This window comes from Lycium barbarum, chromosome 8 (assembly GCF_019175385.1).
Source record: "Lycium barbarum isolate Lr01 chromosome 8, ASM1917538v2, whole genome shotgun sequence".
NCBI lineage: Eukaryota > Viridiplantae > Streptophyta > Magnoliopsida > Solanales > Solanaceae > Lycium > Lycium barbarum.
The window spans coordinates 2,261,264-2,314,875 of NC_083344.1; the positions used below are offsets into that span (position 1 = coordinate 2,261,264).

A 53,612-nucleotide genomic window follows, 5' to 3' on the forward strand; every position below is an offset into this window, starting at 1 on the left:
CCCACTGAAGCCCTATTAGCAATAATCAAATTGATTAGACAGAGAGTAAGGAACAGAGAGAAGCGCAGAAGAAAGAAGATAAACTTACCAGAAATGTCATCTGCATCTAAAGTGTAATCAAGAAAATAGAGATAAAATGCAAAAAAAATATTAAAAAGACACGATAAAAGATAAATTGCATTTTATCTATCTATGAAAATATCTATATGATGCAAAAAATAAAGAATATTATTAAAATCCCACAAAAATTATAACACCAAAATCTTCTCATACTGTTCTTCATCAGGCCAAAGCAAGAGAGTCTAAGATTTTACCATCCTGTGAAAATGCAAAACAATGCAAGAGCACTACATTTATAACAACCATATAGGGGGAAAATTGTGCCAGAATCAATCTTTACCTGATCAAATAAGATTATGTAAGCATTATATGTATGTCTGGGACTTTTAGACTCTTAGTAACGGTAATGGTTGTAACTTCTAGTAATGACTCTTGGACTCTCCACTAACAGATTTTTTAATTTCCCCATTAATTTTGGGTTTTTAAAAAATAATTAAATAAAAAGAATGTGGAAAATGCAAAAAAAAAAAATGAGAAAAAAGTAAATAGGAACGGTGGCCATTGAGAAATGCCACATTACCTTATCTATCCCTAACTTTATACTATATATATACATTAGCGATGCACGACTTAAAAGACCAAGCAAACACTGGATAAGCAAATACCAAAATTTATACCATGGCTATTTTACCCAATCCACCAAATCAAACGAGTCCTTTAGGCAAGCGAATGTATCTTATTGGCTAATTTTCAACAATATATTAAAATTTACTATAATTTCAATAAATATTACATTTAAACTTATAATTTTAATAGTACAATAAGTTCCGTATCAAGAATCTTAAAGGATTTAATTCATTCAGTTTAAATCCTAAATACATTTCAGCCCTGGAGGCACGTCTGGTAAGATGTATTTGACAAAATAATCACCGCGCAAAAGATATGCCTTATTTTCTGATGTATTGGGAAATAAAACCATGAAACTTAGTACAAATAAACTCTTAATCACACAAAGATAATCTGCTTACACCTATTAATCACACAAAGATAATTTGCTTTGGACTCAATCACACAAAGACAATTTGCATACAACACTTAATCACAAAGATAATTTGCTTAGGGCTCTTAATCACACAAAGACATTTTGATTAATACTAGTATTATCTAAAGTGATAATAGGGAGGTAGCGTTGTTATTAGTTGAAAAAAGAAAAAAAAAATACGTGCAGCTTGAGAATGCCAAAAAAGCCACAGAAAATTGAAAATTAATGACTCATCTTCTGTAAACCAGGTTCAAGAAGGCTTTAACTTTACCCTATATATGTACACATCAATATATGAACACGGTGCTATATAGAAGTTGTAAAGCATGGAAATAATGGAGGATAAAAATGTAGTAGTAGAAGAAAACACCAATAATTTTACAAGGGAAAAGCATATGTGACAAGTGCATCTAGTTTTGTAGCTTCATGATTGATCAAACGCCTTCTCTTGTATGGTTATCATGTCATTGGCACAATTAGAGATCCAGGTACATCGAACAACTCATACTCTCATTACTTGTCTGTCACATACATTGGCAAAAACAGAAATTCTAACAAAGGGACTAAAAAAAGAACGCAAGAATTCCATAACAATATAATTTCCTGACTAAGGGGATTCAATTGAATTCCCTTCATGGCGTTGAGATGGCTAATTTGGTGAGCTCGTTGCCTTCTACTTTGAGGTAGATGGTTCAAACCCATCAGTTGCATAACATCCCTTGTCCTTTTCCCTTCATAACATGTAGCTCTGCCCCTGCATACATTTGTATTGACATCAAATAGTTACACACAATCATAAGCAAAAATACACACTTGGGAGAGTCAAAATATAATTTAGACCTTTCAAGGGGATTCAATATATAGTACATATACGCTGATAAAAAATAGACCTATCTATACAAGTCAATAGACACCCCATGAATAAGGGTTCCTTTTCGGGCAGCCGTCCTATAGGGGGTAGGGGAGGGTTGTACCGCTCTGCGGCCAATCTTCCTAACCACACACAGGTCTGGCTTAGAGCGCGTGAAACGCATCACTACCCCATAAGGGTGATGAGACCATAGCATGCTACACAAAACTGTCGCTTTCTCTTTAATGTTGCCAATTAAGATAAGTAGGTGGGGCGAATCAAAGTTATATCCCGGTCAATTGTCCACCCAGTCCAGTGCAAATAACACATTAGAATCACGCGACACACGTTGCTGGTGTGCTCTGCTCGTGAGACAAGCGGCAATAGCTCCGCCCCTAAAGGGATACATATACATAAGTGAATTCTTGTAAACAGTTACTAGTAATGGAGATTCACCCACTCAATCCTATTTCATGGTAATGAAGTTTTTATGTCAATAAATCAGGGAACCAGAAAAAAGTAGGACATCTATAGAAGCTACAAGGAACAAAGGAGAGACTCCGTCCGGTGAAGGCTAACCTAACTGATGAAGGCAGCTTTGATGATGCGATTATGGGTTGTGAAGGTGTTTTTCATACTGCCTCACCTGTCTTGGGAAAGCCTACTTTTGATGCCACGGTATCCAAAATCTTCTATCCATTTCATTTTATATGACAATATTTGACTGAAAAAAATGAAAATCGAACGGAGTGAATGACCTTCAAGTAACTAATTTTGCATGCTGCAGGTTGTAATCTTGAATCCTGCAGTAGATGGTACCTTAAATGTGCTAAGATCCTGTAAGAAAAATCCAAGACTGAGACGTGTGGTATTGACTTCATCTTCTTCGACAGCAAGGGTAAGAGCTGACATTGACCCTAACATACCCTTGGATGAATCATCTTGGAGCTCTGTCGAATTCTGCAAATAATTTGAGGTAGATACACCTGTTCTGCTATTAATATTTCCTATAAAATACTCCGTCCATTCCGTTTGATATTGATTGAGTACTAAGTTTAAATATCAGTTTGATTTTATGTACAGAAGGGTACTAAAGTAGTAGTTGCAAAGATAGTTTGATAGTGAGAATATCAGTTAAAACTTTTAAGGGTGTGGTCAGTATGGAGGAAATTTTCTATGTTTGGTTGGTCAACACTTCCTCTAGGAAAAACAAGTTCATTAAAAGTCAGAAAATTACTTCCCTTATAAAATTAGGGAAAACAAGTTTTATAAACGGCATTTCATGTTGATTATCTCCCCCCACCCCTAACTCTCACCCCCATTTCCCCCTTGCCCTTCCTCACCGCTACCCCACCCTCACCAGTCCCACTTCCACCCTTGTAGTGTTTGCCTAAATTATATAAATGCTCTTCAGACAACTTTATTTGTTTACTCATCAAACAACAGAAAATGAGTAAGCAACCTAATTACTATCGAGGAAAACATTTCCCTTCGTACCAAACACATCCTAAAATTTATATATTTTCTCAACTTTTCTTGGAAGTTTTATAGAAATAGAATGGGGTCAAACATTTTGACACTTACCAAAATAAGACCGGTGTCATATAAATTCAGATGGAAAGTATAAACAATGATATCACCATTTTACTCTTTTCATGCAAGATTTGGCATGCACTATCAAAGACCCTAGCTGAGAAGGCTGCTTGGGAGTTCTGTAAACAAAACAACGTTGATCTCGTTACACTACTCCCCTCTTTCATCACTAGGGCAAGTTTGCTTCCAGATTTGTGTTCAACAGCAAATGATGTTCTTGGTTTGCTTAAAGGACAGACAGATAAGTTTGAATTCCATGGAAGAATGGGTTATGTTCATATAGATGATGTAGCACTCTCTCATATACTTGTCTATGAGCATCCACGTGCTCATGGGAGGTTCTTTTGCAGCTCAAAGGTTCTTGAAAACAATCAACTTGTCTCAGTTCTATCAGAGCACTACCCATCTTTACCTATTCCTAAAAGGTTAGTATAATCCCGAGAAGAGGCGTATTCATTATGGTGCATTTGAACCTATTGTCTCAAACTCAAGTTGCATACAGTCAACCTCTCTGTAACAGCGATGTTATTCCGATTCCGATATTTTTTGATTGCTATAGTGAAATGTTCTTATAGAGAATATATAACATAACATGAAAGATCGGTTGCACAGAAAATATGATTGTTATAGTGAGATGTTATAGAGGATGACTGTTATAGAGAGGTCTGACTCTTTCTTCTTCTTTTTTTTTTTTAAAAAAAAAACAAGAAAGGTCTGACTGTATATGTAGTGGAGGATCATAGCAGGAGTTGTCATCTGACATTGCTTTGCTAAAATTTCGCTATACAATGATTTGTAGAAAATTTTTGTGCAAATACAATAGGTTAGCACCACTTCAAAATAATACAAAGTAAACATTAATTTAGAACATGAAGTAACGCCTTAAATGCCCTATAGCACAAGTCACAACTACATGTACAAGCAAGGTTCTGTTAGTCGGACGATAACACTTGCACAAAATCCTGTATATGTTACTATGCATATAGAAGTGAAAAAGTAAAACCTATGTATGTATGTGAATATAGTAAGAAAAGAGAGTGCACTTCACTGCTTTGAGATCTTGGATCCGTCTCTGTGATCTAGACATATCTACAGCTACATCTTTAAAATCATATAGTGATAGAAACTAGAGAGAAATGAAGTACCGTTTTGATGAAGATTCACATTTGACAACACTGCTATTTCAGGTTTAAGGAACTAGATCGAACTCCCTATGAATTCAACACTTCGAAGCTGGAGGGCTTAGGAATGAAATTCAAGTCCACTGAAGAGATGTTTGATGATTGCATCGCATTCCTCAAAGAGAGAGGCCTTATTTCTTCAATTTAAGATACAACATTCCTGCATAAAAGCTCTGTAATGAACTTTGGATGTTTTATTTTTCGTATCTCATGTTCTGATCCTGTGTTGTCTATACCAATGATTATCTCATCACCATATTAGTAAAATGAAACTTGTCCTAGCATAATACCTGTGCTGCTGTTGCTTAGGATTTATGACTAATAAAATAAGCACATACATAATCCACATATAAAATGTCATAACAGATAGCTGTCCTATGCAGAGTCCAAAATCAAAATTATCAACGCTTTTAGTTTTGTAAAACTGAAAATATGAGTGATCAGGAATCAGCAAAAGTTTATGACTGCTCAAGATATTAGAGCAAAACTCTCGCATGATCCCAATGTTGTCGTGTTGTTGCGTCAATTACATACGCGCTGGGAAAATCTTTTGAAGAGCCAAGATCTCGCTTTCTCTACTACAGAAAAGGACAAAACATATTTTGATATTTTTTTCATTTTTAAGAAAAAAAGTGAAGAGACAAAAAGAAAAAGGAAAAGACAAAGAAAAAAATAAAGAAAGGAGGTGAAAGAAAGCACTAGACCAATACCATTTTCTAAATAAAACAGGAAAGGACAAAATATATTTTGATATTTTTTTCATTTTTAAAATAAAAGTGAAGAGACAAAAAGAAAAAGGAAAAGACAAAGTAAAAAATAAAGAAAGCAGGTTAAAGATAGCACTGAAGCATTTAAAACAAAACAGAAACGGACAGAACATATTTTGATATTTTTTCATTTTTAAAAAGAAAAGTGAAGAGACAAAAAGAAAAAGGAAAAGACAGAGAAAAAAATAAAGAGAGGAGGTTAAAGAAAGCACTGGAGCATTTTCAAAATAAAACAGAAATGGACAAAACATATTTTGATATTTTTTGCATTTTTAAAAAGAAAAGTGAAGAGACAAAAAGAAAAAGGAAAAGACAAAGAAATAAATAAAGAGAGGAGGTGAAAGAAAGCACTGGAGCATCTTCAAAATAAAACAGAAAACGACAAAACATATTTTTTTTTTCATTTTTTTCATTTTTAAAAAGAAAAGTGAAGAGACAAAAAGAAAAAGGAAAAGACACCAAATATATGTTTTGTCATGTTGTCTCCTCTATCTGGGCAATCTAGTCTTAGACAACCTGCTAGAATGCTTGTTAATGTAGATTCTATTCTGCTTCAAATAAGTAAAGAATCAAATGATTCCTGACAATCGTGTCTTATACTATATATGCAAAGATGCATCTCTCAGCAATCTATCAAGACTATCTCTGTTGACGCTGAGTAGGTGTCTTATTAAAAAATGTTTCCTAGAAAATTACTAAGATAAAAAGCTAAAGAATCTAATACCTCAAGCGTAGATGAACCAACGATAGTGTCTACAACACACATCTTGATTAATCCCATTATATATAAATGCAAAGTTAGATGAAAAACTAAATACGAAAAGAATTCCTCTAAAAGAGTGTCTGGCAATTTTTCCTTTGTACAGAAAGAAGACTGATTTTAATCAATGTATTCAATTTTGATATGTATAAACTGCCCAAAGAAACAGAGGTATTAAAAGTTCCTTACCAAAATTCTTGTGCCAAACTTTGAGCCTACAAAAATGCATATTAAGTTTTGTCACACGCCTGAGCGCTTATTCATGCGGTCAGAGACTCTACCTCCAGTTTGAAAATGTATTCTCGTAATTTAGCTATCAATCCGTACTTTTCACTCTAAACTGCATCCTGCAGGTCTGCACAGGAAAAAGCAACAGCTGATCAAAGGTGCAGATGCTTCAAAATCTTATTGTAGAATTTATACAATCGGTTAATCTAAATAAGCATTAGACCATGGAAAGATATAGTCAATATGTAAAAATGAAAATTTACTCTGGTTTGTGTTTTGTCTTCTACCATTAATTAGATCGAAAAGCTAAAAGAATAAACCATAATGTCAGGTTAAGAACATGAAGTTCCTGCCTAACTCTTATCTATTATTTGATTTAGCCCAATTAGTTGTACCATTTCTCTAGAAAAACCCATCCAACCCCACTGCACTATGTAAAAGTGACAATTTGCAAAGAAACAAACCTAGAGATAAGAAACTTATTTTTTCACTAGAAATCAGAAGCTCATTCAGAAAAAGAGATTAATAATCATCAACAACAAACCTCTGTACAACTTCTCTAATATATCAGTATCTTCTCATCCAGAACTTAACTCAAGCTAAAGAAAAGCACAAAAACGGTAATCAAATAAAGTCTACCTCTAAGGATTCTTACCTATTTCAGGAACAAATTGAAATGGATCAAAAGCAGAACCTTCAAGGATTTGAGAGTATTTCAAGAAACAATGGTAACTTCTCCTCTGTTTGCGTCATTATGCAATTGCGATAACTCACCATTTGTTGTTGTATCTGCCTCAAATGTGTCTGCCCTAAAACTACCACTATCACAAATAGGGAAGAAACTGTTAATCTGCTGCAGTTATATTTTTGTGACTTCTCACCCTTTCTGAAGAACTATATAAAAATGAAATGGTAACTTTGGATAGAATCTTGTATCAATATATGGTTATGATAAAGCCGGTTAGCATATTAATTTGGTTAGATACAGAATGTGATTTCAACGTTTGGAAAAAACATATGAAAAGTGAAAAGTTCAGAAGAATCAAAGTTTAAAAAAATAAAAAAAAATAAACAACAAAGAGTGGGGAACATGTGAGAAGTTGTATCAGTTTCAAAGCTGAAAACTGCAACCTGTTAGGATATTTAATCGGAATTAGAACTTATAATGAAAAAGACTTACTGTTAGGATAAAGAGCCAGTTAAACATGAACCATGCCAGAAGCTTTTGCAGAAATTCAAAGTGGAAATCACGACAGAAAATATCTGAAATTCAAAGACAGCCTTACACTTACTTCATTGGTAGTCCTTAATTTACATAATAATCTATAGTTGAAGCAAGAAATTAGAATTTACATGAACATCCTGATTGTGATAAAAGCCAAAAAGTCACAATGCAACCCAAATCTGTTAATCAAATTCCCTAGCTTTCAATAATAATGCTTGAGATTGCTTAATTGATCTCAATATAGCTTTGGATTAACTCACGAATAAGTATAAAACTAAATTGAAATCCCTGTAACTGAAGCACGAAATTGAAAAACAGAAAAGAAAAAGAAAAACACCCAGATAAAGACAAAACCCAAAAGCACAATACCATCTTTCCAAAACAGCAAATCAACGAAATTGGAAAAAAGAAAAGAAATCACCCAGATAAAGACAAAACCCAAAAGCACAATACCATCTTTCCAAAACAGCAAATCAAATCACCTGCTTTAATTTTCTCGTCTGGATTACAATTCCTGTGAGTACATAATTTCATATAAAGTGGAGTTTGCTTTTAGAGGGAAAAAAGTAATAGAAGAATTTATATATATATATATATATATATATATATATATATACTAGCTATGTGAGGTCCGGGCTTACTCAAGATATAAAAACAGATATTTTAACTAAAGAAATATAATTTGTGTTAGTACAAGTGTACAACAACAACAACAACAACCATATACCCATTGTAGTCCCACAAGTAGGTAGTTATATAAAAGCAAAATTTCCATTCCACTCCTTTAATATTTTAACTTCCATTTTGATGAAATTATTTAATTCAAATCAAATTTGGAACGAGAATTTGACATTATAACTTATGTATTCTAATTTTCTGAAGTTATTTAGTTCTAAATAAATAATCTATACATAGTTAATGAACTTTTAAGACAAATACATAATTTAACTTGTGCAGCAGATGGAGCTACTCCTCTCTTAATTAGGGATTAGGGGTTCGAACATGGATATGGAAAAAAATCTTTGGAGGAAGCGCTCCCCCCGAATAGGCGCGATGCAGTGCGAATTATCTGGATTAATTGGGCTCAAATGCGGATATCGAGCACCAATTAGAAAATCAAATAACGTGAAAAATGAGGTAGGAGGTTCGATAGCTTTTGAAAAGTAGACTTTAAAAACAAAAACAAAAAAATTGACATAAATAAATAAGATTAGGACCTAAAAGTAATTAATTAAAAAGTTTTAAAAAAAATTAAAAATTATTGTAAGGACTACAAAAGTCCCCACGCTCGATAGCTTTTGAAAAGTAAACTTTAAAAATAAAAAACAAAAAAATTGACTTAAATAAATAAAATTAGGACATAAAAGTTTTTAAAAATTTGGGAAATTATTGTGAGGACTACAAAAGTCCTCACATTCCCTCTTATATATAATAGTAATATATATATATATATATATATTGGAGAATGTGAGACTTGTTTTTAGAGGAAAAAAGTAAAAGAAAAAATTAAAGTAGTCAAAGGATACAATTGTCATGAATAAGAATTAGTGACATTCGCATGCCGTAACAAATTTAAATATCAATGTTGTTATAGATGTATAAAAACCATTCATTATAACTGCCAAAAAATAAATTTAATCCAGGATCACAGCTTACTTTGATACCATATAAAAGTGTGTGACCGTCTCATCTAAAAACTAAAACTGTTAGAGAGAATACACTTTTCTTTATTTAATTATACTGGACCAATGCCAACCGATCGATTATTTCCTGATAGTCTTTATATTACCTCAATACTATCATCAATACCATCTTTATCAAAATTTTCTTTTTTCTGAATGTGTCAAATGGTTCACATTTCACTTTCATTGCTCTAATTTTTCTTTAACATTTCCCCATTATTGTCCCAACAGAATTATTAGGTGGTGGACCATTGTACAACACATTATTGTTACTTTTAACTTTTCCCCACATATATTTTTCCACAAGCCTCATGTTTATCTGTCGGATTTTTATGCTTTAATCACATTATTAATAGACCATCTTAAACGCTCAATTCATTACACAAAACAATATCCATCTCTTATCAAACTCGCAACGGCTTCAGTTTCTTCAACTTGATCTTAGTTTTATCTCTACTGTTTCTCTTTCTCTAGCTTTCTTCCAATATTTTCCATACAGCCCCCTTTTTTTCCAGCTCTGAGTAACTAAATATCAAGACTCTTGAAAATGGTTGATGCCTTTGTGTCATTTGCAGTTGAAAGCCTGGGGAATTTCCTCATAAAGGAAGTTAACTTGCGTTTAAGTCTGAAAAAGGAAGTGCACTGGCTGCAAAATGAGCTACTCTTCATGCAGTCTTTCCTCAAAGATGCAGAAGAAAAGCAAGATAGAGATCATAAAGTTCAACAATGGGTGTTTGAGATCAACTCTATTGCTAATGACGCTGTCGCTATACTAGAGACTTACAGTTTTGAGGCTGGTAAAGGCGATGATGATGAATCTACTAGTCGTCTTAAGGCTTGCGCTCGCATATGCAGGAAGGAGGCCAAATTCTGCACCGTCAGCAAGGAGATCCGATCCCTCAAGCAGAGGCTCAAGGATATGTCCAGCAAACAAGAGACATATGGTATCAGAAGAAGGATTGTAGAAGAAGGACCAAGTAACAGGCCTAACAATCGTTCCTCTTTGGCTAGAGAATTGAGGAGGACTACCTCCTATATGGATAAGCAGGATCAGATTTTTGTTGGCTTTAAAGATGATGTAGATAGATTGCTTGCTGAACTTGTCAAAGCAGAGCCACGCCGAACTGTCATCTCCATTTATGGCATGGGCGGGTTAGGCAAGACTACTCTTGCAAAACATCTCTACCACTCCCCTAGCCTAACCGGTATCTTCAATGCACATGCTTGGGTATGTGTTTCTCAACAGTATAACACCACGGATCTCCTCAAGGAGACCATCAAATCCATCCAAGGATGTGACAGGGAAACTCTAGATCTGCTGGAAAAGATGACGGTCACAGATCTAGAAAAGCACCTTCGGAATATACTGAAAGAGAAAAAATATCTGGTGGTAGTTGATGATGTATGGCAAAAAGAAGCATGGCAAAGTCTGGAAAGAGCACTCCCAGATAGTAATAATGGAAGTAGAGTTATTATTACCACGCGCAATGAGGATGTGGCCAACAGAGCTGATGACAACAGTCTTCCCTATAACCTTCATTTCCTAACAAAAGAAGAAAGTTGGGACCTGTTTCGCAGGAAATTACTCGACGTTGAGGCAATGATCCCAGCAATGGAAATGCTAGCTAGGGATATGGTGGGCAAATGTGGAGGCTTACCTCTTGCAATTGTTGCACTAAGCGGGCTTCTTTCACATAAAAGGGGGCTAGAAGAATGGGAAAGAGTGAAGGAACATCTTTGGAACCATGTGAAAAATGACTCCATTCCAATCTCGGACATACTGTCCCAGAGCTACAATGATTTGCCAACTGCGCTCAAACAATGTTTTCTTTACTTTGGTATTTTTCCGGAAGATCGTCGGATTGATGCTGAAAACCTAATGCGGTTGTGGATGGCCGATGGATTGATACCAAGAGGAGAAGAAAGAATGGAGGATGTAGCTCAAGACTTCCTGAATGAGCTGATAAGGCGAAGCTTGGTTCAAGTCGTAAAGACATTTTGGGAAGAAGTTACTGAATGTAGGATTCATGATCTACTTCGGGATCTTGCCATACAGAAGGCATCGGAGGTAAAGTTCTTTCACACTTATGGTCCGAGAGAGCAGTCCACATCCTCCTCATGTCGCAGACATACCATCCATGGTCAAGGAGAAAGGTACCTCACTCTTGATTTTTCCAAATTGAACTTAAGGTCAGTTACATTCTTTGATCAAGAAGGTCTTAAGCTGAATAGGATAAAGTTCCGCAAGATGTTCCAACATTTATATGTGCTATACTTGGAGATGGGTATTGACAGATTTACACTACCAGATGCCATAGGAAGTTTGTACAACCTCAGATACTTAGGCTTTTCAGGTGATTGTGATATCCCCTCCTCCATAGGCAACCTCAAGAATTTACTGACACTCCACGTCTTGGAGGAACAATATAGTAGAATATGCCGACTACCTCCTGAGATCGCTAACCTAGTAAATCTAAGACATTTAGTCGTTCGATATACAGAACCTCTGCAACATATAAACAAATTCACAAGTCTTCAAGTTCTTAGAAGCGTTTATTGTGATCAGTGGCGAGATGTTAACCCAGTTGATTTAGTCAATCTTCGAGAATTATGCATGTATCGTATTGAGAAATCTTACTCCCTAAACAACATTAGCAGCTTGAAAAGCCTTAGCACTCTCATATTGGGGGTTTTTGGTGATGAATCATTCCCAGCCCTAGAATTTCTTAGTTCTTGTCAAAAGCTCCAGAAATTGTGGTTAAAAGGGAGAATAGAAAAACTGCCCCCGTCAAACCCATTTCCAAATTCAATCACAATGATGATCCTTGAGTTGTCACTCCTCATGGAAGATCCGATGCCTATTCTGGGAATGTTGCCAAACCTAAGGGATCTCCAATTAATAGAAGATGCCTATTCTGGAAAAGAAATTACCTGCAGTGAAAACAGCTTCAGTCAACTGGAGTTCCTTCGTCTTCAAGATCTTGAGAAGCTAGAAAGATGGGATTTAGGCACAAGTGCAATGCCTCTGATTAAAGGTCTTTGTATCTTTCAATGTCCAAATCTAAAAGAGATTCCAGAGAGAATGAAACGCGTGGAGAAGTTGGAGAGATCTCGTTTTTTATGAAGCTTTTCAAGCATAATAGCAGAGGTAACAAGATCCCAATCCCTAATGACCCATTTCTTTAATTTATTTTACTCATTCTGCCGCACATCTCTTAGTATTAGGTTTAATTTTATTTTATTTTTATTTTTTACAACACAAACTTACTAATAAAAGTCAATTACAAATAATTGGCTATAAGTAAATTAATTATGGCTGAGATTTTATCTTGTATGACAAAAGTAATTATTTTGATTTTCATGGGGTATACTTTCCTAAAAAATGTTTGTTGGTGTTTAGTAGGTGAATGAAAATAACTTCGAAAACATATATCTTAAAATTACAAATTATTATTATTATTATTATTATTATTATTATTTAATAATAATAATAATAATAATAATAGTAGAAGCACATTGGAGAGTTTCTTGATGAAAATTTGAATATGAAAAATTATCAAAACTGTTTCAGTATTGGTTGGAGCAACTAATATAAAATTAAATATAATTCTATAGAAAATGACTTTCACCATTAAGTGAACATTATAATTACTCTTTAATTTAGGTAATTGTTAAATCTGTTGTCTTTTATTGAATACTACTAATTATTATTTTATGTCTTACAATTTGGGTGAAACAGGAGAAACAACTAGCTGTTAGTGGAAAATAAATTGGTAGATGCGGGTACTATTGCGAACCACTTGAAGACATTCACATTGTAGAAGCATTAATCAAATTTCAGGGCTGTTAATGAGAGCTTATCTCAAACTTGAATATTTTGCTTTTGTTTTTGAGTGTTTACTTTCCTTTTGTTTTGGGTTTTATTGAGTGTGTGGAATTGGTTTGAATAAAATTGTTTCTGGGATTCTCTGCAAGAATGATTTTGTGATGTTTTAATTTTCCTTTGCTCTCTTTTACTGCTTAAATGCAGATCCTTCATCTAGCTTATGCTTTTTTATTTTTAGACTTTACTTATCATGCAGGGTCTGTCTGATAGAGATTCTTAGACGTTCCATTACGGGTTATGTATTTGTTGAGGATTATGACTTAGCATAGGAAGATGATTCAGATATTGTTATCTATGACTACTATGTTGAGATTTTTATCTATGACTACTATGTTGAGATTTATTAAACTTCCTCTGTTATTTAGTTATCGATTGGCTAATGAAGTTAATTATGATGTATCCTATCGGTTCGCTCTATCTCGGGGTAGTTGGATGATGGTCACTGCCACTGTCTACCTCCGTTTTAATTTATTTTGGGTGTCAACGAAGTAGTTCTTTGACCAAATTTTTCTTATATTTTTTTTAAATTATTTGAATTATAAATTACCATGACTTATAGTACTTTTATGTAGTTTCTAAATATATAAATTTTATTTTTATAAACTTGAAAAATTTATGTCAAAATTTACGGTTAAAGTTATAAAGTTTGACTCTCGTAATCCGAAAAGGTTCACATACATTGAAACAGAGGGAGTAATAGTTGACGGCATAATAAATAAATTCATTAAGATTAATTTCATAAGGCGTCCTTAAAAATAAGGGTATTTTAAAGTCAAAAGATTGACGGCGGGGGCATTTTATTTATCTTTTTTCGATATACCAAAAAGGTATGAAATTATGCCATGATCTTTTTCTTTCTTTCACATTGTACTATTAATTTACCATTTCAATTACATATATCATTCATTTAGTATCGAGGAAGTTTCAATATATTTGTAGGTGAGACCCCCTAACTTTTTCGATGGGGTCAATTCCAACCAGCTTATAATAAAACAATCCTAGGACATTGGCTCTGTACAGTTTCATTAAGCAACAAAAGTTTCGCTAATGATATTCACTGTTTGCTATATCTTTTTTCATATTTTGTACATAAGACTTCTATTACGGTCTTCTTTTTATATTAAGGGGGAACTTCAATTCAATAATTTAAGCTAAAGATGGTGGGGACTGCAATCGATCTAATCCATTAATTAACAATTTTCCCTTTTTATCTTTTGGTTAGTGCTCTCTATATTATTCCTTTGATTGATTTATTGTTAAGAAAGAATCTCTTTGCCTTGCCTTTCGGCTTTTCCTACCATGTAAATAGCATTTTCTCTTCAAATTGGAAATTTTTAAATTCGAATTAATCGAGTACTAAAGTTAATACTATACACTGAATGGGACCAAAAACACCAATAGGAACTTGGCACTCCGGATGTACTTTCCTTTGTCCTATATGATATTTCTCTTTTCACTTGCTTCAGTACAAAGGAAGGTAGAAAGATGTAAAATAAATAAACAAAAAAAAGGTGGATTTTCAATTACCTATCTAGGTTTAAGTAGATCAATTAAGGTGCATCTTCTTTTTTGTATACTACTCTCTCTGTCCCAATTTATGCGACACTTTTCGCTTCCCGAGATTCAAACCGCATGAATTTTGACCAACATTTTAAGATGTATTTTTTACCAAATTGATATAGGAAAAGTTACAACTTATAGTACTTTTCATTTAGTTTTCAAATATATAAATTGTAATCTTAAAATATTGAGTTAATTAATCCAATTTTGCTTCAAAGTTTGGTCAAATTGACTCTCGAAAAAAAAAAAGTTCCACATAAATTGGGACGGAGGGAGTATCAAATTACCTTAACCTACAATGTAATGGCAATTAGTTACCCTATGTTTATTAGAATATCACTAAATGTATATTATAATTATATCAATTGTGTAAATATCGTTTACATTAAAGAGCATAAACTTCATATGTATTGTGGTAACCAAAATTTTTTCGTCAATCAAATTGGTACCACAGTCTAGGATACATGCCCTCATGACTTAAAATAGTGGCAAAATCATAAATTTCATCAATTTTTTTAAAGGAATAATATATTTTTTGTCTATATAAGATTAATATATTTTGATCTATATATAGGTATAATTTCTTTTCACTGAAAGTGTTTAAAGTGACCACCCTTTGATCTATGTGACTGCTCCTCTAGCTAAGGAGAAGAATCAAAATCATGGTTTTTGTTAACAAACAAATACTTTAATAAGTTCTTCTAACAGAAAAGATTCAATGAAATTTTCGCTATGAGATAGAGTATAAATCTTACCCTTCGCTCAAATCCATGATGATAAGTCAGGAGTGGTGGCACTATGGGTGGAGATGTAGAAGTAACTCCAGATTCTTCAAAAATGGGGAAGACTGGTGGCGCTGTGGATAGAAATGTAAAAGTAACAGTAGATTCCTCAAAAGTAGGTATAAATAAGACCTCAGATATGTCAGAATGATAAGAAGATGATGTAAAGAAAGGTTAAGACTCAAAAAATGTGACATAAGCTGATATAAGGTACCGACGAAGATCATGTGAGTGGAAAAAATACCCCCTTTTAAATCCGAGAATAGCCAATAAAGACACATATGAAGGCACGAGGGCTAATTTATCTTTCCCCAAAGACACGAGTGGAAAGAGAGTATAGAGGTGATTGAAGAAACACTACTGAATAAGGAATTTGATTCTAAATTGAAGATGAGGGCGTCCGATTAATTAAATAGCAAGATGTGAAAACTGTATCTACCTGAAAAGCGGGGCATGAGACTAAATGAGAAGAGTGCGAGCAGTCTCAATGAGGTGCATGTTCTTCCACTCTGCTACTCAATCTGGCTGAGGAGTGTATAGACGGGATGTCTGATGAATAATTTCTTGGTGAGTCGTAAATTGCTGAAACTGGGAGGACAAACATTCTAAGGCATTATTACTACGAAATGTACTAATAGAGACACTAAATTGATTTTGTATTTTAGCACAAAAACTCTGAAATATAGAAACAACTCAGAAGGATCTTTCATTGAGAAAATCCATGTACATATTGAATTTTTTTTATCCTTCTTCACCCCTACTTGAAATTTTTATGACTTAACAAATTGTCACACAATTTTGGCAAATTTTAAGAACTTTTAGGGCATTTTTATGCCACTAAAAATGATGATGTCATGGAAGTTTGTACAGCCTCAGATACTTAGGCTTTACAGGTAGTTGTGATATCCCCTCCTCCATAGGCAACCTCAAGAATTTATTGACACTCCAGGCCTTGGATGAATACGCTAATGTATCCCGACTACCTCCTGAGATAGCTAACCTAGTAAATCTAAGGCATTTAATGGTTCCATATGAAGAACCTCTGCAACATATAAACAAGCTCACAAGTCTTCAAGTTCTTAGAGGCATTCGTTGTGATCAGTGGCGAAATGTTAACCCAGTTGATTTAGACAATCTTCGAGAATTAAGGATGTATGATATTAAGAAATCTTACTCCCTAAACAACATTAGCAGCTTGAAAAACCTTAGCACTCTCGACTTGGTGTGTAATTATGATGAATCATTGCCAGCCCTAGAATTTCTTAGTTCTTGTCAAAAGCTCCAGAAATTGTGGTTAAGAGGGAGAATAGAAAAAACTGCCCCCATTTCCAAATTCAATCACAATGTTGATCCTTCAATGGTCAGAACTCATGGAAGATCCGATGCCTATTCTGAGAATGTTGCCAAACCTAAGGGATCTCCAATTACGAGGAGCTTATGAAGGAAAAGAAATTACCTGCAGTGATAACAGCTTCAGTCAACTGGAGTTCCTTCGTCTTGAAGATCTTTATAACCTAGAAAGATGGCATTTAGCCACAAGTGCAATGCCTCTGATTAAAGGTCTTGGTATCCATTACTGTGAAGAGCTAAAAGAGATTCCAGAGAGAATGAAAGACGTGGAGATGTTGGAATGGATCTACTATTGAATACTACTAATTATTATTTATGTCTTACAATTTCGGTGAATCAGGAGAAACAACTAGCTGTTAGTGGAGAATAAAATGACTGATGCAGATATTGTTATGAACCACTTGAAGACATTCACATTGTAGAAGCATTAATCAGATTTCAGGATTGTCAATGAGAGCTTATCTCAAACTTGAATATTTTGCTGTGGTTTTTGAGTGTTTAATTTCCTTTTATTTTTGGTTTTATTGAGTGTGTGGAATTGGTTTGAATAGAATTGTTTTTGGGATTCTATGCAAGAATGATTTTGTGATGTTTTAATTAATTGTTCTGCAAAATGGTTTCATTTACTCTCTTTTACTGCTTAAATGCAGATCCTTCATGTAGCTTATGCTTTTTAATTCTTAGACTTTACTTATCATGCAGGTCTGTCTGGTAGAGATTCTTAGATGTTTCCATTACGGGTTATGTATTTGTTGCGGATTATGCTTTCAGCATGGGAAGATGACTAAGATATTGTTATCTATGACTAATATGTTGAGATTTATTAAACTTTCCCTGTTATTTAGTTATCGATTGGCTAATGAAGTTAATTATGATGTATCCTATGGGTTCGTTCTATCTCAGGGTAGTTGGATGATGGTCACTGCCACTGTCTGCCTCCGTTTCAATTTATTTGGGGAGTCCACGAGGTGATTCTTTGACCATGTTTTTCTTATATTTTTTCTAAATTATTTGGATTGTAAATTATCATGACTTATAGTACTTTTTATGAACTTTATAAATATATAAATTTTATTTTTATCATCTTGAAATTTCTATGTTAAAATTTACAATCAAAGTTATATAGTTTGACCCTCGTAATCCGAAAAGGTTCACATGCATTGAAATGGAGGGAATAATAGTTATGGGTTCAAATGAACCCGTAACTTTTAGCCTAGACCTAGATTTTCTATGTAAAATAGATTTTATTTTTGTAAATATTGAACTATGAACCCATAACTCAAATAAGATGATGGCTTTAGTAATTAAAACTTGAGTACTGAACCCATAAAATTATAATCCTGAATCTGCCTTTAATCACTGCCCTTTAGAATTTTAAGTCATAACCACTATAGTTATCTATATAAATATATAAAGGGAAAACAACTTCAAATGCCCACAAAAATTAAAATTATCCGTATACAATAGCTACCCATTCGGCAATCATTATTACCCGAGTACCCAACTGACAAAAGAAGCTAAAGCATGCCTTTCCCTTCATTCTACTGACACCTGGTACGCACTTGTTTCAGTATTAATTGTTCAAAAAATATACGTAGTTAGTTTGACTAACGTTATGCATTTATGTTAACTTACGAATTTGTCTTCATTTGAAATGGGAGAAATTTTCCAAATAGTATTTATATGTTTTTTTTTCATTTTCTTTTTGTCTCTTTTTTATTTTATCTTTTTCCTTTTTTTTTTTGGTCTTTTGTTTTATATTTTCAAGGTTTAAAAAAAAATACAATAACAAAAGTATTAGCTAATTATTTATACAACAACAAAAATAACAACATATAGTGCAAATCTAATTATTTATAGATTAATAAGAATATAAAAAAATTAATAATTAGATCACAACTAAAAAATAATTAGACTAAAGTAACTAGCTTATTTATTAAAACCAAAGCTAATTGAAACATATTTTTATGATTTCTTAATTTTAAAAATGCAAATAAATCTTATATCTAAAATAAGACTCGACTTTTCTGCTTTTCCACAAGTAAACAATACTAAAAATAATATAAAAGTTAAAATATCAAAACGAACTTATCCTCGATGATACTCTGTTAGTATATGACATATACCAGGTTGGTATTTAAAGGACCAAGTTTTTTCTTGAAGGAATAAACCAACCCTTTATGATACCCTATGATTATATAATATATCCCATATTTGTATCACAGAGGACTGGATTATTTTCTGGAATGAATGAACAGTTCCTCTATGATACTTTGTCAGTATATAATTTATATCATGTTGGTATCATAGAGATTGAGTAGTATTATTTTTTTAAGGAATGAATGTGCCATATATGATACCCGGTCAGTATATGATATATACCAGGTGACTATCATAGAGGACTAAGTGTTTTTTCTTGAAGGAATTACTGTCAGTCCTCTATGATACCCTGTCAGTATATGGTATCCAGGTTGGTATCATAGAGGATTGAGTGTTTTTCTTGAAGTGATGAATCAATCTTTTATGATACCCTGAGAGTATCTGGTATATACCATGTGTGTATCATAAAGGACTCTAAGTTTTGAATGAATGAACCAGTCTTTTATGATATTCTGTCAGTATATGAACCAGTCCACAAACACTTAAATACATTCGTTATAATCAGAGGAAAAATGCCGGTTATAACGAATCTTAAAGAATTAATTGTGGAAGGTATTAAGAAATCTTACTCTCTAAGTATCATCAAACTGCTACCCCGCAGGTATTCAGCACTCAAGATCCAACTCCTACTTTAAAAATGTTGCCAATTCTAAGGAGTCAATTTAATAAGTACTTGGGATGGAAAGAAAAGTTTACCTGCAATAATGAGAGTCTTGGTCAGCTATATAATCTGATCGAGATTTTTTAAGTGAAAATAGTTACTCCTAAATAAGTTATTATATTTCTATTTGGTATCAATACATTACAATGAGAGTTTAGAATTTATTAGATATGCCATACTTTTGTTAAATTATGTATTAAAAATGGTATACGTACTCTTTATAAAAAAAAAAAAAAAAAAAAAAAAGAGGGTATATGATACTATTGTCTACATTTTAATGTTTTTCGCTCATACTTGCATAGCAGAAGAGTTCATTTATCTAACTAGCTTTAGTATATTTCCTGCAATGCGATTCACAAATTTTCAAATCTCTTGTGGATTTATTGTAGACCCTTATTTTTTGAGTTTCTTGATTCTGTACACACAAGCTCAAATATCCGTTGCCTCGTTGTTTCTTGTTTTAGACAGACTCTACAAACTATAAAGGACACCATTTTTACTGCAAAAGCAGAGATGCAATGCATGCCAAAATAATCAATCATTAGAAGTCTAATTTACATAGTCAAATTTAATTACATGCCTTCTTTGCCTGACGTGATCTAACATTAAAAGGACCGAACTTTGAGTGACATCAAATAATGGAGTGTTTGATATGACAGAAGCCATTTTGCGTGGCAAACATCGTGGACAACTCCCACTTCCGATGAAGACACTAAAGAGCATAACTGTCTACATGTTTTTGATATAGGTCTTGCTTTAAGCTTATCAGATGGCACCCTCTTTGCTCCCTCTTCCGTCTACTTAAATGTTGATTCACATTCATTTCATGCTAGTAATTAAGCTCAAAATTGTGTCAATGATAGTAACAACACTAAATACCACTACAGAGAAAATAAAAACGAAAGACGATAGCAGGCATTAGTTTTTCACAAAAGGCAGTTGACAAATTACATGCTGCTGCTAGTAGACATTCAGGATATATACATATATAGATATCCTAAGTTGCACGGACTCTTCATTTTTTATTCCGAACCTGTCTCCTCACGAGACTTGACGGGTGCGGGATATGTTTTGGATTCGGTCAACCAACTTTGGATTCTTTGACCGGTGTCCATCGACAAATTTGGGGGAAAATTGAGATTTTGATTTCTCAAAATAAAAGAAAAAATAGATTTAGGATATGTTAAATGGCATACCTTCAATATTATAGTACTTTTGTCTCATATTCGTTATTTCAGGTCAAACAGAGATAAACTAAGAATTCAAGGGGTTGTGCTCTATTTTCATAATTTTGATTTTTCTTAGCTAAATCCCAACACCCGTATCCATACCTGGATCCGCACCCCGAACCCTAATATTTAGATTTTGCCGAATTTGATCCTCGAATCCGTACCTGTATCGAAAACCCGCACCCTAGTCCGAGCAACTTAGTAGATATCCTAAGAAAGTAGAGGGGAAGTTCCATGTGTTACCTTGAATTTGAAATATTGGTGAAAATTTAAATACAACAGATATTGAAACATAGATGCTTAGTTAAACAATAAAACTTCCAACTCAAGTTTCTTATGAAGAAAAGGAAAAGGGAAATTTTCAAAAATATACAGCCCAACACAAATTATTACGCGACACAACCCAATATATAATATTATACAACAGTATACAGAAAAAAAAATCACAGTTCAGGTCCAGATGCCAACTAACTCAATTCTTGGGCTAGTTACTCAAATTCGTCAAACGAATCCATAAAGCAACACATAGTTTAGAGTTACCTCTACAACTCATAATTAATTTAATCGTTTCAAGTAACAGAAAAGTAATTACAATGTAGATTACCTTAACTATGTATTTCATAGTGACTAGATTAATGTCACCATGATCAATTAGACACCAAAACACAATTAAATATTGCTGAAAACAGACAAATTATAAGTTGTCAGATCAGAATTCAATCTCTTAACTCAATAGTACTTCATATATAATGATACACATAAGATTATAAGCTAAATTAATAGCTTAGGATTTAATTCTTACCTCAAATAGAGTAATAGAGGTTTCAAAGAAGAAGACCCATAATCCAATGGTTTTTCAATTCAAAGTTATCAACTGCGTAGATCCCAAAGTATTTTGAATGAATATGAATTGGTTGGGTTGAAGAAGAACTTAAAATATTACCTCTCCGTTCACAATTTACCACACTTGTCTTAATTTTTTTTTGTCTATTTTTAAAAGGTTATCTCTACATTTAGAACTCATATGGACATGATTTGAAATCAAGTTGATTTGAAGTTGAAATTTTATTAGGACATGCAATTTAGATGTCTTAAGTTAATATTTTTTTCTCACAAGCATAAAAACCCAACAATTTGTGAAAACTATTAAAATTTTCTCAACTTTTATACAATCTAACCAAATTAGCAAACCATAATTCATAAATAAGGTATTGAATATCGTAAGGCGCATCATTAATAAATCACATATCTTCAAGTTACTTTTGTAAAATAAATAAATTCACATATCTTCAAGTTACTTTTGTAAAATAAATAAATCCTGGCAATTACATACTATTACAAACATTAAAATATACAAAATTTTACAAAGATTAACTGGTTCAAAAAATCACCATTAGCAGTAACTAGCTATTACATTGAGCATGAGTCTTTTTTTTTTTTTGCAAAATTTAAAATTATGGGTTTTTGTTTGCAAATTATAAATTTATGGGTCAAGTTTAATATTTTAAATTTTTTGAAATCCTACTTTTTGGAAAATTTCGAATTTCAATCATGGTATGAAATTGAAGTTAAAATTTTGTGCAGATTTCATAAATAAATACTCTTCTTAAAAAGAAATCATTGAAGTTTAAAAGAAACAAGGAATCTATTGGGGTTGTTTCACAAGAGTAACTCGGAACATTCGAGTATGGTGAAGATTTTAAGATCTTTAAGGACCCGTTTGGCCATGAGAAATTTTCACTTTTTTCGGGATTTTTTTTCCACTTTATTTTTAAATCAGCATTTGGCCATGAAAACTCCAAATACAACTAGAAGTTTTTACTTTTTTCACTTTCAATAAATTCAAACGATTTAATATTCTTAGCAAAAACTATAACTAAACACAACTCCAACTTCAAAATTCCAAATAAAATGAAAAATAATTGGTTTTCATGGCCAAACGCCTACTTATTTAGTTTTTTCCCCACTATATCAAAAGAAAAGTTTAAGAAAAAGGCATATTCAACCACTCTTTTTGAAAGCCTAGCCAAGGACCATTGGAGATTTGGCTATTTTAAAAAATGTACCTTTCGCTTTGCTTGCATCTTTGTCCCCTTTCATTTTCTTTTTTACCACAAACCACATGTTCATGTTTCGATTTTCTAAACTTTAATCACATAACAGGAAATTTAATATTTCTTTGTCCATTTTGAAAATGTGACCTTTCATTATCTTTTTTTTCCCCCACAAACCACATGTTCATGCTAAACTTCAATCGCATAACTGGACCATTTCAACACGCTGTTTGTTCTCAACTTTATGTCTACTGCTTATGAGTTATACATCTTTCTCCCATTTTCAAGCATATATGATGTCCTATTTCACAATCGCAGAGATTACAAATCTCAATCCCCTAATGATTTCAATCCCCTAATGATTCTTTAATTGCTTTGACTTACACTGCAGCAAGTTTGTTAGTATTAGGTTTAATTTTCAAGTTGTTGTTTTTCCTTTTTGTAAGTTTAAAAGTTGTCCAATTATTTACAGAACAATGACTTTCGAAATTCTATGACTTAACTGTATGATGAATTGTCTATATTAATTACTTCAATAGTGTAAGTGCATAGCTATAAATCAACAATTAGCTATAGATTCTACTTTTATTGATAATATCTTGTGTTTTTTCTTTCAGTTAAATTTTTTTCATCAAAAAACTAGATAAAGATGGTGCCGATGAGTGAAGTAGACCACATGATAGTCAACTTTTATGTGCTTCTCTTTTTCTTTATCTAAACAAAAATTGTGTCCTCGTGAGCTTCACATGTGTACCATGGTAAATCCAAGGATATTTAGCTTTGTATAAAAGTTAAATTATAATAATATTTCTAATAATATTGAATTCTCTAATCATTGAATGAATATATAAGAATCATAGTCTAAACCCAAAAATTTTGAAATTGAGAAAAAAATGACATTTTCCTTGAACATTTTTTTTAATCTTAGTTGATTTAATCAATCCTTAAATAGGGAATATTATCCATTAATATGATGTATGATAGTTGATTACAATACAATAAACAGAATAACATTGATGCGATACATGCGTGCAACGCACGTACGCTAAACTAGTAAATGACAAAAAAGACAGACGTGTGCATCTCTGCCTAAAACCTACGCTTCTATATACTTATTATTATAATATAAAGTAGTCTGCCTAGTACCACAATGGCCACATTTCTTCACCGTTTCCCCAGCTAGACTTTCAATTGCTAGAGACTATCCTCAATTCCATCAAATTTGTTTTCATGAGGCCAGACTTTTGGATAATTAAGTGAAAATAATTTTTTGAAAAAATATATATCAAAATTAATAATATTATCAAATCAAAGTGTGTTTCTTGAAGAAAAAAATGTAAGTGCTAATGATTAATGAATTTTGTGTTTTGAGAGTTTTGTTTCATTTTAAAAAAACATACTCTGAGAGTCAAACAAAACCTTCTTTCACCACCATTCATATTCCTAATTATTGTGACTTATAGTACTTTCTACGTAGTTTCCAAATATGTAATTTTATTTTAAAAAAACTTAAAGATTCTATGTCCAAATTCAAGGTCATAATTAAGAATTTTCAATCTCGATAAGTGAAAAGTATCACATAAATTTATAATAGAGGGAGTGACATATTGAAACAACAAAGCAGAATAACTAACTTAATCAGAAAAACAGATGAAGCTATTTGACCGCGTCTAGTTGTTTGTTATGTTATTTGTTATAAGTATTAAGGTCGGTAAAAGTTCCGGCTTAAACCGTAACATATAGGTCCTGGAGGTGGAGATTGATGAAGCGGGACTCAACATACAAGAACTAGGGCCACCAAGACAATGTAGAATTGTAACCATCTCATTTCAAAGTTTAAGTTGTTACAGATAGCAGACTTTTATTTACTTAATTATATTCTCAACACGTTCTCTCATGTGTGGGCCTGATTTTTTTTTCATGGGTGAAGCACGTGAATTTCATATGTGGTGATGAGACTCGAATTCACGACTTTTGCCTACTCTAATACTCCCTCTATTCTAATTTATGTGGCACTTTTTGCTTCTCGAGATTCAAACAGCATGAACATTGACCAATATTTTAATATGTATAAAATTGATATGAGAAAAGTTGCAACTTATATTACTTTTTATGTAGTTTTCAAGAATATAAATTTTAATGTTAAAGTATTGAATTAATCTAATTCAATTTAGCTTTAAAGTTTAGTCAAATTGAATTTCGAAAAGCGAAAAGTGTCACATAAATTGGGACCGAGGGAGTACCATGTAAAAGTACGTGACTCTCTAATCTAAAAGCTTAAACCATCAAACAAAATACATTTTTTTCCCTTAATTATATCCTCAACAAATCACTAGATCAATGCCAACATATCGATGATTTCCCGATGGTCTTTACATTTAGCCTCAACTCCATCATCAACGTCATCTTTAGATGATCCATCCCCACCAGGCCACCTCCCCTTCTATTGAGCAGGTCTAATGTACCTTTCCCTTAGCTTTCATGTTTGTCATTGCCTATAATAATGAACCAAAAAAAAAAAAACATAGACATTTATTAATTTCAATTGTCTGCGGAGAGAGAAATGTCTATAACAAATTAACAATATGTAGAAACTTATAAAACATTGATTGATTAAAACAAAAAAAATACTTTTATTAAAAGGAAAAAAAATAAAAAGACGAAAGAGCCAAGATATTTTTTTTTAAAGAGCCAAGATAGTATGATTTACTTCTAGTCGCATAAATATTTAATTTCATTATCAGATCGTATAATTTTAAATTCAATATAAAAATGTGAAAGAAAATATCAAAGACGTCCAAACAAATTTACGTTGTGGACCATTGTACAACATATCTCTTGGTTCCACATAATGTATATTTTTTCACAAGCCCCATGTTCATGTGTCAGATTTTTAGTTAAGTTTTAATCACATAATGAATGGGACACTCTGCAATTATGCAACAAAACTCACAATCAATTTCTTCAGTTTCTTCAACTTGATCTTAATATTATCTCTTTCTCTCTTTTCCCAGTTTTTTTTCAGCTTTGATTGAAGTGAAAACTAAGACTACAGAGGATTCCAGACTGAATCGTGACATAAATAGTGTCATTATTTTTTATTTTTATTTTGTATAATCATCTGATATCAGGTGGATATCCACTTAAACATTAAGGTTGATTTATGCAAATAGCCCTTTTTGAGGTCTAAGTGGAGCCTTGATGTAACAGGTAAAATTGTTGTCATGGTGCAGGAGATCACAGGTTCAAGCCGTGGGAACAACCTCTTAGAGAAATGCAAGGTAAGATTGTGTACAATATGACCCTTGAAAAAGTTACCATTCAGGACCCTGCACATAGCTGATGTGCCGTGAATTTCGGCACATTTTATGCCTTTGTAACTAGAAATGTTGCTTGTTTTTAAGTGTTACTTTGTTTCTTATGATGTTTTTGTATTTTATAGGGTTGGTTGACTAAGGATCGAAAATGAGATGAAATGCGAAAAACGGACAAATTGGAGCTAATTGACGGTCTGTAACTCATGTGACGGACCGTAACGGAGTCCGTAACTCATGTTACGGTTCGTACCATTGAACCGTAACAGAGCCTAAATTTTCAGAAAGTTTTCATTGAAACCATCAGTGTTACAGTGTAGTGTTACGGTCCGTAAATCGTGTTATGGTCCGTAAATCGTGTTACGGTCTGTAACATATCACCGCAACATCAGCTAAATTTCCAGAAAGTTTTCAATGAAACCATCAGTGTTACAGTGTAGTGTTACGGTCCGTAACTCATGTTACGGTCCGTAACATATCATCGTAACATCAGTCAAATTTTTAGAGAGTTGCCAAGCAAATTCACAAGGTACGCCTCAGAAGGACGGACCGTAACCTGAGTTACGGTCCGTCGCATGGTTGCTGTAAAAACAAGTGGACAAATGACGAAATGAAGGACGGACCGTAACCTGAGTTACGGTCGGTAACAATGCGGCGTAAGGGCATTTTTGTCCAGAAACTTGATGCGATTTTTGGCTCTATAAATACTTAATATAGGGTTTTAATTCAACATTCAGATTTTGTTTTGGAGGCACAAACCCTAGGTCTTTTATCTTAGAAGTTGTTGGAGCATTTAAGACAACAACTTCACTCTCATTCCATCTGGTATTTGCATTGTAAGTTCATTATGTTTACTTGTAAGCTTTCTTTGTTATCCAAATTATGAGTAGCTAATTTTAAAGCTAAGGTTGTGGATCCCATGATGGATATTATGTGAATGGGTTTCTATTATTGATATATGCATAATGGTTGTTGGTATTCATTCAGTTTTTGTGATTTAGCATTGGGTGATGATTGCAAGCATTATTATAAGCCATTATATTAACTGTTCTTGGGAAAGAAAGTTAGTATTGGTAAGATTGAATGACAATGACTCGAGGCGTTAACCCTCGTTTAATATATTAACTTAGGAATGAGAACAAGTCTAAATTGGCATTTTTGGTTCATTCTTCGATTGCAACTCTTTTACATTCGGAAGAATCATAAAGAGAAAATACGACTTAACTGTTGGAAAACATTAAGAAGTTCTTAAGAGACCAAGTGCATATTAATAGGACAACCATTAGAAGTATATCATATTGAAACCTGAAGCATAATATCTAATCAAATTGGGGAACACAACCTTAGTCTCTATTTCGCATTAAATACAATTTCAGTCAAAATACTTAATTGCATTATTCAACAACTATTTCAAACTTTCAGGAATAGGATTAAAGCCTTTAAAGACTAGTATCACATACGATTAGTACTCTTTTCTCTTCATATTCCTTGTGGGATTCGACCCCAACCTTGTTGGGTTACTATATTTGACAACGTCCGCTTTACGCCATTAATAGGTGTAATTTGAGCGTATCAAATTTTGGCACCGTTGCCGGGAATATGGTTTAGAAATTACTAATTGTTGTGTATTATTCTTTAAAACTTTTTCTATTCCATCACATCTCGTTTGCTGTTTTAGTTAACCAGGTGAACATGGCAGGAAGACCCCATCGCAATCAAGGAAACCAAGGGAGAATCCAAGTGAACCATCCTGCACCAGAAGAAGAGGAGGATGAGAATGTATTTGCGGAATTCATCGACGAAGCTGATTATGCTTCAGCTGTAGTTCCGCCTAGAACGGGAAATGCTAATTTCAAAATTGATAGTTCTATCTATCAGCTATTGAAGCTTGAAGGCTATTTTTTAAATTCTTCGGAGGATTGTCCACTCCGACACCTGAGGAATTTTCTGCATGTATGCTCTCAACAATCTCAAGGTGTTGTTCCTGCTGATGCACTGCGATTACGGGTTTTCAAATATTCCTTGGCTGGACAAGCGAGGGAATGGTATGAAAAGATCCCCAGCAATACTATTCACAACTGGAACGAGTTGCCAATATATTTTAAAAAAAATGGTTCCCACCAAGCAAAAAGGCTGAGCTTCGGGACAAGATCTTTGAGTTCAAACAACTTCCAGGGAAACAGTTATATGCAGCATGGGAGCGTTTCAAATATTATCTAGCTCAATCTCCAACTCATGGGTTTTCGGATGCAATCCTCACCGAGAAGTTCTACAAAGGGCTAGATACCATGAATCAAATTGCTGTCAACACTGCAGCTGGGGGATGCTTCATGGACAATGTTATATCCCGCATTTTCAGAGTATGAGCGTGACACGTACTTCCTCAAAATTGACAATCATGTTGTTGCTGCATAATTTAAACTCTCGTTGATAGTGTCGTATCCCGTAATTTTGTACGTTGGATTATTTGTAAACTGAGGTGGGGCCCACACGTCGAGATTTTTTTTCGGACATGTGACAATTTATATGAATCACATATGTGAGGATCTTCCCTCCGTAAAGGTATTGTCTAGCCCAGGGTGCCTGCCAATTCTTAGTGTGAAATACACCATGCCTGCAGCATGCCCCCGCCGGGGTTCGAACCCGCTACCACTGGTTCTTTGTCTTCCACAGAGGGAAGCGCCTCTTACCAATTGAGCTGCTTGTCACGCCCCAAAACCCACCCTAGACATGACCGGCATCCGACGTCATGAACAACATCGGAAGAACCTAAGCAACACCATAATAATACTTGAACCCGCCAAGTTCAACATTCGCCTCTAACAGTTTATAAAATAAAGGTAAACGAATCACATATATAGAATTAAATCAGCGGAAGTCTTTAGTTATCTATACTTGTCAAACATTACAACGTGCCCAAGAGCTAATCAATAACTCAATAACTACCCACAAATGTATACTAGGGAGCTTCTAAGATAAAGGATTAATAGTCTGACTCATCGGGACGTAGCCCGGACAACTAATGTAACAAATAAGTAAATCAACAGGGTGTCCCACGAACGAATGTGTGGGCTCACCGAATTATCCGCAACAGCAAGTCCTTCCTAAGCACCTGTAGTATCAAGAACCTGCTCTTCTCCGTTACCTAACATACCATCAAAAACAACAATGGTATGCCTGAGTACTTCGTACTCAGTGAGTGTCTCGGGGACAATGAATAATACGAAAATAAGGTAAAAATAATACATGAAGAAATCAGTCTTGAAAATGATATGAAATCAATATAAGGACAGTTATTCAGCTTATGTATCTCGATAATAAATGTCAAAACCCATTCATAAAGCCTCTTGTCAAGTTACAACTTCAAATATGCCCTTTTTAATCAATTAAGATAGTCATCAACAATTTCATAAGAGAATAAGAATGCCACACATGCCAATACAGGCCCAAGAATCAAGCATATCGCGCATAGCGCACCACACCGGAACATATAATTCTCGGTGGTTATCCTTCTTCCCGAATAGCTAGGCATAAATCACACCGGACTATGTAGTACGCGGTGGCTATCCTTCCTCCCGAATAGCTAGGCATAAATCACACTCCGGGTAGCGAACCCAGCGGTGGCCACTCTTCCTCCCGAATGGCTAGGCAATGACACACTAGGATCCATAGTGGCTACCCTTCCTCCCGAGTAGCTAGGCCAAAACACAACAACAAAATTCATAGCATAGAAGCCGATTCACAATTTGTCTCCAAGTAGTCACACCATCAAATAGCATTAAAGTTCATCATGCCATTGCGAAAATCCATAATTTCATAGATAATCTTGAAAACGTTTCCACTTCTTTAAACAAGATTCCTTTGTCATAGTTTCTTTGTAAAATCATCAATACCAAAAATTAACCATCATCACTGATCATCTCTTATAGAAGACAATGATTCATAATATCACATACATATATAGGGTTTGTTACAATCTAGATTTAATGTGGGCTTGTCCCCTCACGCACATTAACCATTAATCAAAATAGGTAATAAATTTCAAGAGTGTAAAACCAATTCATCATATCATTCAAAACATGCTTTTATAAAGAATCAATCTTTCAAGAGAGTTTGCAAAAGAGACATATAAATTACCTTTATATTCAAAAAGGATTTTATTTTTAAAGAGACATGCAAATCACAATAAGATTTTTAAAAGGGAGACATACCTTAATTTGTTAAACAAGGTTTACCAATTCACTTTTCTAATGAAGAACACCCAAACCCTAGCTTGAATCACTTTGGAAGGAATTAATTTGAAAACCCTAGTTTTTGGTCACAATAATCATGTTAGAAAGGGATTTGGAACTTGAATTCAACCTAGAATGATGGTAACCCTTACCTTGTATGGTTCTGGAGGCTTGGGACTTGTTCTTATTCACTTTTAGGGAAAATTTTCGTGAATGGGGTGCTGGGGAAATAAACCCCAAGCCTTAAATATAACTAAAACGCGTAACCCGACTTTTTGACCTGAATCCGACCCGATTCGCGATTGGTCCGCGATGCGGGACCATCGCGCAATGTTCTGCAGCTCAATACTCAGACTTGCGCGATTGGTCCGCGATGCGGGGCCATCGCACGCACCACCACGCTCCTGAAAATGCGACGGGTGTCGGTTCTGCACAGTGTTCGGTAAAATAGGCATAACTTCTTGTACGTAGCTCCGTTTGGGATGGGTGACCTACCGTTGGAAAGATATTTCAAAGATCTACAACTTTTATCAAGGAAGGTTTTCCAAATTGGCAACACATTTTCATGAAACTTGCCCAGAAGACAGAACTATCAAAACTTAGGCGAATTTAAGAGGTCTTAAGAACTTCACTAGTTGGTTTGACTTCAAAACGACCATCTCCCACCCGAATTCATCAAGAATGGATTCATATAGATATGATATCATCTTAATACTAGATTTTTACACATTTACACCTAGTTCAAGTTTACAGGGTGTTACAATAATATAATTTGAAATATTGTACAAATGTACGATGAAAAGGCTAACATTATTGTGAATTATATTAAATGTAGACTTACGAGCTCGGACACATAAGCGTAGCTAATAAGGCGTGGCGCAGGTATGTAAGGCTTACCTTCTCTTTCTTTGGCATGTCCTAGTTATGGTAGGCTATGATACGAGCCTCGGGGGGGAAACTCTATTCCTAGAAATCCGGGCTTAGATTTGGCCCTTATTCATTCAATGTAATTGAGTTATGACCTTATGATTTGTTGTAAAAAATGCTTAAACACTTTTACTTCTAAAATAGTCTTGTGTCATAAAATGTCCATAACTTTAACAAATAAATTAGGAATGCCCTGAAACTTTTTGCAAATGACTCCATAAAGCCTACGATTCATAATTTGTGTACGCCACCTCGGCTTGAACTGAGGTGGGCCCACTATTCCCGTATCCTTTTCATAATGTTCTATATGACTTATTTTCGTGCGATAATTAAAAGAACTTTTGGCTATTGTTCCGGCTATTAACGACAGCTGTTTTAACTATTCCATTGAGCCCTATGATATATTCTGATATGCACAAATGATCTCAAAAGTTTTGCTTTGACATAATCTGTCACGACATCCGAAAGGTACGTATTATGACCATCATCTGACTTCTTTTCTGAAAGAGCTATCGTTCGGGTTACTCTGTCGAGTCTTTTTAAATATTTTATGATGCATATAGTTTCTCACTACTCTACTCGTGGATGCCTCAATGCTTCCTTCACTGAGCCCCGGGCCAGGATATGTTATCACGCGTGTTCCACTGCATTGTTCGCCGTGCCTCGATGTGAGGAGGCAGGTATATATGTACATGGGTTGTGGAGTATGCTGTGCCATGTACACACTCTGATATGATATGATATGATATGATATGGCCATCTGATATGTTATGATATGTGCACATTTTGATATGATATGATATGATATGTTACGGAGCTATTCCCTACTCTGGAGTATGATGTGCTGTGACGCCAGTGTCGGGGGGCGACCACGTTCTGTTCACCGAGTCCCATAATGGGGCCGGTTATGGCATATTTTCTGTTATGCATCGCCTATGTTTACGAGTAAGCATTTTTTTATACTCCGGTTATTGCATTTATATTCTGTATCCTTTGTTTAGACTACGATTCTATTCATTGTACTTTATGCTTTACATACTCAGTACATACTTCGTACTGACCCCCTGTTCTTCGGGGGCTGCGTTTCATGCCGCGCAGGTATACCCAGATGAGTACAGGCTATTATAGAAGATGTTCCAGTGGCGTTGGCAAGCTCCATTTTCTCCTGGAGTGCTGCCGAGTCAGACTATGCATGTTATGTGTTCTGGTTATTTGTTAGAGACTTTGCAGACAGAGTCGTGGGTTCGGAATGTCAATTTTGTATTCGGCTCCCTCAGCCGATATGTCGTTCTGTGATATGTAATAAATTCCATATATTTTAAATACTGTGTTGATTTGAGAATTGCGAAAAAGAGTATGTCCTGAAAGCCATTTCTGTAATTGTCATTTGTGTTTGGTTAAAAGTCTCAAGATTATGTCTGTAATAAAAGTCTGCGGGTTCGCTCGGCTCCGAATTTGGTGTCGGGTGCCCATCACACCCTAGCAATATTAGGGTGTGACAAAGTGGTATCAGAGCAGGTCTGTCCTAGGGGTTGTCTGCAAAGTCGTGTCCAGTAGAGTCCTGTTTATGGTGTGAAGCACGCCACATCTATAAACAGGAGGCTACGGGGCATATAGGGATTATTGACCTTCTTTCTGTCTTAGATCGTGCGATAGAGCCAAGTCATAGGAGGATGAAATTCCTATATGTGGGCCTTACATACGATGGAAGAAAGTAAGTGATGACATAAAAGTTACAGAAATGAATTTTGATATATTTGTTCCGCTACCGGTAACCGGAAGCTTTGGATGGCGGGAATGCTTTACACAACCGTATGTTCTGTGAGGTATCATCGGTATTTGCTGCGTACAGAGTTTGAATAGTAAGAATGGTAAAAGAGATTCTGCTGGAATTGCTAATTTGGATATTTAGTCAGATACGTCAAAAAGGGGGAAAAAAAATATCGTAAGTAGACAATAAATTAGATGAGCTGTTCGGGGAGTGGTGGATTTGGGTATGCCGTGAAAAATGATTATGGGAAGGACGGTTAGCAGTCTGAAAGATTGAGACGAATGACATTTGATGCTTAGTAGAAATAAAGTCCGTTGGAGGATTTAGAGACAGCCGACAATCGGCTTTGCGGAAAATTATTATGATGTAGGGATGGTAGGTGGAGATCTAAATAGGATAATACCCGAAGTACTTATAAGCAATGACGACAAAGGTATATTTATTGCTATTAGGAATCTAGGAGTCTAGAACGAAAGATGAATATTATGGGGTAGGAAGGGTAAAACAGTAAATATGGAAAAAGGGACGTGTTATAAAAAGTCCCAAAATCTGTAAGACTTCGATTTGCTCCAGATTATGTAATAAAGGTCAGGTGATGAATCAGACACGATTATACTGGCATTAGAGTATCGTATTTTATCCGAGTTCCGAGGTTAAGCGTGCTAGGGCCAGAGAAATCCTGGGGTGGGTGACCCCCCTGGGAAGTGCATTAAGGGTTCCATAAATGTAGATGTAGGAAATGAATGGGAACTTAGGATAACTAAAAGGAAATTAAAATATGTGAAACAGATAGAAATCTTAATAAGGATGACCACAAAGATAAGTAAAGTCTGATGGCGAAGTGGCCAAAAACAGGACACGATTTATGTGACTAGAATACGCAGGTAAAGTGGAAACAGAAAAGTGAGCTAGAGAATGTACGAGAAAGACTATCAAGTTCTGTAGGGAAGGTGTGGAATCAAGATTATATGTTGACAGGAATAACACTGAGACAGGGAAAGAGAGAGTAGTATGTTATGTTAGGCCAAAGTTTTAAGAGATATTTCCCACGCCATCCGTAAGAGGCCTTGCTCCTATTTGGAAAAATCTTGCTTTAAAGAAGCATATATGAGCGATAAATTCGCAATTTATCTAAATGGGCTAAAGTATGTTCTAATCATATTATGCTTTAGAAGGGGGCCTATATTGACGGGCAATGACATCCGGTGATTGAGTGTGACCATGTTGAAAGAGTGCAAGCGTACAAGTAAGTAATTGTGACCTAAATAGTTCGTTCCGAACTCAAGAATAAATCTGAAGGTGAATCATGCGAATCAAGCACCAAATGTCCACACTTGATAGGCTCTAGTTCCTTCTGATGGAGATTAGAGAACGTCTTCTGATAACCGCTTATTGAATTGTGATTAACGAATGAGAAATGGAAATTCGTGGAAGGAAAAATAGACATAGACGAAAGAAATGGAAAGAGTGCCAAAGGAAACACTCAAGTTGGGCATAATTAATTGACTATGAGCCTGGGATAACAGGGAAAATATGTATATAGTTATGGACGGAAGAGGTGGTGTGACAAAAGGTCATAAGATAAGACCACTACTAAGATGAAGTTAGTATGATCTCAGGTAAGACTGTAAGTTAACAATGGGCATACGGGAGGAGCGAGAGGACATGAAGCATAAGGGAATACTACATACTACGTATGCATGATCTTACCTAGAAAGTAGCGAAATCCTCAAGAGGCAAGGACTGGGAATTTACGAAATGACTGATATGTTGAAAGTTTATTGGGAACAATAGACGACACCTACCCTATGTGAAGAAAGATGGTGTTATAAGAACGCTTGAAATATTTATCGTTCAAAATATAAATGTTACTGAATGAAGAATTTGAAACGATTATACGCATTAACTAACTATTGACGGGAATTAATGGAATGTGGCCTGGATGTGTTTTTGCTACAAGGACATTACTCGAACACTAACCGTCAGACTAGATTTTGTACGAGGTATCGAGGGTTTTACCACCCTATGAATGTGTTAGGATTTCATACAGGGGCAATCTAAGTTATTGAAGACGTAAAAGGGATGTGAATATGGTATGGTATGTTAAATGTATTCGGAAAGAATCATGTGAGTTTGGAAATTTTGAATAGAGACCTAGGATAGAATAGGAATAGGCAATGATATGGGGGCACCCTAAAGGGGGGAAGCGGATAAGAGAAACGTAAAGGTAAGATGGAATCCACTAACATTATAGCTCGTTTAGTATGAACGCTTGAATTTTTTGCGAAATCCTATGTTGAAACTCGTTAGTGAAATCCGAAACCGACAACAAAGGAAATCCCATATGGTAGGAAATAAGGAAAAACGTTAAAGGACTGAGTAGAGGAAGGGAAAGGAATACGACAAAAATAGAATCAACGCACTTTGGTACGAACGGGATATGTAAGATAGAGTGAATCAGAAAAAGGAAAGACTATGCTTGAAATCAAATATACTATATGCAAATTATGCAAGAATGGTTATGTAACTCCGAGTATTTGCACGCTAAGCAACCAAGTGAGTACATACTTGACAAGGAATGTAAGGATCCAATAATAACAATATAGTTATGATATTTTGAATATGATACAGAAAATGTAGGGATGGTCTAGCTCAAGTTACCACAGTGGAATTGGTACTAAGGGCAAGCAGCAATTAATCAAGATTGAATTAAAAATTCCTCCCGATACTGATTGTAAGACAAAAGAGAGAAGTCAAGGAAAAGCATAAGGGTTAGTAAAATGAATAAGGTATTTCTTGAGTTAATTTGCGTATTCTCACATAGTTTTGCAGAGATTACAACATAATGAGTGACAGATAGGCTAAGAGCAAAAATTGTAGAAAGAAAAAGAGGAGAATGGAAGAGTTTGAATCAAAGACAATGGAGTGACACGAGGTAATAGGTCTAAGGTACGAAAAGTTAAATTAAGGAAATTATGGAATGATTTAAGCAGGACGATCAGGACTAAGTAAAGTTATACTTCCTGGAAGTAGTGAGATTTCATAAGATTTCTACATCCATTACGCCGGATAGAGAGCCTAGTTTATAATTAACCTCTGGAAATATTTTTGGAAGAAATTGAGGACACAACTAAGTCTTACCACAGCATCAGCTTTTAACTAACGGACAGGCTAAGCGTGTTATCAAAGGCAGCAAGAATGGACACTTGCCATTTGTTGAGTTTACTGGTAATAATAGCCATTGTTTTAGCATTCAACAGACACCGTATAAGGTTCTATATGGCAAGAGGTGTGCGCCATCATTTGGCTGGTTTAATAGTGACAAGGCTAAGTTACTTGGCACGGATATAACTCGACGGACAGTTGAAAATTGAAACTCATTCGGGAACGACTATTGACAGCCCGGAGTCGACAGAAACTATACACATACGACCGACGTCAACATTTAGAGTCCAAGTCGATGATTGGGTACTTCTAAAGGTGTCACATATGAAGGGCGTTATGAGATTCGATAGAAGAAGAAAGCTCAGCCGAGATATATGGGACCTTATCAAATTGTTCGAGAGGTAGGCAAGATTGCCTATGAATTAGACCTACCATCTAACTTAGAGACGGTATATTCAGTGCTCCACGTATCTATGCTTTGCAAATGCATTAGTGACCCTTCCAGAATGTTTCCCGTGGAAGACATCCAAGTGACAAAGGAATTGTCCTACGTGGTACAGCCAATAGCCATATCAGATTGTCAGGTAAGGAGATAAGATAATAAAGATATGGCATCCGTTAAACCATTATGACGGAACAATAATAGGAAGAAATTGAAGAGGAGATGAAGAAGGAATAACCCACCTATTTCCTATACCCACAGGTGCTCAAAATTCCTTATTTGGTTGTATTGGTGAATGAATGAATAGTATGTGATAACCGAAAAGAGAAACTCCCCCAAAATGCTCATAAGTCCCGATAAGGCTAGTTTAACATTCGAGGACGAATATTCTAAAGGGGGGGAGGATGTTATATCCCGCATTTTCAGAGTATGAGCGTGACATGTACTTCCTCAAAATTGACAATCATGTTGTTGCTGCATAATTTAAACTCTCGTTGATAGTGTCGTATCCCATAATTTTGTACGTTGGATTATTTGTAAGCTGAGGTGGGGCCCACACGTCAAGATTTTTTTCGAACATGTGAAAATTTATATGAATCACATATGTGAAGTTAAACACAACTCAAGGAGGACCCTGAGCCAAATCAAAGTGGAAGTCCTCCAAACAAATATTTTTAAGTAACGTTTTCGGGTGATCTGACTTCGAGGGGCAAAAAGGGTATTATAAGTTTGGAATTTGGAAATATTCCAAGAAATAGAAGTTGTAGATAATTGAATTAGCTTTCCAACCATAGGTTGTGGGCCCTCACACGTTATCAGTATCAAAGGTTATGACCATTTTACTGAATGAAGGTCCAGGCAGAAAAAGGTCTACGCGAACGCGCCAGTGATGGCCGCGAACGCGCAGAAGGAAAAACATTAATTCAGCGCGAACGCACCACTTCGATGCGCGAACGCGTAGAAGGATTTTAAGTCGGTTCTGGGCAGAATCCAAAACCTTGTAAAAAGGGGTAAACCCCCATTCTTTTCAGCAAAAACATTCAAAAAAAACCTCTCCAAAATCTGGAGAGTCTCCCCAACACCCAAGCCAACTTTTAGCCCAAAATCAGGTAAAATTTTCAAATTCCAGTCCGAGTAGCGCATAATTATTGGTGCAGAATCGTATGGCGGTGCGTTGTGGCATAAAACTAAGGTGAAAAAGTGAAGATACAACAGTTTTAAAGGGAGAAAGGTATGAATTCCTTTTTATTTGTGTTAATATTGGTTTCTTTACGAAGAAAGCGTGATTAAATGATTGTATACCGAGTTAATTAGTTATGAAAGTTGAAAAACAACGTGTGGGCTGTTTTATGAGATATTTTGGAGTTAAAATATTATGATTGATGTTGGTATTGTTGTTGTTGTTGTTGGTTGCTGAATTGAGAATTCGGGCTAGGCATATAAACAGGGGAGATGCTGCCCGATTTTCGACAGAGTATAAAATAATATAATTTGAAATATGGTACAAATGTACGATGAAAAGGCTAACATTATTATGAATTATATTAAATATAGACTTACGAGCTCGGACACATAAGCGTAGCTAATAAGGCGTGGCACAGGTATGTAAGGCTTACCTTCTCTTTCTTTGGCATGTCCTAGTTATGGTAGGCTATGATACGAGCCACGGGGGGGAAACTCTATTCCTAGAAATCCGGGCTTAGATTTGGCCCTTATTCATTCAATGTAATTGAATTATGACCTTATGATTTGTTGGAAAAAATGCTTAAACACTTTTACATCTAAAAGAGTCTTGTGTCATTAAATGTCCATAACTTTCACAAATAAATTCGGAATGCCCTAAAACTTTTTGCAAATGACTCCATAAAGCCTACGATTCGTAATTTATGTACGCCACCCTTGGCTTGACCTGAGGTGGGCCCACTGTTCCCGTATCCTTTTCATATTTTTCTATATGACTTATTTTCGTGCGATAATTAAAGGAAACTTTTGGCTATTGTTCCGACTATTAACGACAACTGTTTTAACTATTCCATTGAGCCCTATGATATATTCTGATATGTACAAATGATCTCAAAAGTTTTGCTTTGACATAATCTGTCACGACATCCGAAAGGTACGTATTATGACCATCATCTGACTTCTTTTCTGAAAGAGCTATCGTTCGGGTTACTCTGTCGAGTCTTTTTAAATATTTTATGATGCATATAGTTTCTCACTACTCTACTCGTGGATGCCTCAATGCTTCCTTCACTGAGCCTGGACCAGGATATGTTATCACGCGTGTTCCACTGCATTGTTCGCCGTGCCTCGATGTGAGGGGGCAGGTATATATGTACATGGGTTGTGGAGTATGTTGTGCCATGTACACACTCTGATATGATATGATATGATATGGCCATCTGATATGTTATGATATGTGCACATTTTGATATGATATGATATGATATGTTACGGAGCTATTCCCTACTCTGGAGTATGATGTGTTGTGACGCCAGTGTCGGGGGGCGACCACGTTCTGTTCACCGAGTCCCATAATGGGGCCGGTTATGGCATATTTTCTGTTATGCATCGCCTATGTTTACGAGTAAGCATTTTTTTATACTCCGGTTATTGCATTTATATTCTGTATCCTTTGTTTAGACTACGATTCTGTTCATTGTACTTTATGCTTTACATACTCAGTACATACTTCGTACTGACCCCCTGTTCTTCGGGGGTTGCGTTTCATGCTGCGCAGGTACACCCAGATGAGTACAGGCTATTATAGAAGATGTTCCAGCGGCGTTGGCAAGCTCCATTTGCTCCTGGAGTGCTGCCGAGTCAGACTATGCATGTTATGTGTTCTGGTTATTTGTTAGAGACTTTGCAGACAGAGTCGTGGATTCGGAATGTCAGTTTTGTATTCGGCTCCCTCAGCCGATATGTCGTTCTGTGATATGTAATAAATTCCATATATTTTAAATACTGTGTTGATTTGAGAATTGCAAAAAAGAGTATGTCCTGAAAGCCATTTCTGTAATTGTCATTTGTGTTTGGTTAAAAGTCTCAAGATTATGTCTGTAATAAAAGTCCGCGGGTTCGCTCGGCCCCGAATGTAGTGTCGGGTGCCCATCACACCCTAGCAAGATTAGGGTGTGACAGACAAATCCTTTGTCAACATCACCAGGTTGCTCGACAAGCTTACTACCCACAATCAAGCCTGGCATTCGAGTGATAGCGAAGGCCTATCATATGGTAGCCCCTCTGCTGCCGCGGTGGCCAAAAAAAATCATGAGTGAGATCATGCATTCGCTCAATTGCAAACCACCTTAGATTTATTGTCGAAAAGGCTTATGGAGAAAGAAGCCAAAGGTGTGAATGTTGTCATGCTCCCGGAATGTACCAAGTCTCTAACGAAACTTATCTAGAGGGGCAGCCACAATATGAGAATGCGAAATATGTCAATAACTCGCAAGGGGGTTATCAACGGCAAAATATCAAGGTCCCGGTAATCACCCATGGCAAAAGCCTCAACAAGAATTCCAAGCGAATAATTATGGAAGAAATGATCAGAGCAATCCCAATCAAGGGAATTACAATAACTATAATTATGGTAACAAGAGCTTGAACCCCTACATTCCACCTAGGGGCAAGTATCAAATTCCCAACAATAGAGAGATAATTCAGCTAATAACTCTGCTGGCAACACGTCTAATGACTCTGCTGAATTAAAAAGTATGATGCAGAAAATGCTGATGAATCAAGACAGAACAGAGAGCACAATCAAGGGAATGTCTCAGGTCCAACTATCTCATTCAGCTTCCATTCAGAAGCTTGAAGCGCAATTCAGAGACCTTTCCCGAGAAGTGCATACTCCTCAACGGGGACAACTACCGAGTGATACAGTTCCAAATCCAAAAGGTAGTGGAGTAAACTCTGTGGAGAATGTACTTGCTATTAGCACCAGAAGTGGAAAAATACTTCAAGATGCTAATAAAAAGGTGATTGAGTTTGAGCAAATTGTTGAAGAAGAAGGGCAGCCTGATTTATCTAATGATATTGTGGAGAAAGAAGTAGGGAAGGAAGTCCCTATTGAAGCCGAAGAAGAGCTGAATCTTGATAACCCCAAGGCACTGGTGGAAATCCAGGAAAAGGGGAAGGCAAAACTTTTTGGTGCTCTTCGCCCTTTGAGCCAATTGTTCAAATCTTCACCGCCTTTTCCTCAAAGGCTAGTGAGAAAAACAGAAGATGAGAAGTGCTTACGATTTTATGATCAACTCAAGTAGTTGACGATGAACATTCCTTTCATGGATGATGTCCAAGAAATGTCTGGCTTTGCTAAGTATTTAAAAGATCTCTTAACAAAGAAGAAAAAGCCATTGAAACACGACACTGTGGGTATCACGCACAGCGTTAGTGCCATTATTTCCAAGACCACAATACAAAAAAGGAAAGATCCTAGAGCATTCACAATTCCATGCACCATAGGGCAGCAGAATTTTGCCAGGGCTTTGTGTGATAACGGGGCTAGCATAAATCTTATGCCCTTGGAAATTTTTAAGAGATCGGGGCTAGCGATGCCAAGGACAACTACCATGAGGTTGCAGATGGCAGACAGATCGATAAAAAGGCCATTAGAAGTAGTTGATGATGTGCTGGTGCAAATCGGGGAATTTCTACTGCCGGCAGATTTCGTGATTCTTGATTGTGCTATTGATCAAGAGATTCCTATTATTCTAGGAAGACCTTTCCTTACGACGGGGAGGGCTCTTATGGATTCCGAGAAGCACGAAATAAAGTTCTGGGTGAATGATGAGGAGGTCACTTTTCACGCAAGCAGAGGTATGAAATTACCTAGTCCTTATCAAAGTATTTCAGTCATTAATTCTGTTGATGAGGTGGATGAAGCGGTGAAATTCAAAATGGAGGAAGAATGCTTGAGTGAAGCACTATCGGCCATCTTGGTGAACTTTGATGCTGAACAAATGGAGAGATATACTGAGACAGTGAATGCACTCATCGGTCTGGGGTCTTACTCTTATGAGCCCAAGAAACTGTCTCTTGATTTAGAGAAACGAACAACTCCTCCAGCAAAACCATCAATTATTGAGCCACCGAAGTTGGACCTCAAGCAACTTCCATCCCATCTTAAATATGTGTTTCTTGGAGCAAATGTCACCCTCCCAGTTATTGTATCATCACTTCTGAATGAGGGCCAAATCTAAAGACTCATCACAATATTGAGGAAGCATTTAAGAGCTTTGGGTTGGACTATTGTAGACATCCGGGGGATTCCCTCCGAAATTTGTGAGCACCGAATACAGTTGGAGGAGGAAAGTTCACCAAGTGTTGAGCATCAGCGAAGATTAAATCCACCGATGCAAGAGGTGGTAAAGAAGGAGATTATTAAGTGACTAGATGCTGGTGTGGTTTACCCGATTGCCAATAGTCCATGGGTAAGCCCAGTCCAATGTGTGCCAAAGAAAGGGGGCATCACTGTTGTCCCTAACACTAAAAATGAGTTGATTCCAACAAGGACTGTCACCAGTTGGAGAGTGTGTATGGACTTCCGGAAGCTGAATACCGCATCTTGCAAGGATCACTTCCCTATGCTTTTTATTGATCAAATGCTTGATCGGCTAGCTGTAACATCTTATTACTGTTTCTTGGATGGGAACTTAGGGTACAACCAAATCAATATCGCATTGGAAGACCAAGAAAAGACTACTTTCACTTGTCCCTATGGGACATTCGCTTTCAGCTGGATGCCATTTGGTCTTTGCAATGCCCCAGCTACTTTCCAACGATGCATGATGTCAATATTCTCTGACATGGTTGAAAACATTCTTGAGGTATTCATGGATGACTTCTCTGTGGTGGGAGATTCATTCGATGAATGTTTAGACCATCTTGACCGGGTGCTGCACAGATACGAGGAGACAAACCTCGTTCTCAACTGGGAAAAATGTCATTTTATGGTAAAAGAGGGAATTGTCCTTGGCCATAAGATTTCAGAAAGAGGGATTGAGGTTGATCAAGCCAAAATCGATATGATTTCACAACTCCCTCCACCCATTTCAGTAAAAGGAGTTAGGAGTTTCTTGGGACACGCCGGATTCTATAGAAGGTTTATCAAAGACTTCTCCAAAATTGCAAATCCAATGTGCAAGCTCTTGGAAAAAGAGTCCAAATTTATTATGCCAGCAAAACATTGAATGGAGCTCAACTGAACTATACAGTAACGGAGCAAGAATTACTTGCTATTGTTTATGCCTTTGAAAAGTTTCGGGCTTATTTGTTGGGTGCCAAGGTAGTGGTTCATACTGACCATGCTGCATTGCGCTATTTGATGGCGAATAAGGATGCTAAGCCTCGTTTGATAAGATGGGTTTTGTTGCTACAGGAATTGAACTTTAAAGTCAAAGACCGAAGAGGGTCAGAAAATCAAGTAGCTGACCATCTCTCCAGACTGGAAGTACCAGGGAGACCGATTGTTGTGCTGGATATCAATGACACTTTTCCGGATGAAAGAGTCTTGGTCATCTCCAATGAAGTGGCACCATGGTATGCCGATATCGCCAATTATTTGGTAACTGGCATCGTTCCTGAAGAGTTGAAGACCTATTAAAAGAAGAAGTTCTTGAGAGACTGCCAACAGTATTGTTGGGATAAGCCTTACTTATTCAAAACGTGTGCTGACAATATGATCCGGAGATGTGTGGCGGAATCTGAGGTGATGGATATTTTGAAGGCGTGCCATGATTCTCCGGTTGGTGGACATCACAATGGAAATCGAACCGCAGCCAAGGTGCTAGAGTGTGGCTACTACTGGCCAACCATTTATCGTGATGCAAATATGTTGGCCCGATCTTGTGATAAATGCCAACGCCAGGGCACAATAGGTTGGAGGCATGAAACTCCGATGAACTTTGTTCTTGAGGTAGAGCTCTTTGATGTATGGGGGATTGATTTTATGGGGGCCTTCGTAAGCTCCTACGGCCTGGAATACATTCTTGTCGCAGTGGATTATGTCTCCAAATGGGTGGAGACGGTGGCCTTGCCTAACAACGATGGTAGGAGAGTCAATGCCTTTCTAAAAAAAATATTTTTACTAGATTTGGCACTCCTAGAGCTATTATTAGTGACGGTGGCTCTCATTTGTGCAACAAACCATTTGCCGATCTTCTTGAAAAATATAGTGTGCATCACAGGGTTGACACTCCATATCATCCTCAGACGAGTGGTCAGGTTGAGGTCTCAAACAGAGAAATAAAAAGTATCTTGGCAAAGACGATCAATGTGAATCACACTGACTGGTCTAAAAAGTTGGATGATGCTTTATGGGCATATCGCATGGTGTTCAAAATGCCTATTGGGACTTCACCGTATAAGTTGGTATTTGAGAAGGCATGTCATTTGCCTATTGAGCTTGAGCATAAAGCCCTTTGGGCATTGAAAAAGCTGAATATGGATTGGCATGAAGTTGTTTCAAATCAACGAGATGGATGAATTTAGGTACAATGCCTATGAAAGTGCAACACTGTATAAGGAAAAGATGAAATACTATCACGACTTGAAGATCCTAAAAAGGGATTTTCAGCCAAAAGACTTGGTCTTATTGTACAATTCACGCCTAAAGTACTTTCCAGGCAAGTTAAAATCTCGCTGGTCTGGTCCTTTTGAAATTGTAAGTGTGTCCCCAAATGGAAGCGTCATTGAAGTGAAATCTGAGGATGGCACTCAGATTTTTAAGGTGAATGCACAAAGAGTAAAGCATTACCATTGGTGTATTAATGATGGTAAGGTTGGTGATAGGTATCGTTTGAAATACGGCTCCTAAACTCGAAAATAAGGTACCACGTCGAGCTGTGACGTTAAACCAAGCGTTGTGTGGGAGGCAACCCACATTTACCGCTTTGTAATTTGTTTAAATTTTGTATTTACTTTGTGTTCTTTTGTGTTTATGATGTACTAATGTGGTAGGATTTTGAGCACTGAAGAGGCAAATTACCTGCTGAGTTTTTTACCAAACGAGACTCTCTACGCTACGGACCGTAACTCATGTTACGACCCATATCATGGAGCGTAACAAGCTAGAATAAACCCAGAAATGACTGAAGGATGGAGGAATGTGTTACGGTCTGAGTTACGGTCCGTCGTACAGGTTACGGACCGTAACACATGACCGTAACTTTGACAAAAATCTGGGCATTCACTGGAAATTTTGAACATGTTACGCCTGATGATACGGACCGTAACACGTGTTACGATCCGTAGGCTGTATTGCCAGGTCATTAATGAATAAGTGACACTGGGTCGTTGGGTTTACCGTAACACGTGATACGGTTGGTATCTTGTGTTACGGTCCGTAACAGGAAACGTAACTGTCAGTTATGTTTAAATACATAACCCAACGGTTAAAATTAAAAAAAAAAAAACCAAACGACCCACTCTACATCTCCCACTCTTCTCTTCATATTCCTCTCAATCTCATTGTTATTTTCTTGTCAAAAGAAATCAGTGTTTTACATTACGAGTTTCGTCAAATCATCGCCAACGATCAGGTATCACTATGTCTTAACTATCTTTCATCTTTTATCGAGACTAATCCTATGATTGTCATGCGTGAATTCATATGATATGTGTTAAAATTCGTGTTTTGACTGTGTTGATTTAGTTTGAATTGCCATTGATTAATTATGCAGGATTTGACAATGGTTGGGGGTTGGGATTGGTATTTGTGCTGTTTGAAAGATTCGTGGGGACAAGCACATTGTTTCCCACGATTGAAAGTTTCATTCGTGAAATTACTAAAACGGTTTGCCCACCAGCTGCTTGATAAAAGTTCCCAATGAAAACTTTGGTAAAACCGGGTGAAGTCTGAGTAAACCGAGGTATGTGAGGGGATAAAATATTGTTTTACACCATACCCATGGAGCATAAAGTCGAAAATCTTGGCCTCATGCTTAAAACGAGAAAATTTGGCTAAGCAGTTTGTATGTTAATCTGTTGTCCGTCGTTCTGTGTTACGGGACGTAACTGGTGTTATGGACCGTAACATCCTTCGTAACACCTCTCAAATTTCCAATAAACTTTCTGGAAATTTGGCTGATGTTACGGACCGTACCCTATGTTACAGACCATAACACCGCATAGTAACACTGATAGTTTCAATGAAAATTTTCTGGAATTTTGAGATACGTTACGGTGAGGTGTTACGGACCGTAATACGAGTGACGGACCGTAACATTATACCGTAACACCTCTTAAATTTCCAGTAACTTTTCTGGAAATTTGGTCCTGTTACGGTGAGCTGTTACGGACCGTAACCTATGTTACGGACCGTCAACAGTGTTATGGTCCCTGTTTTGGAAATGAACAAACTAAGTTACGGTTGGGGATACGGCCCGTAACACGAGAGACGGTTCGTCGACTGTGTTACGGTGCATCAGCTAATGAAGCCTTTAACTTCCACTGATAAAGTGTATAATTGAAACGTTTCTTCCGTATCATATCTAACTGTTCCGTACGCAGGTATAGGTAAACGATGACAATCAAAGAAGGCTTCACCCAAGGTTGCGGAAAGAGGGAAAGGACGTGCTACAAGCAACGTAACCTCAAGGCTGAGCGACGACGATCTAATCACTACAAAGCGGCCAGTCGCATCTAGCAGGGCAGCCCCACCAGTCGCACCCCGCCGGCCAGACCCACCATCAGCAAGTTCCTCCTTGGCTGAGGAGTCGACAGAGTCGAGTTCGTCGAGTTCATCGAGCCAGAGTGAGCCCAGGCGGGATGTCACACCAACACACCGACCTCATCCACCCATTAGATAGCCTTCCGCGGAGGAGCGCGAAAAAGAGCGCCAGCAGGAAATGAGAGAAACCGACATTCGAATACAGGCTGTGTATGAGCAGACCCTCTGGTTTTCTGTGGAGGGATCTGAAGACTTGTACAACAAGGGGTGTGAGCTGGTAAAGGGTGAGGGAATGGACCCAAGGCGGAGTATTTTCGAGGAGCAGAACGTCAGTTTCGATGGTCTCGATGGTTATCCAGGAATTCGTGACACTATCCGCTTCCATAAGTTAGAGTTTCTAAAAAACTCAGTGGGGTCTTACATCCCGATTTTTGTTCGTGAATTCTACGCTTCGTACGGGGCTATTGTATTCAAAGCACTAAAAAAGGGGTAGCGCACAAGTCAAGTGCCGACAATGACCGAGGTGATAATGCGAAAAAAGAAGATAGATATCTCTCCGACGGCTATCAATAGAATACTATTCAGAGAGGATTATATAGAGCCTACTGCAGCGGAAAGGGGAGTTTGTATATAAAATTGAACAGAAAGATACAATCTCCATCCGAAAATGGATGGCTTCGGTTATTGTACGAACACCAGATCCCGAATGGGCAATAGTGCCAAAGTTGACACCCACTTCACGGATTTGGAAGAACACCCTCACGACAGAGGAAAAGTTTTGATGGCAGATTGTTCTGTTCCGCATCCGTCCTACCCAGTCAGATAATTATTTGACCACGGACAGGGCTGTTCTTGTAGCTGCCATTATGTCGAGGTATAGGATCAACTTTGGACGACTGATAGCAGCAGATCTCAGAGAGAGAGCCACTCAGCCGGCCACTTCCCTCATTCATCCATGTCTGTTTATGCTACTATGCTTGCATGCAGAACCAGAATCCCTACCCCATATCAATAACAGTGTGATTGCCAGCCATATTTATGACATCACAAAAGGGAAAGATGATGTGTTGAGCCAGGGTTCAATGCCCTCGGCATCGTCTTCTGAGGTGCCAGAGAGGCCAACGGGATCCAATGTTATACCCTTGGGTATTATGGGTGCTGAGGAAGCTCATGCGAGTCAGCCCACAGATTCTGAAGCTCCATCGGCTGATTATGCTACACAGTCCATGCCAGCTCCAGCCGCACCTACTTCGGTGGTCCTACCTCTTCCACTGGAGCAAGCCCAGCATCAGCCCAGCCAATACCGGGAGTCCCACCCGAGCTTGCGAGAAAAATGATGTTCAATCGGGAGAATTTTGGGGCAGTGGTCCTGCAAGCAGATCGCACAGATAGGCAGGTCAAGCAGCTCATGACTGAGCTGAAATTGTACACTAAAAAGAGCCATTAATGCTGCGTTGCGGCCAATCAAAGAACAGCTGGCTGATGACCACCTACGGATCCACTCTCGGATAGATGGTATTGACAGCAGGATGACTGAGCTGACTAGGACACACCTCGCTATGGAGTTGGGCGCTATTCTGAGTGAGTTGCTGTCTGTCAAGGATGATGTGCAGAAACTGAAGGCACAAGATGTGGCTGTGGTGATTGACCAGCTTCCGAAGGTACACATAGAGTTGGTGCAGAGCTTCTACCAGCCGGTTCAGAGTCTACTTGGAGATGATGACATCGAGGACATGGTTGAGGAGGAGCATGATGAGGAGTTGGAAGAGGATACCCCCTCTTTGACAAAAGGGAAGCGCAGGAGAGCCTCGCCAGATGATGAAAACCTCGACCCCATTCTCCAGAGTCTTGATCTATTTGCTGCTTTGCGCCCGCAGAATGAGGAAGAGGAGCGGCGCACCTTGAAGAAGCTCAGACATGAGTCTCGGCTGAGTACGGACACCACTGGAGCTACTTCTAGCTCAGCCCAGCCCATTGAGCCGGCGCACCATACTTCTCCCCCACCCACTTCCCCACCCCATGATACTGCTACAGATCCGAGCGCCTAATGCGCCCCAGGGAGGCCCTCCGTTCTTTTAATGCGTTATATTGATGCCTTGAGGGCAATGCATACTTTTAAGTTGGAGGTGTGGGTAATTGCTGTTAGTTGTTGGGATTGCTGTTAGTTGTTGGGATTGCTGTTTTAATATACTGGATATTGTTTTTATTGTTTTTGTTTCAGTGGGTATTTTATCCCAAATTGTGATAGTAAGCATGCGTTTAAGACGATTGTTATTGTTTGTGTTTTTGTTAGTATTGTTTTTATTATTAAGTATGTGTTAGGACCTTCTTCGGCTATTCTTTGCTGGTTCTATTCCTGAAGAATGCAATGTGTATGTTGAAGGCATGCTTAGGATGTTTAATATAGAAATAAAGTAATGATGACTTAAATGGTAGTGATCCGTGTTTCTAGCATAGATAAAAGTGGTTTTTACAGTTCAATGATATCCCTCCAAAAAATAATTTGTGATGTACATCAAGAATGAGTTATTGATATTGACATGTATGGTTCTTTTAATGACATTGCAAAGAAAGGGTGTTCATGCATGTGAAATCTTCCAACGAAAATGAAGTCAGAGTATTTAAACAATCCTTATGCCATTGTGTTGTGAGTTTTTAGTTTCTATTTGCATATGATGCTTGTAATCTAGAACTTTCCCGGTTGGTCGTGCGTAAATTTTAGGAGAGTTTGATTGTGAAGTGATATTAGGCTTTATTTTTATTAACCCCAAAGCATGTTTATCTTAAATGAGCCTAGCCCGTACAGAAAATAATCCCTAGTCTCCCATTTTGAGCCTATAGACTTTTTCTTCGATTAACCGTAAACTAACCTCTTTCCCTTCTGTGAATAAACCCATTTGGCACCAAGTCCCTCCTTTACACTGAAGAATGGAAAATGAGGCTAAAAGCCTATGTTGGAGGTGACAAGTGAAAAATGCGGAAAATGAGGCTAAAAGCCTAAGTTGGGGGTGATAAGTAGAAGATGCGAAAAATGAGGCCAAAGGCCTGTTGAGGGTGATCGCGAATATTAAGGGGAATAATTCAGCGTGGATATATATATATTTATACTTATATGTATATGTATATACATAAAAAATAAAAATAAAAAGATGGAGGGTCGGAAAAGATAAGAAGAATGGTGAATGAAGTAAAAAAGAAGTGTCGAGGAAGGTGAGTCACCGCTATCCAAATATTCATCTTACCCGTCCCTAAGCCAATGTTACAAGCCCAAAAGTCCTAAAGTGATCATAATCAAATTGTTCAAAGTTGAAGGCATGAAAAATAAAGGCATGCCTATGGTATGTGCACGCATGGTATGCAAATTTCTTTGTGAGTGTGAGTGTTCTTCTGTCTCTTTAATCTTCTATCCCATTTATGTCGTAAATGTGTGTTGGGACATTCTTTGGTCTATGTGAGGGCGTAAGGATTGTAGGTTTCAAAGTAACTGGCTTTCGGGAAGTCGAAATTCATGTGCATAGAGACCCCCGTATTATAATTGTGTCATTAATTGAGGTTGCATAGTGAATTGAAACTTTTCTGAAATGTGCGTCTTGTGTCACAAATAGGAGATGGATAAGAGCCTTAATATTTTTCTTGGATTGAAGAGTCCGTGCTAGAAACACATACCAAAACCACCGTAGTCATTTTTATTTTGCTAAGATATCATGTGTTAGTAATGAGTCTTATTGTAGTTGCTTGAGGACAAGCAAAAGCTTAAGTTGGGGGTGTTGATGTGCCGTGAATTTCGGCACATTTTATGCCTCTGTAACTAGAAATGTTGCTTGTTTTTAAGTGTTTTTACTTTGTTTCTTATGATGTTTTTGTATTTTATAGGGTTGGTTGACTAAGGATCGAAAATGAGATGAAATGCGAAAAACGGACAAATTGGAGCTAATTGACAGTCCGTAACTCCTGTTACGGACCGTAACAGAGTCCGTAACTCATGTTACGGTTCGTTCCATTGAACCGTAATAGAGCCTAAATTTTCAGAAAGTTTTGATTGAAACTATCAGTGTTACGGTGTAGTGTTACGGTCCGTAAATCATGTTACGGTCCGTAACATATCACTGTAACATCAGCTAAATTTCCAGAAAGTTTTCAATGAAACCATCAGTGTTACGGTGTAGTGTTACGGTCCGTAACTCATGTTACGGTCCATAACATATCAACGTAACATCAGCCAAATTTTCAGAGAGTTGCCAAGCAAAGTCACAAGTTACGCTCAGAAGGACGGACCATAACCTAAGTTACGGTCCATCGCATGGTGGCCATAAAAACAAGTGGACAAATGACGAAATGAAGGACGGACCGTAACCTGAGTTACGGTCCGTAACAATGCGGCGTAAGGGCATTTTTGTCCAGAAACTTGACGCGATTTTTGGCCCTATAAATACTTAATGTAGGGTTTTAATTCAACATTCAGATTTTGTTTTGGAGGCACAAACCCTAGGTCTTTTATCTTAGAAGTTGTTGGAGCATTTAAGACAACAACTTCACTCTCATTCCATCTGGTATTTGCATTGTAAGTTCATTATGTTTACTCGTAAGCTTTCTTTGTTATCCAAAATTATGAGTAGCTAATTTTAAAGCTAAGGTTGTGGATCCCATGATGGATATTATGTGAATGGGTTTCTATTATTGATATATGCATAATGGTTGTTGGTATTCATTCAGTTTTTGTGATTTAGCGTTGGGTGATGATTGCAAGCATTATCCTAAGCCATTATATTAACTGTTCTTGGGAAAGAAAGTTAGTATTGGTAAGATTGAATGACAATGACTCGAGGCGTTAACCCTCGTTTAATAGACTAACTTAGGAATGAGAACAAGTCTAAATTGGCATTTTTAGGTCATCCTTCGATTGCAACTCTTTTACATTCGGAAGAATCATAAAGAGAAAATACAACTTAACTGTTGGAAAACATTAAGAAGTTCTTAAGAGACCAAGTGCATATTAATAGGATAACCATTAGAAGTATATCACATTGAAACCTGAAGCATAATATCTAATCAGATTGGGGAACACAACCTTAGTCTCTATTTCGCATTAAATACAATTTCAGTCAAAATACTTAATTGCATTATTCAACAACTATTTCAAACTTTCAGGAATAGGATTAAAGCCTTTAAAGACTAGTATCGCATACAATTAGTACTCTTTTCTCTCCATATTCCCTGTGGGATTCGACCCCAACCTTGTCGGGTTACTATATTTGACAACGTCCGCTTTACGCCATTAATAGGTGTAATTTGAGCGTATCAATAGCGGGAGCTTAGTGCATCAAAGTGCCTTTTTTTAAGCCCTTTTTGAGATCACTTAAATTGTTGCTATTATGAAAAGTTGAGTAAATATTGCCGTGAAAAATTGCCATTCATGACATTAGACTCGAGCCTAATATCTGCTCATAAGTTGTTGAACCTAAAATATTAGATTGTGATCTAACGTTTTCTCAAAAAGAATTTTTGGACTATGGTTTAAATGGTTCATAAGATGCAAGAAAATAAAAAGAGAGCAAGGTACCAAGCAGTTAACAAAAAAAAAGTGACAATCAGCAAATAGTTCTATTCGATTAATCCAGATTTGCACTGCGTAGAACTCAATTTAAAAAGAAATCATTCAAGTTTAGAAGAAACAAGGAATCTGCTAGGGTTGTTTCACAAGAGTAACTCGGAACATTTGAGTATGTTTAAGATTTTAAGATCTTTAAGGACCCGTTTGGCCATGAGAAATTTTCACTTTTTCCGGATTTTTTTTTCACTTTATTTGAAAATTAGTATTTGGCCATGAAAATTCCAAATATAACTTGAAGTTTTTATTTTTTTCACTTTCAGTAAATTCAAACGACCAAATATTCTTCGCAAAAACTATAACCAAACACAACTCCAACTTCAAAATTTCAAATAAAGAGAAAAATATTTGGTTTTCATGGCAAACCTTCTTATTTAGTTTGTTTTTTCCACTATATCAAAAGAAAAGTTTAAACAAAGGGCATATTCAGCCACTCTTTTTGAAAGCCTAGCCAAGGACCACTGGAAATTTGGACATTTTCAAAAATGTACCTTTCCCTTAGCTTGCATCTTTGTCCCCTTTGAAATTGTGACCTTTCATTTTCTTTTTTTTCCACAAACTACAGGTTCATGTTTCGATTTTCTTAACTTTAATCACAAAACTGGAAATTTGGATATTTTTAAAAATGTACCTTTCGTTTAGCTTGCATCTTTGTCCATTTTAAAAATGTGACCTTTCATTTTCTTTTTTTCCACAAACCACATGTTCATGTTTCGATTTTCTAAACTTTAATTGCATAACTGGACCCTTTCAACACGTTGTTTGTTTTCAATTTTATGTTTACTGCTTCTGAGTTATACATCTTTCTACCATTTTCAAGCATATATGATGTCCTTGTTAGAGTCTGCTTTTACGCTCGCGCATAAAAGGTTCTCATAACTTTGGCTCTTTGTCGTGGACAAACAGAGTCGCCACTTAGTTTATTGAATGAGAACTAGGAAACCAATTTAAAGATTAATTATTGAAAACCTTTAAATAAAATCCAGAGAACGGGTAAAGGTTCTGGTGATCCCTAAGGAAGGTTTTAAGCACCTCGGTATTAAGGATCCACCCTACGATCTAACGTTTTATGGCTAAAATTTGTATAACTCATTTGTAAAATGTGTTTAAGACTCATATGTATACAGTTTGAAAGGGGCATATTCATGGCAAAGAAAGTATATTTTATTTAAAAAATGAGCTTTAGGAGGTGTTTTAGTTTTGAAAATCATTTTTTTTAGTGTTTCAATTACGTCATTAACTCAACAAGTAAATTACCTCATAATTTAGCTAATTATGAATGATTTAATTCCTTCAAATGTGCACGGCTTATCAAGATTTTGAATTATATATATAATCCAACTTCTTAATGAATTCACTTGTTCATAACTCAAAAATACGAGAAATCTTTAAGTTATTTCAACAAGT

The 53,612-nt window shown here is 36.4% G+C and overlaps 1 protein-coding gene, 1 long non-coding RNA gene, 1 other non-coding gene and 1 pseudogene across 12 annotated transcripts; 2 read left to right on the plus strand and 2 right to left on the minus strand.

Annotated features, from left to right (window-relative positions):
* The first annotated feature begins 1,428 nt into the window (after positions 1–1,428).
* LOC132605658 (tetraketide alpha-pyrone reductase 1-like) lies at positions 1,429–4,887 on the plus strand (annotated as a pseudogene).
* LOC132605659 (uncharacterized) lies at positions 1,436–12,458 on the minus strand. Of its 10 annotated transcripts, none has more exons than XR_009569318.1 (6): positions 12,320–12,458; positions 7,662–7,744; positions 7,137–7,302; positions 6,443–6,608; positions 4,691–4,886; positions 1,499–1,856 (listed from the first exon to the last, which is right to left on the minus strand). It is a non-coding gene; the product is annotated as an uncharacterized LOC132605659 (long non-coding RNA). The 10 variants fall into 10 exon arrangements; XR_009569323.1 differs by lacking the exon at positions 12,320–12,458 and adding an exon at positions 10,173–10,308; XR_009569322.1 differs by lacking the exon at positions 12,320–12,458 and adding an exon at positions 7,835–9,545.
* On the plus strand, positions 9,590–13,389 carry LOC132605657 (disease resistance protein RPP13-like). Its single transcript, XM_060318821.1, has 2 exons — positions 9,590–12,536; positions 13,128–13,389. The coding sequence occupies exon 1, from the start codon at positions 9,936–9,938 to the stop codon at positions 12,510–12,512; it is 2,577 nt and encodes an 858-aa protein (XP_060174804.1). The 5' UTR covers positions 9,590–9,935; the 3' UTR covers positions 12,513–12,536; positions 13,128–13,389.
* A 15,131-nt stretch (positions 13,390–28,520) lies between these two features.
* On the minus strand, positions 28,521–28,626 carry LOC132608451 (small nucleolar RNA R71). Its single transcript, XR_009570371.1, has one exon. It is a non-coding gene; the product is annotated as a small nucleolar RNA R71 (small nucleolar RNA).
* Between the last annotated feature and the right edge of the window lie 24,986 nt (positions 28,627–53,612).

Coding starts and splice junctions, on each gene's coding strand:
- LOC132605657 (XM_060318821.1), top strand. CDS start 9,936: ATGGTTGATGCCTTTGTGTCATTTGCAGTTGAAAGCCTGGGGAATTTC.